Below are 72,089 nucleotides of genomic sequence, written 5' to 3'. Positions count from 1 at the left end.
AAACAATGAGAGCGTTGATTTCCTAATTTAATTGATTTTTTTTTACTATCTTGGAAAGGGGGATGTTATGCAAGATCTTTGCACGTGTCGATCCTTGTAAAAACCCGAGCTTTGAGTTGATTAGATGCCATCATCTCTTGAGAATCAGAAGTTCTGTTCTGATTTCATACAAAATAATTATGTCAGTCGTTATTGGAGACATAAGTAAACAAATGAATGTCTGCGTGATTTTCAATTCAATTTTTAAACCAACCCCCCAACCCCCGAAAAATCACACCCGACTCGATCAAGAAATTCGTTTTTGTTTCCATTAACATTTTCTTACTCTCTCGTACAAATGATTTCAACTGTTTTCGAGTTTGAACAGGACCCATACTAATATAACTTATAATATATGCGAAGTATGAGTGTGTTACTACCCGGAAGTTGTCATATTCACACTAAATGTAAGAATACAAAGAGAGATAACTCACGTTTTCGGAAAGGCCTATATGGCGACCGCCATAAACTTATCCGGCAGCAGGATAAGTGTAACACCCCCCCCCCCTCCTCTCAGTTTAACACACCCACACCCCTAAGATTTACATGACAGACGCCAATAATAATTTTTTTCCGTGTTTCGATGTATAGCGGAAAAATATTGTAATATGTATACGGTGTGACCGTTGGACCGAGCGAAGCATGTATTGTAATGTCCATTGGAGTGTCCCAAGTGGTAATCATAATTCCGTTAAGTATGGTAGGTTATGATTCATTTAAAAATATATATTTTTAATGAAATTTTCCTTGCGCTAAAAACCCAGTAACATCTCAATATTAAAGGGGTTTATATGGGGACAACAGTTTTACAGGATCCGCCTATTCATTGAACGCGGGAAATAAAACACAAGGCGACGTAAACTGTGTATTGTGACGTCACATTTAGCCTCAACCTATTTCTCTTTTTCAAAGCAAACAATTATAAACAACAATAAAACATTCCGTATGCAATGAAAAAAGCCGTTATAAAACTAAACAAAATTAACCAATAAATTCAAAATGGTAAGAATGTAACAGTAATTTTATCGTATATTCTTATTTAAAGAAACTCATGAACTCGTTCATCTATTTAGTCTTATTACGGTTTTATATGTAATTATTTGCTAAAACCTGTTACAATGATAATTATACTATTCACTTTGAACAAACTGAGTGTTTAAATTACGAATTGCAGGTCAGAGTCTTCTATTATTGGCATTCAAAATAAAACACGAATAACTGTTGAAGCAGGTAATGAAAAAATAAATGGCGGCGCCCATATGGATCACGAAAATTTCAGTGAACGTATATAGAGATTGTCTCTTTTTCTTTTGTTGATTTTGACTTTTTTCTTTTACATACGTGTTACCTTTAGAGCCTTGCTTCGCGGACGGGCCTTCGGCCCGTCCGAGCTTCGCTCGGTATAAAAGGGTTTTTAGTCATGTGATGTATGCTATTCGTGGGCTGATAATTTTCAGCCAATGAAAATGCTTGCGATGCATAGTGTTCAATTGTGTGTCTCAGGTGGTCATTCTCTAGCCGCCTTTCGAGCTGTGAACTCAAGTTTTTCTTATTTTCAATATAATGAAAATGTGCTGAAATAGGATTTGCAGTAATATAGGATGCCCAGTTTTCAGAGTTTTTTGGTTCCAAAATTCAAGGGGTTTCATCTCTGTTTTCCCCTGGGCTTCGTATATTACATAACTTTTTCCCCCAAAGAATATTCGAAAATAATTGTGAAGATGAATCTTGCACAATGTATAGACACTGTTATTTTTTATGAATATACATTATAAGTGAATGTCATATATTAATAAATAGTCGGCGTCTAATAACTACGACGGGCTCTCGGCAAAATATTATAATTTTGATTTTGTCATCAAATATGGAAATATAGTGGATACTTATATGATGGCTCACCAGATAATTCTATGTGACGGTCACCAGAAACTTATTTGGCGGCCGCTATATTATAATAAAGGCAGATAAATATTAATCTCACCTGGCACCAACCGGTTTCAGTATTATAATATACATGTACTAGACTTAGTGATACAGTTTGAATAATATTTTAATTTCATAATTATGCTATAGTTTACACTATTCATAAAGGAATAAGTGTTGAGTAAAAACGTGGATTGAAAGGCTGGTATTGTGCACAGCTGGATTGATTTGGTGAACATTTTCTACTTTATTTCCTTGGTTGTTACTTTTCATTTGTGTACACATTTAATCACCGACCACGTTGGCCCCACCCTGATGCCAAAACCCCTACCCCTTGGATCATGAAATTTAAGGGCTGCCTGCTAATTCTAAATATCAATTTAACATCAATAGCATTAAAGAAGATGTGGGGTTTTAAAAAAATGTTTCACACATAAATACAATGTACCAAGTTTGGCTCAGCTCTGAAGTCAGAACCTTTACCCTCGGGATCATGAAATTTACAATTTTTGTAGAGGCCTTCCTGCTCTACATCACTATGCATATGTTTCTTACAGATACAGATAGTTTATTGCCAAATAATGGACCCCTAAGGGCATAGACATTTAAACATTGCAATTAAGTACAATATGTTTGAACGACAACTAAAGGTGACAAGGGACGATGCATAGGGAACATACTGTTATATAGATAAAAATATTGTTATTGTATCTATATTCATTCGAATTCACCTTTCAATCATAAGAATATAAATCATATAAAAGGTAAACAGATTTGCCCCACCTCGTACCAAAAGTTGGGGTTCAAGAATATTCATACATTTGTAAAACCCCATGTACCTGTAATACATATACCTGTACATAATATGTAGACTCTCGTACATGAACTATTCACAATACATGTACAAGTTTATGAATTTGGAAACAGATACAAGTATTAATGGATTTTCATTATTCATTAACTATATAAATTGTCCAAGTCTCGTAGACATTTGAAATTAAAAGATTCTTCATTTATTGTCTTTAACATTTCTAGTCTTTCAAAATTAAACTTATCACAACACAATAGAAAATGCATTTCATCACCCACAGCACCAGAATCACAATGTGAGCATATTCTAAGATATGCAGGTATATTTCTGTATCTACCAGTTTCAATTATTAATTTATGACATGAAACTCTGAACTTCTTCTGTAGCCATAATTTTTGATAATTGACAAATAATTCTCTCTTTGAATAAAAACATTTGAACTTAGTGTATGTTCTAAGCTTAGAATTTATATGCTCATGTCTAGTATCCACCCAATGGGTCAAGTATAATGGTCTGAGAGCAGTATGTACTTGTTTCTTAAAAGTGTTCCCAGATACAGTCTTTGTTTTCGTAGAATTTATATTTGGGAAATATGCAAGAATGGCATATCATTTATAGAGCTAAACCAGGAAGGAATGTTAATGTCATGAAGTTCCTTAGATGTTGTGTATGCATTTGATATTATGGTGTTAAAAGGTTCTCTGTTTTCTAATCGGTACCAATAATTCAACATATAGCGTAACAAGTTGTAGGATAGAGGAAATCTACCAAGTTCTGAAATAACTCCAAAAGTTGATGCTTTCTTATGAACACCCAATATTTGTCTACAAAACGTAATATGCAATTTTTCACATTTTGAATTTTTCAGAATATTGATTACACTTTTATCTTTTCTAAACTTGAATGAAAATGGGTTGAAAGATCCCCAAATTTCACTACCATATAAAAGCACAGGAGTAATTGTGTGGTCAAAAATATGTATAGCTACGTTAGTTCAATTTTATTAGCAAGGTTAAAGTTTTTAAAAAGTAGGTCAAACTCTTAAGGTCAAGAGTAAAAAATGTTGGTAACCACGGAAAGGTCTTGTCACAAGGAATATTCATGTGAAATATCAAAGCTCTAGCACTTGCTGTTCAAAAGTTATTAGGAAGATTAAAGTTTCAGACAGAATGACAGAATTATGGAATGACAGAAAGGACAAAAACAATATGCCCCCCCCCCCCCCAATCTTCGATCTCGGGGGGCATAAAAAGTCCCAAGTTTCGACCCAAGTTTATTGTGAGATAAAAAGTGTTTGTTCAACTTAAAGTAAGCTTTCATTGCTTTTTTGTACAATTCCGTTTGTGCAAGAGTGAAAGATCCAGAAGCTGTGAAATGGATTCCCAAATATTTGTATTGTTGAACACAGTCAATTGTGTTATTGTCAAACATGACCTTTTCCTGAATAAATCTGCCAGCCTTGTTAAAATAAGTACTTTGGTTTTAATGGGATTTACAGATAAGCACCAGTCCTTACAAAACTTGTTTAGATTATTATTATTTAGTGAAGTAGATAGAAGTACAATGTCATCAGCATATAACGTCAAACAATTAACAGACTAATCATTTAGAAAAACACAATCAGTGCAATCTTGGGAGTACTTGGGCAGATCATTGATAAAGATTTTGAATAAATTTGGGCTTAAATTATATCCTTGTTTCACTCCTAGTTTTACTGGCATTGAGTCAGGAACAAAATTGTTACATCTAATTGAACTATTGCTGACTTCATACATTTTCTTAACAATATTGTAAAAGAAGTTACATATGCCTAGTTCTAAAAGTTTAAGCTTAACGCCAGTGTGTATTACAGTATCAAAGGCTTTCTGGAAATCAATAAAACAGGAATATACTCTTCCATCTTTGGGGTTACAGTATTTATCAATAATTGTTTTTAAGCTAAACATATGATCAGATGTTCTAGCCGCTTTGGTAAATCTCAGCTGGCAGCTAGCTATAACTTTGTTTTTAGTCAGGAATTGTTCTAATCTTTCATTCAGAATACTATTGAATAATTTGCCAATTGCACTAGTAACATTAATTTCTCGATAATTGTTAGGATCAGATTTGGTGCCAGATTTGTGTATGGTTGTGATATAACATGAAGCCCACGATGTAGGGTAGATGCTTTGAGAAAAGCATAGGTCTAATAATTTATTTAAAGCAGGGAGAAGTAAATGGTTACCTGCTTTCAGCATATGATTAGAAATATTGTCTAACTCGGGAGATTTGTTACATTATAATTTTGTTAGAGCTGCTGAGATTTCAGCTTCAGTAATTGTATAGTCAAGCTCATTGAAACAAATGTTGTTCTTGTCTATTTTAGAAAGTTTAATATCCAATTCCTGTAATCTATGATGAAACTATTCCTTAATGCTGTTTAGGTTCTTGAAATGAGAATACCAGGTTGTAGGATCAATATGTTGTTGACATATTTGCTTTCATCTTCTTGAAGATCATTAATTAGTTTCCAGTATTGTTTTGGGTCATTATTGTGAAGGTTTTCTATTTGATTCAAAATTGACTGCCTGTAATCTTTTCGAGTCTTTTTTAATGTTTTTGTGTAAATTCTATATAGTTTGTAGTAGTGGTCTTTAACATACGGGTCACTAGGATATGACGAATAGACTTTACCATAGTTAATAAGATTGTAAGATTGTGCCTCAAAGACCTAAGGTCCTTATTAAACCACTTTTTTTTGGTTTGTGGTGTGATTTTGATTTTTTTCCTGATCAGAGATTGAGAAGAGGCACTTATCAAAATGTCAGAAAAATTGCTAACTATTCTATCAACCATTTCCTGTGATTTGGTAGGAGTATTGCATGTTTGATAGAATTCACGTAATCGGGATTGAATTTCAGAAGTGTTCAAAGCATTTGAAAAAATTCTGGTGAATCATTAGTCCAATGAAAATTTGGCAATAAAGTATGTGTATTCATTCGGTCAGAACTCTTTTCAATTTGGAATCTAGCTGATATAGTCCAAGACAATTTGCAATGGGTATCAGATGATGTAGGTATAAACTCAGACACTCTAAAATACAAAATATCATTCAGTATCCGTTCAGATACTATTGCATAATCAACAGTACTGGATCCATTTGGAGTAAAACAAGTGAAAATTCCAAACATATCACCAAAACGTCTTCCATTTAAAAATCTTAATTGATTTCCAATACACATATCAATTACATCTCTACCTCTTCTATCTATTATACAATCTTTGCAAGATCTGTGAATTAACTGATTGTTTGCAGAGTAATCATCAAATAATGGAAGAAAATAAACACTATCATCAACAATAATACCTGTCTCAGATCCAGTTCTGGCATTAAAATCTCCACATAGAATGATATTGCCCATACCTTTGTATCTTACAATGTCTTGCTCTAAACAATCAAGAATATCATAGTCAAGTTTTTGAATGTAGGTAGACACTGTGAGAGGTACATGAATTAAACTTATGTATAGATCTTGGTACAAGTTGAAAAAGATTTTGTCCAGTTTGATCCATTGATAATCTTTGCAAGTATTTGGTAAGATTGTGATTTGTGTAAGCATTTTCTTATTTATATACCCAGTCTCCATAGTATCGATTCTTGTGTTTGGACTATTATCTACATATTGATGAAAATGATAAGAACACAGACTGCACATGTGCAGTTGTAGAGAAGGTGATTATTGAAAACCGGTCAATTTTTGGCAGTTTTTTCTATCCCAAAGGCCCTAGGGGTGCAGGAATTCTGAAATTTACAAATTATGTTCGTAATCCCCTTGTCCCAAAGATGTTTCATACCAAAGTTCTGTGGCATCTGTGGTACAGAACAAAAGGAATAAATATGGATACGAGGGCTGTTCGATATGTAATGTGTAATGTACGATATCTCAAAAACATTCGACTCAAATAGTGAAATGAACATTACATCCCTTCAAAGTATTCTCCGTGGTTTGAAATACACAATTTCAATCTCTGAATCCATTTCTGAAATGCGTCACGGTACGCTGATTGAGGTAGACCTCTGAGACACTGACTGATGGCTGAGCCAAGAGCTTGTCAGGAATTGTAACGAAGACCAGATAAGAACTTTTTAAGTTTTAGGAAAAGGAAAAAGTCGCATGGGGCTAGCTCTGGAGAGTATGGTGGATGTGACAAGACGGTAACCTTCAAAATTTGCCTCACAAGCTCAGATGCATGTGATGGAGCATTATCATGAAGTAGACGAACATGCCTAAATCCTGACACAGGGCATCGTTTATGATATTTCTTAAGCTTTTTTAGTATAACATCTCGGTAATACCGACCTGTAACACTTGTGCCCTTCGGCACCTGAATTTGTACGGCTATACCATCACATGAGAAGAATATACAATAAAGAACCTTCTTTGTGCTTATGGTTCATTTGGCAACTACAGACCTTCTATCGTGTTTAGTTAGCCACATTTTGTTTCCAATTTTTCTTACTGGTTCGAAATAGTGAACCCATGTTTCGTAACCAGTAACAATGTTTGCAAATTGTCTTTCATTGAATTTGGGAAACATTTTGAGTAATTGCTTAGCGGTTTGTACTCGTACCCGTTTTTATTCATCTGTCAATATATATGCAGTATCCATCTGGCAGAATCGAAATCTTTCGTACTTTCAAAATACGCTTCAAAATGAAATGCACCCACGATAGCAATATGCCAACAGCTTTGGCAATATCACGAATCGTGTATCTGCCATCACTTTCAATTATTTCCCTGACTTTCGAGACATTTGCCTTACCTGTTACAGTCACAGGTCAGCCATATTTTGCTGCATCTTTGACGGACTCTGTGCCAGTCAGAAATTTCTTTTTCCACCTTCGAACTGTCTCATAAGTTAACTTACACATAAATACTGTATACTAAGTTTGGTCCCACCCTTTAGTCAGAACCCCTACTCTGGGGATCATGAAATTTACAATTTTGGTAAAAAGACTACCTACTCTATCCATTTAGTTTCAATTTAGTATCAATAGCACTAAAGAAGATGTTATTTTTAAAGTGTTTTAAACATAAAAACTATATACCAAGTTTTACCCCGCCCTGAGGTCAGAACCCCTACCCCGAGGGACATGAAATGTACAATTTTGGTAGAGGCCTTCCTGCTCCACATCTATATGCATTTAGTTTTTCTTACACATGTGCGGTTCTAGAGATGAAGATGTTTGGAAATTGGTCACTTTTGGGCAGTTTTTGCCCTGCCCTTAACGCCTCAGGGGTGCTGGAATCCTGAAATTTACAATTTATGCCCTTTTTTTCCAAATATAATTCATATCAAAATTTGAAAAGAATTGGAATGATAGTTATCAAGAAGGTAAAAATTGTCTATTTTCACACATTTAATAACTGACCATTTTGGCCCCACCCTGATTCTAAAACCCCTACCTCTGGGATCATCAAATTTACAATTTTGGTAAAGGAATGCCTGTTCTTTCTAAATATCTATTTACTTACAATTTAATATCAATAGCACTAAAGAAGATGTTATTCAAGTGTTTTACACATAAACACTATATACTGAATTTGGCCCCGCCCTGGGGTCAGAACGCCTACCCCAGGGATCATGAAATTTACAATTTTGGTAGAAGCTTTCATGTCTACATCACTATGCATCTAGTTTCTCTTACAGGTGTGTAGTTCTTGAGAAGAAGATTTTGAAAATTGGTCAATTTAAGGCAGTTTTTGCCCCGCCCCTTGGGTCCCAGGGGTGCTGAAGTCATGAGACTTAAAATTTATGTCTCCCGTGGCCTAATGATGCTTCATACCAAATTTGAAAAGAATTAGAAAAGTAGTTATTAAGAAGAAAATAAAAATGTTCAATTGTTAATGCACGACGGACGACGACAACCAATTGCAATAGGTCACCTGAGATTACTGAGGTGACTTAAAAAATATGTAGAGTTTGTATATTTAAAAAAATCCGTCTCTGACTGCCATTTATCTTTCTGAGGCTCTTCAAGGTCAAACTCCAGTAAAAGTAATTGTTTTACAGAGCTCATTTCCCCTTGTATTACATGTACATGTGTATTGGGAATTGGAATTGTGGTGTAGGTGTTACATCAAGGTTTGCAAGCATTTTCGATGAATTGCATGTATCCCACATTGATAGAGACTATTTAATGTAGTAATATTTCGATTGTATGATCGAAATGATTGATTGCTTCATTAGCCCTGAATCAATTTCAAGTGGCGACATATAGCCGCACCTTTTAGAATTCTGGTCAAGATAAATATCTCTAATTTACAATGAAGTAGTGTTCAGGTTAATTGGAGTGTAAACAAGGGATAAATATAACAGCAATTGTTCTTGTTTGACAAAGTGCGTTTATAATTAATGATTCCATTTTAAGCGCTAGAAGCACGAATTATTGTCAATATAAGAAATTTATAAACAGGTTCTTCTTTATGACCGAAAGACATGTACGTTTACGTGAGATAGATATTTTTGAAATGTTAAAGTTGCTCCTTGTGCATTTCCACTGGGATTCATTGTGCGTACGCACTAGAAGTCATGTGCACACAGTATTAATCGTTGTAGTGATAACAGGAAGTACATGCACTTTTGTTGAAATGTGCAATAGATTCCGGTAATCAGTGCAACATTTTCTATGAAACAAGTGATTGAAAGACTATTCCACTCATCAATTTTTCTTACTGAACTGTCTTTAAATCATATTTGTGAAGTAAAAGTAAAATGTTGAGGGTGCTAGGGCGATCGCAACTACAAATACATAAGAAAAATCGAACATTCTTTCTATTAGGAGTGTACGTGGGTTCCACTTCATGCTTGCAAATGTTTCTAAGGGGTCCAACCTATATGCCATTATATTTGGACGTTTTGTAAGAGTTATTTCTCTTTCCCATTCGATCGATTTTGATTAAAGAAATTCGTTGTGGTTGAAAAGTGGAGGATATGCAGCACAATGTTTTGAAATTGAGAACTTTGAAATTCACTTTCTTTACTCAAAAACGCAGTTTTAGTAGAAAGTAATCTGGGGTGGGGGAATTGAAATCTGATGGCAGACCTACCTTGAAGAACTTCAACGCCAAAGTTCATGGTAAAACATGTGATTAAATTGTTGGAAATGCTGTTACGTCCAACTTAGAAGGTTAATTTCAACATTGTAGGTAATACATTATACGTTCGATGTGAAAATATGAAAAATTCATATTATATATAAAATTGTTCTTCCCTGTAGGTCCTCTTTAGTTACGGTAACAATAACCCTGAATTGATCCTTTGCTCGGAGTCTGTTGGCATTCGTTGTCGTTAACGGTTCACGTTTTCATCTTTTGTAGAACCATTTCAACCAAACTTTGCACCACCATGATTTGAACAAGCTTGAGTCTATACTATGCCAGGAAGCTTTGATGTAAATATTAACTTTTCTGGCCCAGTAGTTTTTGAGAAGATTATTAAAGACCCTACCTTAATTTTGCCGTTCCTTTATTATCTCTCCTTTGTGGCCCATCATTTGAACAAACTAAGGATAATGAAAAGGCGAAGATAACGAACAGTGTTCAATCTCATGACTCCCATAAGGAATACAAAAAAGGGTGGGACAAACACGGACCCTGGATATACTAGAGGTGGGATCAAGGAGTAAGCATTCCCTGTCGACCGTTCACACCCGAAGTGAGCACTTTATCTTCATCAGGTATAAGGAGTAATCCGTAGTCAAAATCAGTGTGTCTAGAACGGCCTAACAATTGGTAAGACACACGCCAGACAGCATTTGACACAATGACAGGTTGAATTGGCAAACTATGTCGTTATAACGTTTGCGAAATGTTGACTTTAAACTAAACTGTTGAAATTCCTGTAATATCAACTTGTTTGTCAGTAATCTGCCTCGATTTAGAAACTGATCATACGCAGATCTAGCTCTTGAGTATCGAATCAGTTGAAATATGTAAACACTATATGCAGGTGGTAATAGAATATTGCTACATAAATATGGGAAGTTGACGATGGATAAGCTGAAATTATCCCGTTTGCAATAAAGTTGATTAGTTAGTTTGCCGTTGATATATCTTTTCAATAAAACACCGCAGTACGAAACAGATGTGGAGAACTCTATGACGTCTATTGTTTCGAGTTCACTGGAATACATGTATATCGAATCGACATATGAATGTAATGATTATTGTTTATAGATAAAACGTCGATATATCTAAATGTTGAGTTGAAGGCCACAACAAGAATTTTTTTCTTCTCAGATAGAAGCTTTTGAATAAATACTGCCTCATAAGAATATAAGAAGGTCGGTTAACAAAGGAGTACAAATCGTGCCCATGGGGATTCAAACCGACTGTTGGAAAACCTGATCACCAAAAACTACGGAGATATTGTCAATGAGGAACTCGAGCATATTTATCAATGCAAATTCACAGTACTTGTGCGTGGAATCGGAATTGTGTTTAACAAAGCTGTTTATGGATGACTGATCACTAAATATGAATATTTTCCCTCATTGAGCTTTACTCTGGTTGAAATGGAATATGGTCAGTTACCTGTATATATATAGTATCAGAAGCACCCAGGTGTGAACAAAAATATCTTTTATTTTGATCACCTTTAAAGAACGTGGACTTAAGTGTGACACATTGTACCATAGTTTGGCGTGCTTTCTTTTGTTAAAAGTGTGGGTTATCTGTACATAACCCACACTTCTCTTCAAACCCCGCCCACATTCTCGAAAAAAAAACCCAACATCACTGTCCACTGTATGAAGTTCCTAAAGATCAAAATTGCACATATCAAACACGGATAACTGACTCGGACTAAGTTCTCCAAATACATTATAAATATTTGCACTGAATCTCACTTAAACCTTGATACAAGATAATATCGTCAATGAAACGTCCCAAAGACTTTCTATTTCCATCTTCTCCTCAAGTCGAGAAACACGTGTACGTAGAAATACGGGTATCATTTATAAAGAGTTTTATAAAAGACCCAGTCACGTGATAAGAACGCGTTTGAGAGATAAACTTGTTTAGCGGACAGAGTGAATAAGACTTGTGTTTCTTTTATGGTTTCGCATCTTACAATTCTTAATTTTCTCTCTCTCTTATGTTTCACCATTTTTTAAAATCTATTGTATATACATGTAAATGTTTTTCCAGCCAATTTTGTCAAAATATGTATTAGAATGAAGGATATCAAATAGGATTTTCAAAAGAGTAACCACCATCATCAGTTGAATATATTGCTAAATTTTTAAAAAGAAAAATGCACAAATATGGGTTCTTAGAATTTTATTTGAATTTTTAAATTTCAATTCTTTAAAGCCAACACCGGTACTAAAAGTCGGAGAATGCGTAAATATTAAATAAAAATATCAAAACCAACAGTCCAAACATTTATATGCACTTTAAAAACGGCCTTTTAAAAACAATTAATGAACATACATTTTTCGGTGATAGAAAGTCATTATGATAGAAATATATGGTGTACAAAGTGTAATGTAAAGATATAACAATTAGCATCATATTGTAAACAGGCGACCGCGCTTCCGAAAGCTATAATAAAATATAATGAATAATAGTAAACTATGGTACAAGTCACTTACCCTATATAATATTGTTGATTATGTGCAGATACCCGATGGGCGTGGCCATAATGACACTCGGGAGCTACGCTCCCTCGTGTCATTATGACCACACCCATCGTGTATCTGCACATAACCAACAATATCATATGGGGTAACTACTACATATTCCATTTAAACTCTCGTAGCCTTTTGACTAATTCGGAAAATAACCCTCATCCATCACATCTTAAAGGATGCCTGGACGAGGGTTCCATTTCCTCTTTCCATTTTTGTTGAAGAAGCAGCTGTCTATAATGTCAAAAAGTCTAGTCTTTATTTATCGCTATGAATGGTCATATACAATGTAAAGTGTTGAAAAGTCATACGTTTTGATGTTGTTGAATTGAGAAAAGTTTTGGAATTTCAAATTAACTAAAACTTCATTGGAATTTTTTAGAATCCACATTTGATTTATACAACTTCTGGCATACGTAAGGTAAACGTGTGGTATCGTGTAAACTTAATATAATTTATTACATGTCGAATTAACACACATGTGTATAAACTGACAGAATATACTGGACGTGTTGTATAGATATTTCAGAGGGGGAGTAGGCCTACAAAAGATTTTAACAGACGAACTAATAAAAAATAAAATAATGAAAAGAAAAATTACTACAATTTCATAAATTGAGGGGTGGGATGGGGGTAAGTTTTTCTGCGTTATTCAACATTTAGTAACATCTTTTTCTGCATAATTCCCTTCTGCCAGAAAAGGGTAAGGACATTGATTTATTGTATCAATATAGCTCAGAAAAATAACCTTGCTAGAAAAAGGGGAAAGGGTTGACAGGACACCCTTGATACTATTTGCCAGTATATAGACTCCTGCACGATTAAGTTTTGCATTATGTTTCAAGAGAACTGGCATATATTTTTATTGTATAATTATGTAAAAGTGACACAAGGCCTTGATAAGAATGATTGTAAAACTCATTCTTACATGTGTTCCTGGCATGTGCTTCCCGTAACATGAAATATCTTGATCGCGAGCTCAAAGCACCGCGAGCTGTAATCATAGCGAGAGAGAGAGAGAGAGAGAGAGAGAGAGTTAAACAAAACATATTGAGAAATAAAGAGGTAGGGTGGGTGTTTCTCGAAGTTTCCACGAGTGTCCAAACGGCGGCTAGCAGGCGTAATATAACATAATCTAGATCTCGAACAAATCTGCGGTGCACAAGACCAAACAACCCCATGATCAGCAGAATGACCCTACAACAAAAGGTAAAACGATTTATTGTCGGACACACCTCTCTCTCCCTTTCTCTAGAGGACTGGACGAAAATAAATCACATAGACAACAATGACACCACCACCACCACCAACATCAATTCTTTCAATAGTAACAAAACTACTACCAACCAAAACAACAATAACAAATACCGTGATCATAATGAATCTTTAAAACAAATTATACAACAGAACAAGTAGAAGACGAAGTAGATTGAAATGTCATGCTTATAAGATCCAGAGAACCTTTTGAGGTCATAGCTAAAGAAGAAGAGAGGAGAGGAGAAGGAGTTAACAAACAGGGCCAGTTTGTATACAAATGATGTTTCCAAATAGTTGCAGCAAGGGGGACGCCAATTGTGTGAGGTTATGCCCAAATCGTAGCCAGCGACGATTTGGGACGGGCGACTATTTGGGGTGTTACATAAGAAACCCCAAATCGTCGCCGGCGACGATTTGGGACGGACGACGATTTGGGGTTGAACACAGTTTGAGATGAAAATTTTCAAATTTCATTTTGAATATTTAGAATGCTTCAATAAGGTATGACTAATAGTCAGCAAACATTTGAGTGTCAGTTGTCGAGGTACATAGGAGATACAGAGCTCACAATTCTTTGTTATGTAAACAAGGCTCGTGCCATGTGTTTGTTTACATAGGTTAAATATACTAGTAAACGTTTCGTTCGTTTAAAGCAGATTTTTCAAATTACAAGTTAATTCTGAACACAATTAAACAGTTTCTAATGTTTGACACATCTTATTTTGTTTCAAACATAATATTTTCTATTGAGCAATCTATATTTAAACAAAAACTTGGCACGAACCTTGTTTACATAACTAGGAATTATGAATGCTGTGTCTCACATGTAACTCAACAATTTATATTCGGTTAACGATTGGAAATACTTTAGTTAAACATTTTAAATAATAAAAAAAGAAAAACAAAATTTTAAAATTTTCAGCTCAAATCGTGTCCATGTCCCTTATTATTCAAGCATTCCCAGGTAAATAAATGTAAATTCAAGTTTGCTCAATTCAATGGCCCCGGAATTAGGGTGGGGTGATAGCAGAAGATAAAAGTTTGATATGGGAACATACAGGAAATCAATTAAAAAAATCTTTTCGAGATTAGCAGGGCCACTCTAAATCATATCAAAATACAAACGTTTCTAAAGTGAATAAACCTGGAGGGGGTATTGTTACTGACCAGTCTGTCTGAACCTTTCACATAACTAGCTCACAACTTTTCAATGGTGAGTGATAGGGGATCTCATATTTCATGTATGTATTCCTTGTGACAAGATCTTTCTTTGGTTCCAACGTTTGTGACCTTTACCTTCTTTGGCCTACTTTTAAGAAAACTTAACCTAGGCAATACCTCCTGAAATATTCGTCCACTTCTACTTCATACTTAGATATTTTATTGAAAGTAGACATTAACGGCAAACTGACAACTCAACTGTATGACAAACGGGATGATTTCAGCTTCTCTATCGTCAACTTTCCATATTTATGTAATATCCCATTATCACCTGCACATGGTGTTTATATCTCGCAACTGATCTGATACGCTAGCACTAAGAGCTTGTTCTGCGTATAGTCAGTTTTTAAATCGAGGCAAGCTACTGACAAACAAGTTGATGATATAGGGGTTTCAACAGTCTCGATTGAAGTTAGCATTTCGCAAATTCTATGGTCGTTACAACGATCTAGTTCGTCAATACAACCTATCATTGGGTAAAATGCTGTCTGACGTGTTTCATACCGATTGTTAGGCCGTTCTTGGCACATTGATTTTGACTACGGATAACTCCGTTTACCTCACGGCGGGTGTGACCGGTCGACAGGGGATGCTTATTCCTCCTAGGCACCTGATCCCACCTCTGGTGTGTCCAGAGGTCCTTGTTTGCCCAACTATCTATTTTGCATTGGTTTTAGGAGTTATGAGATTGATCACTGTTCGTTATCTTCACCTTTCATTCAAAACAGGGCTTTCATATTTTGAATAGATTTCTTATGGCAAGAAATTTAATTTGATGCCATAAAGTATGATCTTGGAGTTTGACAAAGATTTGAAAACTTGCTCATACCTTTGAATGATGAGTGATGTATATTTCATTTTGGCGTATGCATTTCTTAACATTTTTCTACGTACAGTACCAAACCTTTTGAATTTGTATAATCTTGACCTTCGATTGTACTTCTATTAACTGAGGATTAACCTAGTAGGCAATATCCCATGAACTGTTTAAGGCAGGGCTTTCATATTTTGTATATAGATTCCCCATGGCAAGACCTTGCATTTCAGTCCATGATATCTGACGTTGTGACCTATTATTATGGTTACGTCGTGACCCTTTAGGGTTAGGTTGGGGCCATAATGTGAAGTCAAATGTTTTCGTGGGAATAAGACTGCATAGAATATTTTTAAAATCACAATAACTGAACAACGCCAAGGTGACTCAGATGAGCAATATGGCCCATGGGTATCTTGCTTTTCCCTTGCCGCATTCATAACCAAACATTTATGGAATCCTTTTTAACATGAACATTTGGATAGGGAAGTAAAATAGATGTATCTACTGCGACAAGCGCTCAGCCTTCGGCCGCAAGTGGCATGCATTGGTCAGAATTTGTGGTACTTTACCTTCCGCTGCATCGTCGGAACCCATCGGGTTTCTCTGCATTAGTTTAACGGAGAGAAAACCCTTGGGTTCCGACGGTACTTCCGCTGATGAAATATAGAATTGACATTTTTTTCGAATGAGACGAAAAACAACATACAAAGAAAAAATGTACACTGAATATAAACATATACATGTATCGAAACCACTCTCTATTCGAAAAGCTGGCCCTGGATTACACACATTATAAGCACGTCTTGATTTGACCTTTTCCCACAAAACATTCATTTTTATTGTATCTCTGTTTTCCAAGATTTAAGAACAATTAACACTTAATGTGATTTGATATTCCGCAATATTATGTGAATCACGATACGTGTATCTCCCATGAAGGCATTAGAATGCGAGGATATTAAATATTATTGTATTAAGTACAATATTAATGTTCTAGACAGACCGACGGAAGAATACAGACACAGACAGACTTTAATCATTAAATCTCACTAATTCCCACGCCCCTATTTGTTGATAGACAGAAAAGGAATAAAATATAATGTGCCGTACAACGATTTCTGATACGCGACACCGTCACGGGGACTAAGTAATTAGTGTTCAATTACCGGGTGCCAAAACAAATTTTGTTGCTTTGACACTGATTAAACTTCAATATAAAAGGAAAACGCTGTTAATTGATTGTGCATATTTTATTTGTCACTCAGGACAGATACAAAAATAGATTCGGACGGAAAATATATTATCACTCAAAAGAAAAAATATCTGTAATACTTTTGAAACAAAATGCCCACCTTTAAGTGACGAGCCAGTGTTTGACATGGACACACAATGCATGCACCATACAAATGAAATGGATAAACTAATATTATATTATTGTACTCCTACAATGATTGATACACACGTTTCATCTTATAGACAGATAATCACTCATGAACTGTGAACAAAATATGTGCAAAAAATGATAAGATGAAATGTTTAAAATCATAAAAAATGTTATTAAACATTGCTAACAATGCGTTGGTAGACGCATATAAAATTCTGTACGAGATATTACATTTTATCATATGCTTTTCAATGAGTTACATAGAGAATACTGTACATACTAAAATCCACATCTTATATCATCCGCCCGAGGGCGGAAAACCCGAGGGTTGATATTGGGCCTCTGGCCCTCGGGCTGATATGGGGCCACTCGGTCTGATATGACATATGATATGGATTTTAGCATGTAATATTCTCTATTTATCATATACTTGGTAATGATTATGTACATGTATGCAGCTTTGGAATTGTGCTATAGGGATGACGTCACAATAGCCGATATCAACAACCGGTCCGAAAACCCACATACATATCAGATCATTGTGCAAAAATGCATACCATTCCGAAAATCACGTTTTCAGAAATAACAATCAAGGTATCAAAGTATTTACCAGGTTGAATTAAAGTATCAAATAGTTTACAGCTGTAAATCAATGTGTGGGAGTTTTTACCATAATTAATCAATGTATCAAAGATTTACCATAATAGTAAATCAATGTACCACAGTTTTTACCTGAGTAACACATTGTATCAAGGTTTTTTCCCTTGATAATCTACCAAATATTCCATGATATATCTTTAAAATGCTAAAAAGTACCCGCATTGGATTCTAGGACTCCAAATCAAATTATAAAATTAAACACCAGAAACACTTTATCGTTCGTGTACAATAGGTTCAGTATATGGTAAATAGAATATTACATGCCAAATCCTCGGGTCCAATATCAATCCTAGGGTCTTCGGCCACCGGGCTGATATGGGGCCACCCTGGCGCCATTCGGGCCAATATGACACATGTGTGCATGTATATGGTATGGATTTTAGCATGTAATATTATCTATGTAACTCATTGAAAATGATATTCAGTAATGCTGTAACACGATATCCATTAATTTGGGAACACTATTACGGTAAAATAAAGCTAGCACAAATACCAAAAGTTCATTTTACGCATTCAAAATTAGCAGCTCAATATATTTATACAAATGCAGCAAGCATCACTTCAAGCCTACATGTTAAGGGACAGATCCAGAAAATTGTCAATGAAGGGATGCGACCATACTTTGATACTTTTTTCATCTAGTAAGATGATTGTGGACCCAAAGCAGCACAACGCAAGTTACGTTTTTCTTTAAAACTCCAAAAATAAGGAGGTGCGAGTCTTTAATTAGTTAGCAACTAAATCCGACTAGTTCATTGTCAGCGGCTAAGATATCAGAATGACACGGACAATATATTATTCATTCCATCAATTTTGTTTCATGGTACGTTGTGATTCTAGTAAGTGTAAATAAATTAAGCATAAAGACGGATTTATCATTTTTTATGAACAAGGCTGTGTGTATTTGCCTAATGGACTGACTGGTAAATAAATACCAGTCCTTAAATACATGTACATATAGCCACTCAACCCTGTATTATGGTGATGATGATAACAGTTAAATAGAATACAGATCTAATATATAAATACGTATCAATAAATCTACCGGAAACTTGGTTCTAGGACACATGAACAAATGATGAAAAATATTTCAAAATGTTTAAATTAACATCACAAACACAAATTATATATATATATAAAAGATATACTCGACTAGTTTCTTCAATTCTTCAGGAGTATATGACCTCTAAGTCTGAGATAAATATAGTAAAATATAAATAAAACCTCTAAACACTTTGTAGAAATATTTCGACCGTGTTACCGGTCTTCTTCAGTCGCGATATTATTTATAGTGTTTATAGTTTATATATATATATATATATATATATATATATATATATATTGAAGGCTTGGAATATGGAGTTAGTTGTATATGTAGTTTAGTTTTATTAATTGCCTATCTTTGTTTTATTGATAGTCTGTCTTTGTTTTTATTACAATAATTATTGATTTTATTACATTATTTCTTAATTTTATTAAATTAATTATTGATTTGACTTTCGTTTCTATGTAAATATTCTGTCCTCCTGATGAAAATTTCACAAATTTCACTGATCTTGCCGTTGATTATTTCAGTGCTTTATATATCTTTATTTATTTGACCTCGGTGTCTATATTGATTGACGAATATTGTCAAATTTTCGGAATGACATATCCCTTCTTCAGGACCACTGGATTTTACACGGAAATGAAAACTAAAGATATACATTGTAAAATAAAAATGGAATAAATCTTCTCGGTGTATCATCTCATATATTTTCAAAAACTGAAAGATTTTTCTTATATTCACATCTTAATTTTTTTAGTAAAGAAAAAAAAAAAAAACCCATTAAAGTCATTATTAGGTCCAGTGTATTGAGAAATTGACTTGAGTTTGCATGGTAAGGGATGAACGGATTTATTGTAAAAATGTGATAATTAATCAATGATAGGATGGTTGCACTGCTAACTGTAAAATCTACAAGTAAATATCATCTACTTATTGAATACTGTATCGATTTGAGAATTTGTTGTGTTGTACGCAATACGGAACATAAAATCAATTTCATACCCGTGCTGTGATATCACGCACCTTATTTCACTCGCCCTATGTGGCTGAAATGAATTTTTTCCCAGTCTTATTAATTTGTTATTCGATGGGTTTATTCGCAGTTTTTGAGCAATAAATCCAATAAAGACATCATCGAATGGGATATATGGGATATAAGGCATAACAGTAAAAAACCTCTGGATGGTATGTTGATTTAAAAATATACTGGCACCAGCAATGTATGGTGGGTAACAGTGAAATGGATATTGCTGTTCAGAAATATAATGTTTACTTTCGGGATCACGGTCTGGAAAGGGTTCTCGAATGAAATATCCACTATAAAGATAACTGTTATTATTTTTGTTTAGCCCTGAAATGAAATGTATGGCGTTTCGAATGTTCACATACATATCGTCATCCACTAAGAGTATATATTGGGCACTTTTGCAGAAATTCACTATCCAATCAAACGCCATCTTAATCTTGAGTGTATTATTTTGGTAGGAATCTTGGAAATTTTGTTGAATGGTATCACTATACATCTCATTTTCATAGTTCACAAACACACTATCTTCCTGGTTATATCCAAGCAGAAAAACCACTACGTGTCCCCTTTTTCGAGCATCGTTACCCCAGGTGTTCCTTATGTAGCGCCTTTTCCGGAAATGACCGGCTGCTGATTTCACAAGAATGAGTAAGAACACATGTGAACGCGATGTACAAGCTCTATTCGCCTTAGAAATATACACAAATTGGTTGATTTCTGAGAAATTGGCTCTTCTTGACTGAATTTCCTGTAAAGATAGGTTGGAATATCCAAAATCCCCCTGACAATAATATGGTTCTTCCAAAGGATGAGGCGAAAATGGGGTACGAGGAGGAGGAGGAGGCACGAGAAGGTGGTTAAACAGAAATATTATCACTGCAAAAACTACAACAAATCGCAGAATGTCGGACGGCTTATATAGGGGACGTAGAAGAGGCATCCGACGACTGATGCTAAGCTGTTTGTACCTGAAATTCATAGAAATATGCACTGAATATTTTTGTACTAAATCGTTCAACTAATTTTTTAAAGAATTAGATTGTAGCTAGCACCCCCCCCCCCCCCAAGAGGCCCATGGGCCACATCGTTCACCCGAGTCACCTTGGTCCTGCAGTCTTGATTTAACGGGGGTTAATTTTCAATCTTATTTTCATAAATATTCTTGACCCCATATTGTGGCCCTAACCTGGCCCCTAAGGTTCACGACATACATACATCATGGGGATGCCTCAATACCAATATGACTAACACGATCTTGCTGTTATGAAATAGGTTAAGGTCACAAATCATAGTAAAATTTGATAGATTGTATAACGTCCCTCTCGAGAATATTTCACTCATATGGAGACGTTACCATTGCCGGTGAAGGGCTGCAAAATTTAGGCCTATGCTCGGCGCTTACGGTCTTTGAGCAACTAGGGTTCTTAAACGTGTCACACCTACTGTGACACGGGGCCTCGGTTTTTGCGGTCTCATCCAAAGGACCACCCCATTTAATCACCTCTTATGACAAGCAAGGGCTACTGAGGACCTACTCTAACCCGGATCATCATGGGATAAATCATAGTATGAAATGAAAGATATTGCCACAAGATATCTACCTATTTTGTGTATACAAAATATTTAAGCTCTACCTGAAATAGTTCAGGAGATATTGAATAGGTTAGGTTTTCTTAAAAGTATGTCAAACTCTAAGGTCAAAAACTATATTACCATAAAAAGGACTTGTGACAAAGAATACATATACGGAACATGAAATTATGAGCAAAGTCAAAATTTCAGAGAGAGGACAAAAGCAATACCCTCCCCCAACTTTAGTCACAGGGGCATAACAAAATTAAATCCACACAATCTGGAAACAGTGGGATCCTGCTACTCTTGAAAAGACTTTGTTTTAAATGAATTTCCTGCATATTCCCATACAACATTTGATCTCTTGTTGTGACCCCACCCCACCCCTGAATTGAACAACCTCGAATTTGAACTACCTGCAGATACTTGCATATCAAAATGACTAATCATGACTCTGCTGGTGTTGAGATGAAGAATCTTAAAGATGTCTCCCTATAAATTCTTATGTTAATTTTGATCCCCTAATGTGGCCCAACCTACCCCCAGGAGCGATGATTTGAATAAACTAGAGTCTGCACTACCTGCATAACAATATGATTATTCTTGGTTCTGCTGTTCATGACAATATTTTTCAATATATCCCCATCTGGGGAAGCTTGCATACAAATAAGACTAATCATGACCCTGTTGTACTTGTTGAGAAGACTTCCTATATACTCGCATGTAAAACTTTGATTCCCTATTGTGGTCCCACCTTACCCTCGGGGACCATAATCTAAACAAACTTAAAAGTCCTCTATCTCAGGAAGCTTTACTGGAACAGTGGTTCTTGAGAAGAATATATTTTATAGATCCCCCCTTTATATTTGCATGTAAAACTTTGATACCCCCATTATGGCCACATTCTACCCCCTCCGAGGGCATGAGTTGAACAAACTTAAGTCTACTTTGTCAGGAAGCTTTCATCTGAATTTTACCTTTCTGACCCAGTGGTTCTTAAGATGATTTTTAAATATTTTTCCTATGTAATCTCATGAAATATAAATTGATCCGCTATTGTGGCCTCACGCTACTCCAGGGAACTGTTATTTTAACGAACTTAAATTTACACTGTGTCAGGACGCTTTCATGCAAATGTCAATTTTTCAGGCACATTGGTTCTCGAGAAGATTGTTTTCAAGATCTCACCCTAATATTGCCTTTTCTTAATTATCTCCCCTTTGAAAGGGACATGGCCCTACATTTGTACAAACTTCCATTCCCTTCCCCCCCAAAACTGTAAATAAGGTCCTCACTTGAAAACTGTAGCAGGAATCATGTACGTACTCTCAATGCAATATTTCCTCAAACTGACTTAAGTTCAACAACCTGTATTTTTCTCAAAAATTCACGAACATCAACATCCTTGTCACATGCACATCTTCCATACTCATATAAATACTCTGTGAAATAAAAAAGGACCTCATTTGAAAACTATGGAGGAAAAACAGACAAATCATGTACTCTCTTATGTAATAATTTCTCAAAACTGAAATAGGTTCAATAACCTGTAATTTTTTCAGAAAATTGAAGGAAATCAAAATCCTTTGTATCATACACATCTTCAATACCTATATAAACACTCTGTAAAATAAGAAGGTTCTCACTTGAAAACTGTGGGAGGAGTTCACTGAACAAGTTATGTACTCTCTTTGCAATATTTTCTCAAAACGGACCAAGTTCAACAAGTGGTACTGTGAGCAATGCTCACTAAGAATACCCCCCGCTTACCCCAATCTCCCAAAGAGTGTTGGTAATAGGTATAAACTACCTCTTTTCTGAGTGTAAAAAACAAATGGCATGACTGTAAAAACAAATGGCATGACAAACCTAGGGTATTCTCGTTTGTAGGGAGAAATGGATCTAGGAACACAGCATCTCCATGCGATGAAAAAAGCCGTTAAAGAATTTAAATGGAAACTATATTGCTACTTCGATGTCCAGTGCGTTTGACCTTTTGACCCCAAAATCGATAGGGAACATCTTCATTCTATGGGTAGTCCATATGTATGATATGGTGACTGTAGGTGGAAAGGATAACGCTTTAAAGCCCGGAAACCATATTGCTACTTCAATGTCCAGTGCGCTTGTCCCTTGACCTTTTGACCCCAAAATCGATAGGGAACATCTTCATCCCATGGGTAGTCCATATGTATGATATGGTGACTGTAGGTGGAAAGGATAACGCTTTAGAGCCCGGAAACCATATTGCTACTTCGATGTCCAGTGCGCTTGACCTTTGACCTTTTGACCCCAAAATCAATAGGGAACATTTTCATTCCATGGGTAGTCCATATGTATGATATGGTGACTGTAGGTGGAAAGAATAACGCTTTAGAGCCCGGAAACCATATTGCTACTTCGATGTCCAGTGCGCTTGAAATTTGACCCCAAAATCGATAGGGAACATCTTCATCCCATGGGTAGTCCATATATATGATATGGTGACAGTAGGTGGAAATGATAATGCTTTAGAGCCCGGAAACCATTGCGTCTACAGACGGACGGACAGACAGACGAACAACCCGATTCCAGTATACCCTCCCCCCCCCCCAACTTGTTGCGGGGGGGTATAACAACCTGTGATTTTCTCAAAAATTGAAGAAATTCAAAATCCTTGCCACATGCATATCTTCAATATCCATACAAACACTCTGTAAAACAAGATGGTCCTCACTTGAACGTTATGGGAGGAGTTAGTCGGACAAATTATGTAACAATAATTTTCAAATAAAGGGACAAAACTCCTGCAAGATAGGTCGAAATGGGTCAAAATTGCAACAAAACCTAGAGTGATCCACACAGAAGCTACATAGCAAGTTTTAGCTTGATATGTGAAAGAGAAATGAAATTAGAAACAGAAAACCCCAAAAGGACGGACGGACAGACATCGCTGTACCAGAAAGACGGGCGTATAAAAAATGATACTAATGCGTGATTTTGCTTATAATAATTTGATAATCCTTCCATAGGAATAAAAAAGAAAAGAAAAAGGAACTCACCGCATGGTCCTCATCTGAAAGAAAAAAATCATTGTGAAAAATGTACATGCACATCAAAACATGCTGTGTTATATGAAAGGTAAAGATAACAAAAAGTGATCAATCTCATAACTTCTAAAAAGAATATAAAATAGAGAGTCAGGTAAACACGGACCACTGGATATACCAGAGGTGGGACCAGGTGCCTTCCAAGCGCTGACTTATACTAAAATGGATTTTAAGTTTTGTGTTACAACAGATTTAATCTGTCATAAAAGATTTTTATTCATGTGTTATAACAAGATTTAATCCGTCATATGGATTCTTTGAAGAGGTTATACTGGTAACAGGTATCTATAAAACAAAATCATTATAATTATAACAACTTCAAACCACCGAAACCGTAATGACGATGTTGTCTTGAAGGGACTGATTCACGAGTTTCCACAAAATCTTGGTTGTTTTTTTGTTTTTGTTTTTTTACTCTTAATGATTAAAATCTACTGGCAAATGTGTTTAAAGGGTTTCACAAAAAATCAAGGTTATACATTATGACAGAAGCTCATTTTCGAGGGTTTATTTGTTTTGTAAACAAAGATTGCGATATGTTATTGTTTACAAAAGAAATGGATATCAATCTAACTTTATCATATCTATCGGATTTCAAGCATTCTCTAGGCAAATTGTGTCATCTAAAAGTCGAAATTTGTGATTATGAAAAATTAAGATGCTTCATATTACAAAATTAATATTTTACTGTTTTGTTTGTTTACATAAAAAGACCCTAGTCTTTGTTTACATAACGGAGTTAAGGTTAAAATATAGCTTTTATTCTTAAAAGGTGAAGACAACGAACAGTAATCAATCTCATAACTCCTATAAGCAATACAAAGTAGATAGTTGGGCAAACACGGACCCCTGGACACACCAGAGGTGGGATCAGGTACCTAGGAGTAAGCATCCCCTGTCGACTGGTCACACCCGCCGTGAGCCCTATATCCTGATCAGGTAAACGGAGTTATTCGTAGTCAAAATCAGTGTTCTTCCATTAAGAAGGTTAACATTTTGGTTGTCAACATTAAAAGAGTCATATTTTTAATCTTTAAAATCAAAAAGAAAAGTTTTGTTTTTTTTCAAAAATCGTGAACAAGTCCCTTTAATTCACTCTTACGTAATCACAACACTACTATTTATAATCTATTATAACGGATTGCAACTTAAGTGACTAATAAAGGCGATATAAAGAAATTGTTCAGAGTATTTATCCAATATTCAAAGAGAGATCGACTTTTAACGAAAGCAAGAAATGTATGCTTTATGAATAAAATATACATGCATAGACATTGAATAGTGACCAATCTCATAAATCCTAAACAGAATACAAAATCAAGACTAGGCAAACAGGAACCCTGAAAACAACACAAGTGAGCGGAAGTGCTTAGTGCTTCATAACAGAGGAGCATGTAACCGCTGTTCACCATGAGTCACAACCACCAAGAGTCCTCCGTCTTGATTACGTGAAATGAACTAATGCAAGGTGAAGATAACGAACAGTGATCAATCTCATAACTCCTACAAGCAATACAAAATAGATAGTTGGGCAAACACGGACCCCTGGACACACCAGAGGTGGGATCAGGTGCCTAGGAGGAGAAAGCATCCCCTAATCAATTGTCAGTATCGGTATGAACGGAATGGCCTGATAATTGGTATGCAACACGTCACACAACATTCAACCTAACAACAAGCTATATAGATTTGAAAATAAAATCACCAGACCATAGCATTTACAACATGCTGACTTTGAAAAGGGACTGGGTCACGATTTTTGAAACAAGATATTTATTTATTTTTTATGTTAAACATTTAAAATATAACTTATTTAATGTTGAGTCTTCATATGAGTGAAAAATTCTTGAGCGAGACGTTAAGCAAGATATAATCAATCAATATTTAATGTTGACAGCCAAACTTTTGACCTTGATGCAAGAATAAAACCAATATTTTAGACTTAATACTATGTTATGCAAACAAAGACTCGAGCCTTTTTATGTATGAAAACAAACCAGTGAAATATTTAATTTTGTAATATAAAGCATCTTAATTTTGTAGTCACAAATTTTACATGACACATTTTACCTAAGTGTATGCTATACCGGCACCTTGTTGACAATTTTTGTGTACATTATTATCTTACAAATCCAATAGACTCGTATAGTAAGCAGCTCATTACTCGTTATAGAACCTCGTCACATTCATTATGCATAGAAACCGGTAGACATAATAATATTCCCAGAAATATGAGGATTTGTAAATACTGTAATTTAAATGATATTGAATACAATCCCACTTCATTCTAAGATGCCCCCTTTATAATGAATTAAGAAAAAAAAAAATTAAACAATTCTATTATGCATTGACCAAGCTTCTGAGTGTAAATAACATCAACGAACTGAGTAATTTAGGTAAATACATTGTAACTTTTATAAATGTGCCGCGAAACTACCGAATGACACGGTTATCAATTAGTACATAGAGCATATTTTTCCCCGCATATACCAGATACAGTACATATACCAGATACAGTCCATATACCAGACATAGTACATATACCAGACACAGTCCATATACCAGATACAGTACATATTATGAATCAGTGTACATGTAATTGGTTATGAATACCTGTAATATATATATATATATATATATATATATATATATATACTGTGAATATAACTTAAATTTATGCAATGACATTAAGTGTATAATGTTATGTAAGTTTATGCACTCTCCATATACTGTTCCTGTATGTATTATATTTTGATATCTACTGTACTGCCTGTGTATATATACGTGTATGTGAATCCAATGAACCATATGGCTCACGGAAATAAAGAAACTGAAACCTATAGAATACTTGAGATGTGATATATATATATATATATATAAAGCACTAAATAATCACAACTAGGAACTGAAAATTTTCGCCCCAGCCCGGGGTCGAACCAGCGGCGTACGGCACCCACCGCCTAGCAAGATTGTCAAACCAGTGCGTAAGTCCACTCGGCCACAACGACTTCCTCAGGAAAGGAAGTTTTGTTATGCTCCTAAAGCGCTACTTATACACACTGATGCAATCTCACACAGTCGCCGTGTCATTCAGTGTTTAAGATATTTTATAAGGAGAGTGGATCTCTCGATGCAATTGTATAAAATATTTAATATAAAGCACAAACAAACAACTATAACACCCAACCTTACGTTTACCCCTAGGATCTAAACGATACATGTGATAATCAATTTCATTACAGACACTGCTGAAGTCATGTACCCCTATGTATATATACACATGTATATATATATATATTTATATAATACACCTAGATCGATATCGATTTCTTTTGAAAATTTCGTAAACATTTACATACCGCGATCTTTGTTTACAAAACAAATAATAAAACTCTCTAAAATGAGCTTTAACTTGGTTTTTTTTTTTTTTTGGTGAAACCTTTTAACCACATTAAATAGACTTAAGATTTTAATCATTTAAGTCTAAACAAAATTTTGGGGGTAATCGTGCATCAGTCCCTTTAAACGAGAAAATTGAAACCTCTGTAACATCAACTTATTTGTCAGTAGTCAGCCTTGATTTAGAAATCGATTATGCGCATAACACATTCTCGTACACAGGTGGCAATCGAATTTTGCTACATCAATATGAGAAGTTTAAAATGGAGAAGTTGAAGTCATCCCATTGTCATAAAGTTCAGTCGATAGTTTGTCATTAAACAGCTGTTGAAGTCTGTCTGTTCAATACAACAAATATGAAATAAATCTGGATCAGTGATATATGAAATCGACATGCATGTATGACTGAAAATAAATATTATTTCATTATTATTTCATAAATGAAACGCCGTCGGTGTATCACCGGTAATGGTGAAGTCTCCATATGCACTGGTATTTAACTGATGATAGTAACGATCGTTACTATCATCCCAAGATGGCGGAAGGAATTTCCGCAAAGACCACGTTTACTTATTATATTTATTTGTATTGTTTATTTGCGAATGATATGTAGGTAAGAAATATCATATACTAGCAACAATTACGATCAGGTGTTAATTTATCTTTTAAACGGCTCATATGAACAGAAAATTCGTCGTTGAAAAAACAGCGAGGATGATAGTAACGAAAGTTCTTACGTTACTATCACCATTTCATTAATTATGTTTTCCCAAAAATGCAAAATAAAAATTGAACCCATCGAGGTGAATACATATAATCTTGATTAACGTGCTAAGGAAAATAAGTGTTCTGTAACCAATACCTTGCAAACCAAAGCCTGCAGAATTCCGAATATTCTAGAACATCTATTTAATATCAACTTAAGGTGGGTCCTTAGTCCTGGATTTTTGGGGTTTAGGTAGCATTTTTTTGTTTGGAATCAATAAATTAACATTCAGAGTAATAAAAAAGGCAAACAAGTTAGGGATTTCCATATTAATTTTCATTACAGACACTGCTGAAGTCATGTACCCCTATGTAGATTTTTATTAAATTCATTGGAACATTTATTTGTTGTTATTTTAAAATAAAAACAACAAAATATTCTTTGAATTGCAATTATTTATCGGGAAACATGTCAATAACTAAAACACATGTCATTTTCAATATGTTCATCAAGTTTTAGAATATAATATGTGCAAAATTATTGAATTAGCGTTCTTCTCCAAAATGTTGAAAAACAAACAAATGTGGACGCATTTTCCTTATAGCATGGTTTACATATAATCTTTTCTGTTTATGTTAGTAGATGTACATCTGTTATAGTTATTTATGAAAGAAAATCCACACCTTTCCTTAATCATTTCAAATCTATAGCTTCCAGAGTATGTATACTCCCATAAAAAATCGAAGTCTGGCACCATACAGCTGAGCTATTCAAAATCACTCGGGATTAAAATGTAATGTAATTTCATGAAAAGACACAGATAACGATTCCTTATCACCTTGTTTGTGAAAAATAAAGGGAATCTATCGCACAATGGACTTGATAAATAATTTAATGAAAACAGAGTTATGGGCAATGGATTCAATATTTTGAAACATATTATTGACTATTCAAATATAACTAAGACTTTTGAAATATTTTATGGCTAACAAGATTTTTTCATTGACTTTGCCAATTCCTATGACATCACAGGAGTGTGGAACTACGTTAACATTGTCACCAAAACGTAAGAAAAAAAATGGTTGGTTGGTAGTATGTTGTTTAACGTCCCACTCCAGAATCATTCGCTCATATGGAGACGTCGCAATTGCCGGTGAAAGGATATTTTAGGCCTATGCTCGGCGCTTACGGCCTTTGAGCAGGGAGGGATCTTTATCGTCCCACACCTGCTGTGACACAGGACCTCGGTTTTTACGGTCTCATCCGAAGGACCGCCCCATTTACATTTAGTCGCCTCTTACGACAAGTAAGGGGTACTGACGACCTACTCTAACCCGGATCGCCACTGAAAAGCAGAACCATCATGTACAATATGATTACATTTTTCTCAGCACACTGTGCAATTTCATAACATACAAGTATGAACACAAACTGAACAATGTTTTAATGGTTCGCTACTGTATTTTTAATCAGTAAGAATTATCAATGCATACCAATATAAAGTTTTATAAAAATCCATATTTGAGAGGTGCGCACAGGTATTGCTTTAAATGGGGAAAGTGATAAAAAATACAAGTGAATTCAAGAAATAAATCATCACATCACCAAGAGATGAAACATTAAATATGATTTTGACTTGCAAGTGTTGAACAATTGAAGGGATGAAACATTAATATAATTTTTAAGAGTTGAACAGTGCATGCAAGGGATGATTGTATATTGTTTATCGTCCCTTTCGAGAATCTTTTACTCATATGGAGACGTCAAGGGATGAAACATTGATATGATTTGTAAGAGTTGAACAAATAATGCAAAGGATGAAATCAACATGATTAGCAGGTTTGCATTGTGTTGCTCATTTACAGGTTAATGAAAAATTACTAGAAGCGTGGACCCCAGGATATTTTAATGTTCTGCTCCAGGGTGATTTGTTGTAAAGGTTGGTTGGTTGTACATGTATATTGTTTACCGTGGTGCTCAGGAATGTTTCACTCATAAGGAGACGCTACCATTGCCAGTAAAATAGGTCCTCAGTACCCCTTCCTTGTCGTAAGAGGCGACTAAATGGGACGGTCCTTCGGATGAGACCACAAAAACCAAGACACCGTGTTACAGCAGATGTGGCACGACGACGATTCCTCTCTGTTCAAAGGCGTCGAGCATTAGGTCTAAATTAGGTCAACATTTTGCAACCCTTCATCGACAATGGTGACGTCTCCTTATGAGTGAAAGATTCTCGAAAGGGACGTTAAATACTATTCAATATATTTACATGCCTTGCACATATACATTTACGCTATATACATGTATACCAAGTTTGACCACACCCTCCTGTAGTCAGAACTTCTAATCCAAGGGTCTTGAAATTTACAATTTTGGTAGAAGTCTTCCTGCTCTATATCACTATGTATTTAGTTTTTCTTACGATATGCAGTTGTAAAAAGGATTTTTGAAAATTTGTCAAATTTTGCCCAACCCCTAAGGTCCCGGGAGTCCTAAAATTAACAGTCTATGTCCGCCTTATCCCAAAGATACGTCATACCATATTTGAAAAGAGTTGGAATGGTAGTTACAGTACAGCCATCGCGGTTCTCTTATTTACCGCGTCACCGCGACGGAAAGTAAAGGCCCTTTTATACTGAGCGCGAACACGAACGCGACAGCGAACGCGGCGTTCGCATTGGATTGCTTAACTTCGTTTTGAATGATGTTGTTTATACTGACGGCGAACGCAAATGCGGCTGAATTCATGTTCGCGCGGAACACCGCGGAGATAGCCTCCAGAGCGAATTTTTGGGAAAAGAACGCGCGAACAATTTTCATTAGCCAATCAGAATGTGAGGTCAAAAGTCATACCTGTCTGTGACAATTCAGGCTTCATCATGCCAGGTGACAGAACAGAACAACTCATTCTCTTAATCGAGGAACATCCAATTATTTATGATAAAAGCCGAAGATATGTAGCTCACCATGGCCAAAACATAAATGACCTCGTGTCATCTGCGAATTTCCACGAGTATCACCGCTTTCAATATGAACAATGATTCGCGCGGAAAGTCGCGTGAAAACCCGCAGTGGTCGCGTTCGCGCTCAGTATAAAAGGGCCTTTAATCCTTTCCGCATAACACCGTCGCGGTTTTTCATAGCGGGGCTTCGCGGGACCACGTTTATACCGCGGCGGAGTAAACTACCTGTATTTGCACAGTTGATAACAGATCTGAATACTGTATCTTGTATCCAATGACAGTTACTTCCAATGGATAGAATCAATTGAAAAGTACAATTTAAATCTTATGCATGTATGTTTGTGAATGAAAATTTTCGCAGTATTTCAGAACGAATATATATGTGCATTATCCGTATAATCGACAATGTAAAATATAATTTACTTAAGAGAGTTTGGTTTTGTATTGTCAGTGATGATCACGGGAAAGTGAATCAGTATTTATAAACATCGTTTTAATAGAAATTAATTTGAAACTAGAGTTTAGAAAATATTAGATAACATGTCGAAGAGATCTATACCTAGACAGTTCTGTCTTTCCTGTCAGATCATGGCTTACAGTGTAGTTTTCTAGTCAACTGAGATTAAACATGCAAATTGCACGTGCATGGACAAGTATCTTTCTTCTGCATACATTTCATTTAATTGGATTTCAAAATATAAAAAAATAAAAGAAATAATTCATTTGCATCGATTTTAAGAAAAATCAGTATCTCATATTACAGTATTTAATGAATGTGTTAATGATTAAAATAAATCTAAAACCCAATTCTGAAACTTATTATAATAGATATTTCCTTGATAATCATCGCACGAAAAGGCATGATAAGATAAAATAAAAATACTTCTATTTGTAAAATAATAATTGTATCAAGAAGTCAAAACTGTTCATTTATTAACAGACGACGACGGACACAGACCAACTGCAATAGGTTTACTAAAAATAAGTCATTTGGTATCACTTTCCACCACACGTACACAACTGCGCGTAATTTTACGATCTTGACATACTATTTAAACTTGTCTTTCGCAATGTGTCCTACGTCTTACACCTGCATGGCTTCATCACACAAAGGAATAATTGTCTACTAATGGGGTTTTTATTTTGAATTGCTAAATTCTTCTGATCAACAATGATTGTAAAAAACACAAAACCAAGAGAATTCAAATGCTCATATTTCTAAATGGATTATACCGAGAACAGACTAATGACTTCGGGGGCAGATCAAAATCACTGCTCTTAAAACCAAATCCTTTGAAGTATGAGTGGGTAATATGTTACTAAATGGAATAGTCTGGACGATAGAAAACATAAACTGAGAGACTGTTGACACAAAAATAATGGGATGTAAATCTTCCCCGGTGACTAAATATACCTCTTCTTTAGTAAATGAAGATACACGGGCTGGGATGAATTAATTCCGATTGATAAATTATATCAATTATTGCCAAAATTGATGAATTTATAATGTACATGTATATGCAAGGTGAAGATAACGAACAGTGATCAATCTAATAACTCCTACAAGCAATACAAAATAGATAGTTGGGCAAACACGGATCCCCGTGTAAGGAATGTTGTCAATACGGCATTTCACAGGTGCTTGTGGACCCCCGGTACTGTTCTTGTATTTTTAAATGTTCAATTCCTTGGGCATTTCGGACATATTTTTGATAAAAAAAAAAATATTTTATTTTAAAATTTTTACAATGGAATACACAAATCTCGCATAGAAACCGTTTTTAAAATGTCATATCACGATCATAATATATGAACAAGATGTGCAACTCAGTCAGCGACATGTTGAAAAAATCTACACCTCGTTTAAAGACCGTTAGCGCCGACTATAGGCCTAAAATATTTAGCCCGGGCCTTCACCGGCAATGGTGACGTCTAAAGGCCGTTAGCGCCGAGGTTAGGCCTAAAATATTTAGCCCTTCACCGGCAATGGTGACGTCTCTATATCAGTGAAAAATTCTCAAGAGGGGCGTTAAACAGTGTACAATCAATCTTTCTTACATGTAACTGTTGCACAGTTGATAGGATTGTGTGTGACAGGTCATTATAATTGACCGAGTTTATTGCCTTATGTAGCCCTACAAATCATAGACTTTAGTTTTGTTGTTTATGACAATGGTAACTCAGGTTACTATAAATTCCGGTACCAACTGCGCATACATGACTAACAACCAGAACTCATTTCAACTTACCAACGATACCCACCATTATCTACTAAAACCGTTTAAGTCCCGTGGGGATTCGGAACTAATGATGACCTATGTTTCACCAAGCAAGGACCCTTACATGTACTTGTGGTAAGAGGCGACTAAATGGGGTGGTCCTTTAGCTGAGACCGCAAAAACCGAGGTCCCGTGTCACAGCAGGTGTGGCACGATAAACATCCCTCCCTGATCAAAGGCCATAAGCGTCGAGTATAGGCTTAAATTTCACATGCATGCAGCCCTTTAGGCTTGGGGTAATTTATGGAGTGGAGCGGAGTGGAGTTGTGCAGTCATGGAGAGGAGTCTCTGTGCTTCATAACTATATTATCCCCCAACTGTCACTAGTAATGTAACTCAACACCCTCATCCGGTACAAATAGGTGCGTTGGAATTTGGTTCAATCTGTTTGTTCTACTTTAGTTGCACACACATCTGTCAAAGCCCCTTCATCCCCTTAGGTGTGAGGAAAATTTTCCTGTCATAAGCACCAAGAATGAGGTCAAATTTATGACCTGCAATGTCAGATAATCTCTTCATCATTTTAACACTGTGTAAATGCATGGCCTTGGCAATGGCATTTCCTAAATTCATGTGTTTTTATTACAACTAGCTGAGGATTTTTTTAAAATCAATTATAGATTGATATAACCTATCAATATTATTGATCAATTGACAGGAGTAAGTCTTGATGTTTTTTTTTATCAAGTTAATAGTTATCTGGGACACCTATATTCACAGATGTGATAAGGGCCCGGTCCAATTAAACTGTGTCCACAACAGTGTGAAGTAGATCAAAGAGTAGCTGTGTTACATTCCAGGGCTAGCTGATTATATAATACAGGCACTCGGTAATTAAATTTCAAACAAAAGGTTACTGGTTAAGAGTTGCAAAATCATGATCAGTTTCTGCATTCAGTAATGCATGTTTGTTTTTTTTAATTTTATTTGTAAGCATTTCTATATCAAAGTCCTGTGTTGTGGTTTGTAAATGTATATTTTATACATGATAAACATGAATATTTTATTCATTGACTCCACTCCATGACTCCACAACTCCACTCCACTCTACTCCATAAATTACCCCAAGCCAGCCCTTTACCGGCAATGGCGATGTCTCCATATAATTATCACTCATATGATATGAGTGGAAAATTCTCGAGAGGGACTTTAAACAATATACAATCAATATACCCTAATCATACCTCGACGGGAAAACAAAAATGTTGAACAATGTCTATTTTATCCTAATGAGTATATCGCACATTTACAGAGTGAACATGAGAGATGAAATAAACAATCAACAAAACCTGAGATATAAACAGTGCATCGACTGTGCACGACTACCAAATGTTTATTATTCAGAGTCTGCTCATGTGACCATTATATATGAACGTTCAAAATACATGTTTATCCACTACACGGAAATCATTTAAAATTTCAGTCAGTAACCTTGTTTAGATAACCTTAGTTTAGTGTCATGACGCGTTGCTTTCACAAACATTTTCGTCAAGTACGGCCTTTTTATAGCTCTCCATTACAAAATAATTCGGAATTTTAAACCGAAATAACTAACCATCGCCTGCATATTAGGAAGAGAGAGGAGCGGATCTCAGACGGATGAAACAACAGAAACCAAACGTTTGTTCACATTACATTGTTCAGAGTAAGAAAGGAAAATTATTATCTGATAAGATCTATTTTTAATTCATATGGTTGGTGGTAGGTCTACTTTAATTCACATTGGGGTGGAGGGCAAGATCTATATATGCCATCTACATTGTATCTTAACGGTAATTTTCATCTTGTTATATTTCAACACATTATCTTGCGAACTGTCAAGACTTTTGAGGATCTTTTAGAATAACTTCTTAAATATTCTGAAAAACTAGCTGCTTACCATTCCATTTCTATGGTAAATTGTACATGTATTATTATTCGTATCATATCATTTCAATTTCCTATCACTGTAACATTCAGTTTTCTCCATACTCATGACTGCAAATCTATACCTCAATTACACTGTAAGCATAATATACAATAAAGTAGGAATACAAAACATCCCCCATTGTATCTCGGTCATATTGTCACTGCCAGTTCAGTTGGGAGACTGGAAGTCACTATCCCGATTCATACTCCATAACGGACCTGTAATATATTCTTTACCTTAAATTGATGTTCCTTTTGCCACTCTCTTTCCTTTTTCAATTATATCTTTGAAGGTATATTTTTATTGAACAAAATTTATCTTTCATTCATTATGCATATATATACTTATACTAATGTTGGAGATGGGTCTAATTAATCAAAATTAAGTTCAAACATTACAAACATATATTTTCAGATAGGTACTTCGTTACTAGCTTGAAAATACGGATGTATATTTAATTGCTGTTATAAAAATTTAGAAATTCATTTCAAAATTAAAGATTATTTCCCTCACGCATAGCTCTAATCCTTAGACGAATTTGACTCCACTTTTTTGGCACATTGTTTTTCCCTATAATAGCTCTAAAACTTCATTGTTATTTCGGATTTCAAACATTTCGGTTGAGCATCACTGAAGAGACATTATTTGTCAAAATGCGCATCTGGTGCATCAAAATTGGTACCGTATAAGTTTTACATATTTGACAATAATTTAATTCTTATTGTATCCTTGCCTTTGATTGGTCAAATTCCAATTGAGGAACACAGGTTATTTTTGTATAACCTGGTTTGGTATGGGGAACACCCCCATGACAACCAGAAGCCGGAGCTATTTTTTTTCTCTCTCTCTAAATTTACATCGCAGCACTGTTTTCAGCCTTCTATGGAATAGAAAGTCAACGTGTACAATAAGATACTTCGGTTTGATACACATACATGAATCATTTTATCATTGTCAATATTAGCATCTAATTGTACGCAAATCACTGTTGTAAAACATATTTCTCTGTATGGTGGTCGAATAATAGAATAATGATTTACCAATTAAGCATTGCTCTGTTCATTTTGAAAAACATTTCTCACTGGGGGAGGGGGGGGGGATTGATCCGACTTTCCAAACTTCCACCAGAGTTCATTTGCTCACAAACCAAACTCTTCCACTTAGGCATTATGGGATAGCGATTTCTTAGGCCGCGTATACTGTGACGTCACTGTAGAATGACGAAAAAACATAACGTCAAACGTAACCAACTTTCAAAACAAGAACGTAAACATCAAATTCATTACTTTACACAATAATTTGAACAGAGTATCCCTACTTTTTAATGATCTTTTGATCATTTTATGTTTAAAATAAAATCCATACTTTTATATTAATGCTTTTAATATTAATATCTTCAGACTTTTAACTGCGAACTACTTCTTTAGTGTAATTTGTCTGCGTGATAATCGCGGACTCACAATATACAAATCTGTATATTGTGGTGCGTCACATAGGAGAGGTCTATTCGTAGGCACTGTGACGTAATGAGGCCTCGACGGGGAGTTTGCCGACTTTCAACAAAGCAAACATAAAATTCATACGTCACATTTTACCACATGACGTCAGTCACATTCACGTGTGGGTCGCAATTTGTCACTTGCTAATACATATTTTCTTGTGTTTGATTTACTATTAGTGACAAAGTTTCAACCAAGGGTAAGTTTTCATGTAATAGAAAATTTCACAGAGTTAAAAGCCGCAAATTATTGCATTTTCTGATATTTGAAGATTTATTTTTGGTTAAACAATTTCCCGTATTTTCTCAATCTGTCGGAGATGAGCGACTTCAAAGTCGATCTCTATCTCTGAAGGGCAGCGAAATACGCATTGTATGCATAGTCTACACATATTTTCTATCATGACAAACTTCACCTTCGATACAATATTTTGATAAATAGGCTAGGCTCCGTACAACTAAGGTTAAAGATGGCAACCTTCACAGCTAGACACGACGCTTCGTCGTAGTTGCTAAGTGAATCATTGCGCGGCTCAGTTGACATGTATTTTTCCGAGTTTAAGTGCATTTTGATAAACGAAGTCTCTTGCATTAAATTATAAGGAATAACTTTAATTCTGGGTCAAGTTATACGAGTATAACCAGGTTTGGGTCATTAGAATATTTCACTCGTCATTGTTAAGTGATAAATGAGTTTTCAATCTCTGTCATTCTTAGTTTTTGTTCATGTAAATGGTATTCATTTTGTTTTTCATTATTTTTATTTATCAAATGTTTATGACGTAATGCATTTTTTCATTATTTTGTTTTTAAATAGTAGGTCAAGGTATGATATCGAACGAAAGACCTCGCCAAGAAAATTAAAATACAAAATATGAAAGAATTCAGGAGATATTTGATTCCCAACTCTTTTCGCACCGAAGCTCGTTTTTGCTGTCATCTGAACAAAAACTAAGAATGACAGAGATTGAAAACTCATTTATCACTTAACAATGACGAGTGAAATATTCTAGGGGGAAATCAGCTTATACAATTCTACATGAAAGTACCTGCAAAGCTAAATATGACTCAAAGTCCGATTTCTCCCAAAGATAAAATAGCGAAAATGATGCTACGCTGTTAGATGACAAATAAAAAAGCATTGAATAATGACCCAAACAAAATGGCAAACATTTTGGTGAAATTTCTTTTTCAGCCCAAATCATCTTATTCCTTTCTAGTGTGATATTTTCAACTTTGTAATGACTGAATGTTTGCCAATAGTTACACTAGGAGCCAACTTGTATGGCAGATTGAATTATTTTGTCTGGACAGGTAGCAAAACTTAAGGGGACATAATTTTAAGATTATAAACGTTTTAGATTTAGAAATGAATGCAGATAAATACATAGAATTGTGGTGTGTGTGCATGTTTGTTTGTTGTTGTTTTTTTTTTTAAAGGAAACTGACCTTCACTATCCTTTCAAAGTAGGTAAAACGTATCAAGGTCACAAAGCATGGTATCCAGTGAAAGGTCTCGCCATTAAAAGATATACATGTACATGTATATACAAAATATGAAAACAATACCTGAAATAGTTCAGGTGATATATTTACACAGTGGCGAATCACGTGTCTGACACGGGAAAATGGCGACAAAAATCAACACTACGGACATTTGAAGAATTTTCTCAGGAACAAATCTATGCTAAAGTGGTAGTTCTACGTGGGATAGAAGCAGTAAACACTGACAGTTTCTCTCTCTTGTTTTCAGTAAACAAAAAAAAAAAAAAAAAAAAAAAACGCCAAAAAATATCATTTGTGGCCTCAACCTGTACCCTGGAGGAATAATTTGAATAAATTGGAATCTAGACTATGTCAGGAAGTCTTCACATATATTTCAACTTTTTTTGGCCCAGTTTTTCTTGACACACCTCAGACAACATTTGATATATGATTGATTGAATATTGTTTTACGTCTCTCTCGAGAATATTTCACTCATATGGAGAACCACTGTCGGTGAAGGGCTGCAAAATTTAGGCCTATGGTCGGCGCTTATGGCCATTCAGCAGGGAGGGATCTTTATCGTGACACGGGACTTCGGTTTTGGCGGTCTCATCCGAAGGACCGCCCCGATTCAGTCGCCTCTTACGACAAGCAAGGGGGTACTGAGGACCTTTCTAACCAGGATCCCCACGGGAAACATTTGATATAATGACAGGTTGCAGTGGCGGATTTAGAGGGGGCGCAGCCCCCCCCCCCCCCCCTAAAATTTTCAAATTTAAAGTAAATCGCGGTATCTTGTTTCGGAAAATGTACTAAACGACAAAAGAAGCAATAATTCCTTCCACTCCCGGAGAATAAATTACAAAATCTTTTGATTTCTTGAATTACTTTCTTGGGAGAACTTAATTTCCCCCCCCCCCCCAAAAAAAACCCTTAAAATTTGGGTCATTGTATTAATTTCACCTTTAAAAAAATGATAGAAAATAGAACAAATGACTAAATAGGAGAAATATTTCAAGCCCCATAAAATCTGTAAAATCCAGGAGCTCCCCCCCCCCCTGGACCCCCACAAGGGCTTCGCCCTGTGGACCCACTGCCTCATAAAGTGACGCCCCCCGTAACCGCAATTCCTGGATCCGTCCCTGGTTTGTATTTGCAAATTAGATTATCATATTGATTATAGAATTTGCGAAATACCGCCAATCAATGAAACTGTTGAAACCCCTGTGACAACTTATTTGTCAATAACCAGATGCCTCGGTTTAAAAATAATTATACACGGAACATGGCTCTCGGGTATCAGTTGAGATACATAACATCATATGCAGGTGATAATGGAATATTGTTACATAAATATGGGACGTTGACGATGCTGAAGCTGAGTCATCCCGTTTGTCATGAATTCAAGTTGGTTCAACCCATTCCAGGATGCTTATTTAGTCCAGCAGTAGACCTGTTTACCCGGTCAATTTATTCAGTCTCTTCTCTATATTCATACTATTGTCGTAACGTCTCTCTACTGCTGCACCAGCCGCGTTAGCTCAATGGTAGAGCGTTCGATTCGTAACTGAGAGGTCGCGAGTTCCCCGATCGTGCCTTAGCCACTTAAGATTAAAAGTGAGATTTATGGGTCTTTCGCGTAGAAACTTGAGCAAGTATGTAATATATGGTCCAGATAGCGGAGCATTGAGCCTTGCCTCGGTGGCACTGACTCGTTGTTTGATTGATTGTTTCACTTATACTGGTGAAATGCGTGGTGATTGCTGCACTGTGGAAGAATCTACTCCAAGACCTGAGATGTATTTTATTCGTTTTAAAAAGTTATTAAAAACTTACCTTTTTACCATTGCTTACCCAGATTCTTCTTAGTGTTTATTTAAAAATTTAAATTGACCTTAGTGTTTATTTAAAATTTTTAAATTGACCTTATTACAATGGACAACACAGCAATTTTACATGTGAACATTACTAGTCCTTTTAAAGTTATTTGTATATTCTTAAGCGTTTTTTAACTTGCATTTTAAGCTCTAGTATTTATTAAGTAAGTTTTATGTACAACGCTTTAGAGTAATTTTATATTATATTTAGCGCTTTATAAATTTTGTATATTAAAAAATAAAAAATACTGAGTCGTCACTAGCTGTAGGTGAAGTACCACAACTTTGGACCTATGCTTAGCGCTCAAGATCGTAACAGTGAGGGTTCTTTATCATGGACACGGGACTTCCGTTTTAAGGTCATATCTGAAAGACCCGTGATTCCCCTTTTAAATGCAGAACGTTTGGCGAAGGAGCACTGCAATCACTACCTATTTTAACGCCATCGGTTTGATGCGGCCATGGCATAAGCAGGACTCACACTCACGACCTCCTGGTTACGAAGCGAACGCTCTACCACTGAGCTACATGTACCGCGACCGGTCATATTTGTTTTGTATCCTTATTATACGAACCGTAGATCCCTGCTTTAACACCAACACCAGTGACCCATGCAGAGGTGAAGAGTCAAGACTTATCGCTTAATGACATTTACACGCAGTGTACATTTACATAGTTTGGTTGCTTAGGGCCCAGGAGTCGAGAGGAATAATTTTCACGGGGGAAAAATATGTACGGGTGTATATTTAATTGCTGTGATAAAATTTAGAAATTCATTTCAAAATTAAGGATTATCTCCTTCATGCATAGCTCTTATTGGCACTTTGTTTTTCCCTAAAATAGCTCTAGCAAGTATATTGTTATTTCGGATTTCAAACATTTCGGTTGAGCATCACTGAAGAGACATTATTTGTCGAAATGCGCATCTGGTGCATCAAAATTGGTACCGTATACGTTTACATGTAGTACATTTCGACTGTATAAACCTCAGAGTCCCGCCCCCACTCTAAATTCTCTACCAATGGGCCACCGATTTAAAACTTCGTAGCATTATCAAACACAATAAGTACTCAATTCAATTACTCCTCTAATCTTTTCTGAAAAGACGTTTACGGATTATAATTACTAAAATGTTAAGGGTAAAATTGCTTATTTAAAATTTTTGATTTGATTTAAAAGAGAATTTTCTCTCAAAATGTTGTAGGATTGGGACTCGCGGTGGTTTGACCGATCAAAATGGAATGGTTACTACTGTACATGTACTCGTAGGCACCTGATCCCACGTCTAATATTTCCAGGGGTCAATATATTTGCCCTGTTCTCAATTTCATATTCTTTATATGATTTAAGAGGTTAATCATTGTTCATTATCATCGTATTTTCCATGATTGACTCCCATAGCTCTTCTTTTTCTTTCGAAAATACATGATTTTCGACAAAAATATTCCCGTTATGTATAGAAGGTAAATTATGCATCGTATTTGTGCAAAATACGTCAAATTTACCTGTAATGAATTAGACACATGTACAAGCAAACCAATCTCAAAATCACAACAAAATGTATAGTTTAAACGCATTTTAGTATCTTTTGTAATTATGGAATGTTTCTATTTGTCATTCTGGTAATAATCGGCAAATTGACTATGACAGCGTATGCCTTAGACAACCAAATTTACAGTTCAAAGTGCAGCTTCCTCGTCGCAAAATTGAGCAAAGAATTAAAAAAAAAACTGAGTGATTATGTTTGCTTACCAGATGCATAGGAGATAATGCAGACATGTCCAGATGCCACCAATAAGAATTTCAAATGTTTCTTACAAATTACCAATAATCATATTCCTGAACATTATTTTTCTTTAAAAAAAAAAACACGAGCACTGGATTAAGTCGCTGGAGCAAGAATGATTAATGCTTCGAAAAAGATAGAAATTTACGTCTACTCGAGAATAAAACACACTGAACTTTTCTGCCATTTAAATCATAATATTTTTCTTCCAACGAGGTTCAATGGGGCAGCTCTCTTGAAATCGAAAATTGCTCAATGCACCAATGAAACCAATATTAAAGGAGAGAAGAACTCTCAAAGAACGCCCTGGGGTTGGTTTACATGTATAAAACTAATAAAGCCGGTCAAAATAAAACGGGCAGTCAGATGAAAGGTGAAGGTAACGAACAGTAAACAGATGTGTTTCTAAGAGATAATCAGATTATCAATAGTTTTGCAATAATTCGATGAACTGCAAACCAAGTTACACATGAGATAAATATACATGTATGTATATTGGATGTGTATCAATAGGAAGACCTCTATTTATTCAGGTTACTGTCTATATTTAATGTTTTTGATATTCATCTATCTATTCAGGTAAATTAATGTCTATATTTAATGTTTTAGATATTCATTGTTTTAGATATTCATCTATTTATTCAGGTTAATGTCTATATTTAATGTTTTAGAAATCCATCTCTCTATTCAGGTTAATGTCTATATTTAATGTTTTAGATATTCAACGAACAATAACAGTTTTCCAGTTTCTATCATGATCAAGTGAAGATAACGAATATAGTAGTGATCAATTTCATAAATCCTCTGATATATACAAAATTAAGACAATGGGAAAACACGAAGTCCTGGAAATACCAGAGGTGGGATCAGGTGCCCAGAAGGAGTAATGATCCCTCGACACCCGCCGCGAGCCCATTAAGTTGATGAAGTAAACAGAGTAATACGTAGTCAAGACTGCCCCAACAGCCGGCACGAAACGCATCAGACAGCATCCGACCCAACGACATCCTGCATCCACGAACCAGACCAGATCACCACAAGTTTTGACGACCACAGACCCCGCAAAACGCCGACCTCAAACAACACCATCGAAACCCCGCAACATTACCCACTAGCCATGATCCCAAAATAGTGTATCATTAAAACGAATATCCACTTCACTGCATTTTTAAACTCAAAAGCTCTTTAAATTACATATGCTTGAAATTACAGAAAATAAAAATTTACATGAGTTTAAAAGAATTTAATTAAATTTCGAAATCTTTTCTCGACTTTTGGTTTTATTTAGAACACTCATTTAAACATATCGCAGCATTGTTCAGAACTGATAGGTCCGACATCGAAATATGTCATGGTTTTATTGATTACACTAAATTTGATTTTTCAACCCCAAATCCTCTTAGTTTTCATAATAAATGCTCAACACTGCCGTTTGGAGGTACAATGGAACAGGAAGTAATCTTTTATCATAATAATCGACGTTATGTTTTTCAAAATCTTTTAGCCAATTCATTAAAAAGCAAGATGTGTTTGTGAAACACAAATGCCCCCGGAAATGGCCAATTCCGAAGATGGCCAAATATCTTGGTACCAGTAGACAGATCTTGTCACAAGAAATGCTCATGTGCAATATGAGAGCTTTTGGAAGTTATGACCAGTCAATTTTTTTAAAGTAGGTCAAATGTCAAGGTCAAAAGGTTTAGTACCAATGTCACAAGAAATACTCGTGTGAAATATCAAAGCTCTATCATTTACTGTTCAGATTGATTGATTGTATCTTGCTTAACGTCTCGCTCGAGAATTTTTCACTCATATGGAGACGTCACCAAGACCGATGAAAGGCTTCAAATTTAGGCCTATACTCGGCGCTTATGGCCATTGAGCAGTGAGGGTTCTTTAGCGTGCCACACCTACTGTGACACAGGTCATCCGTTTTTAAGGTCATCTCCGAGGACCCGTGACATTCACACCTGATGTCGAGCGTTTGGCGATGGAACTGTCACTACCTGTTTTAACGACTTAGGTCTGTCGCGGCCAGAATTCGAACCCCGGCCTTCCGCATGCGGGGCGAACGCTCTAACCTCTCGGCCACCGCGGCGGTCTTACTGTTCAGATGTTATTAAGCAAGGTTAAAGTTTTCAAAACGTAGGTCAAACTCCAAGGTCACAGGGTCAACAATGTTGGTACCCACGGAAAGGTCTTGTCACAAGGAATACTCATGTGAAATATCAAAACTCTAGCACTTGCTGTTCAAAAGTTATTAGCAAGGTTAAAGTTTCAGACAGAATAACAACAGGACAAAAACAATATGCCCCCCGATCTTCGATCTCGGGGGATATAAAAATCAAAACCTTATATTATCATTGATTGTAAACACAATCATTGTTTCTTCAAATTTAAATTACTTTCGTACAAAAATAGTTCATGCTTCAGCAAATTTAACGGTCGTAGAGTTAAATACTTATTGCTATACAAGTAGCATAAGTTGCCATTTAAAAAGTTAATCAATTCATTTATTCGTTCAAACCATTCACAATGGTACATACATTATAAATATATTTTTATAACTATATAAACAATATTGCCAAGGATACCAGCATATCAATAGTTCATTAGCACAAAATAGTGGTTATATTTATAATTACATTGATCCAATGTATCTCCCATCGTAAATGGCTGAAATATTGCCAAAACGGCCATCAATCAATCCAATGTATATGTATCTCTGAAGAAATATAATGTACGCAAACGCATATTATTTTATTTCACTCAAGATCGGTCGGATTAAAAGAACATTTAAATATTCATTCGTGTGTATTTAACGCACACTTCATATTGAGAAAAGTCACAATATATATTTTTGCGAAATGTAGAGTATATCAAATCATGGAGATGACGCATATATTTGCTGAGGACTCCGAGAGAACCGTGAAATGGACATTAAACGTACAAAAAGATAATTCTTTCCGACCTATTCGCGATGTCAAACAAGACAAACTTACACGCAAAACTGGTAAAAATTCAATGTATGAATAATCGCTAAAAACAAAGATAGCATATTCGAAATATCTTTGCTCTGTTTCATTTTGGATTTCTCAAAGCAGTGAAGGTGACAAACATGATTAATATATAAACATTTCACGGACTCCACGTGACAAGAAGTTTTCCTCTTGTTTGTACATGTAACCACGCATAACCCACAAAACACAAACATTCTTTAAACAACTGAATGGAATTCTTAATTTCAACGAAGCAACACAATTTCGGTCAATAAATGTCCAGATCACCGACGTGGAACGTGCTTCTACACAACAGAAGGAAGATTAGCATCTCCAATATCGGAGCCGGGATTTCAAATTAAGCTCCAAATTGTCCCGTTTTTACAAAACATCACGTCTTTCATTTACATGTACTTTTCTAGCCTACGTGCATCCAATTTTTTATTCTTATGGTCGGTAAAATTCTGTGTGCAGGTTACTTCTATCAAAACTACACAACCGTCTCAAGTGGATGCAGTGTTTTGGGAATAAAAACTATACAGTGTATCAAAAGCACCGATAACATCTGCTCTTTCTTAGGATGAGGAGCATGAGTTTGACCTTTCATTGATCACTCCTTTCATGAGTATTTTGTAGTTTTGTTGCATATTATAGAAATTTTCCGATATTAATCAGTTCTTTAGTATTTTTGACGCAGAGTAATTAAATTAAATAAGATTGAAAACACTCGGTTTTGTATCATAAAATTTCTGAACACATTTTAATACACTCTTCGAAAAAAAAAAAACCCAACTGTATACACATTATGGTATACATGTACATGTACAGTGTACCATCGTCCAGTACTTTTAAGCAAAATGAACCGTAAGCTCCAGGACCTTACAACTTGGTACATTTCATCACCTTGATGATAGGAGGATGCCTGGGTTTTTTTTTCAAGGTCAAAGTATCAATTGTAGGCAGAGTACAGACCGAACTATTGGAGCTAATGTCTTACAACTTAGTACATTCAAGGTTAATGTCGTAATATTACTTATTAGAAAAACTTTGTTTTCGTTTTTAAATTTTTGTTCCGGTTATGATTACTGATATTGCCCTGATATTTTGTTAGAACCTCTCTCTCAGAGAAGTGTGCACATCATATGTTCACATTTCAACTTATTTGGTACACCGTGACCTACTTTAGAACTTAAGGCAGGTCAAATAGTTTTCTGTATTTTTTCCTCATCATGGATACTGATATTGTACCGAAGATCTAGCGGGAATATTTTGCACTGTTAGCGGTACTGTTTTCTGTGTTCCAGTGGCTGAGGGTAGAGTGTCTTGCATGTTGTCTTAGGATATGCGGGACGATGATCACGTGATGGTTGCGAAGTTATTATAAATTTGGAACCGGGCGATGCGTAGTTAAGCTTTCCTAGAAAAATCACAATGCTTCAAAGACACACTTTATGACTTCACAATAAAAACGTACGTCACGACGTCTTATTGCGGGGGAAATGCCATCATATTTTGTCGGAATTTACTACCGGAAATAGTAACTGATGTAAACAATATGGCAGACGTCAGAATGTATGTGAGAGGCAGACGGGCAAAAAAGGCAGATGTGCTAAAGTCAGAACGTATACGACATATGAACTCCGTGAAAAACAGCACAGAAATGACTGAGTCAAGCGACCATAGCTACTATGACCGCGGAAGTGATGTTGATCGCGCGAACGCAATAGTAGCCCATGTTGAGGTTAGACCTACCCCGTGGTTCGAGGGACGACGGATTGTAGAGCTTGACGTTTTGTCTGAAGCCATATCTTGTACAAAATGCAATTCGTGGCTCCGTTTACATGATATTGTAGATGAATCAAAATTCGGTTTAGCAAGTTTGCTTTATATTCGTTGTTCAAACTCGGTATGCCAGTACGTAAATTCGGTACCAACAGGGAAGAGAAGTGACAACAAATCGTATGATGTCAACTCAAAAGCATACTTTGGTAATTATGAGTATAGTTTCTACTGACATATTTACATGATATATGTTTTTTTTTTTAAATTCTTAATAAAATTGATAGTGAAAGTATATATAGAACAGACATAATTAATTATACACACACAGAGATGTATATATATACTAAATTTGCAGAGGTGGATCATAACGTCATAAGTTAATGCAAATTCATAATTACATTCCATCAAAAAAGTTAAAAAATTGATTTGGTTCTCATTAATATGATTGTTATTCAATATTCATGAAAATTCTAGATACATTGATCAACATTATTATTTTATAATGCAAATAAATGACACATTAGGCGACCCCCCCCCCCCCTGCCCCGATATATTATAGCAGTAGTTGCAGATGACAATGTAAGCTTGAAATTATTAATAAAAATATGTAAGTGAAATATGAGTATTAATAGTATTGAAAAACTTCAAGCACCTCCCTCCCCTACGATTTTAGATGCTTATATATGTATGCGATTTCTTAAAATGCAATTACAGCAGAAAAATCCTCCCCCCTCTTATGAAAAATTAAGATAATGAATTGATAAAGCACACCTTATACTTTTACATCACATGTTTATACACATATTTTTATAGTTGTCTTTTTGTTAAAATGAAGAAGTCGCTGACTAAGTGTAACCACTCCTCATGAATAAATATAGTATACAAGTGGACATATTAAGATATAACTTCGAGGACGCCTACCTCAAAATCAAGGTTAGCTTCACCCCTTCATATTTCTACAGGAGGTTAAATATATGAATAGCTTTTAATTGCAGTGTTTATAAAAACAAATTCATTGACAGGTTTTTGAGTAGTGTTTCATTTAGTATCTAGGCTATCCTGATTTTGAGTACCAATTTTCACCCCAAATTACTAAACTTTCCCTATTTTTTATTAGGTAGTTATGTTTAAGCATATTATTACTATTTCTTCTATATCCTGCATGTACTCTTGAAATTATTGTAAACAAAAAAATATGAAAATTCCATTATTTTTTTTCCCCATTCAAAAGTTGTATGCCTTATAGGAAAATTTACAATTTTGGAAAAGGGAGGTAATTCAAGGCATAATACCTCTCTTGTATACTTAGAAAGTGACCATGACATTTTTATATATTATAGAGGACATCCCTATAATGATTCATGAAAAAATATAAAAAATTCATTGACAAGTTTTTTGGGGTTTTTTTTTTGTTGGTCACATCGTCCCGCATGTCCTTAATTTTAAAATTGTCATCATGGGTGTTTACATGGGGTCTACCTAACAGGACAGGTTAACTGAGCACTAATCCGTGGGAATTTACACCTGGGTAATCCTGCTTATGCTAGATGAAGATAGTGAACAGTGATCAATCTCAAAACTCCTATAAGCATTGAATACGAAATAGATAGTTGGGCAAACACGGACCCCTGGACACACCAGAGGTGGGATCAGGTGCCTAGGAGGAGTAAGCATCCCCTGTTGACCGGTCACACCCGCCGTGAGCCCTATATCTTGCTCAGGTAAACGGAGTTATCCGCAGTCAAAATCAGTGTGCCAAGAACGGCTTAACAATCGATTTAAAGACTGACTATACGCAGAACAAGCTCTTGCATATCGAATCAGTTGAGATATATAAACACCATATGCTGTAGTATACACTTGAGATGTTAATCATTTTCATCCCATGCAACACCTTTACATGACAAATTTATTTCATTTGAAAAAAAAATTATAACATTGAATTTAGATTCAATATCCCGTTAGGGATCCGGGTTAAAATAAAATTCATTACCCTTGCTTGTCGTAAGAGGCGGCTAAATGGGGAGGGAGGGGGTCATTCACATGAAACCTTAAAAACTTATGACACTTCTCACAGCAGGTGTGGCATGATAAATGTTCCTCCATGCTCAAAGGCCGTAGACGCCAAGCATAGGACTAAATTTACAGACATTCACCGGCAATATTGACGTCTCCATATGAGTGAAATATTCTCGAAAGGGACGTTAAACAATTACAATCATTCTTGAAGTACCTCGTATTACGTGTATCTGATTGTTGGTAAAGACAATTATCGAATCCAGTTGTTTATACATCATGATGTAACAAGCGGCAAGCCTCGCGAATAAATACACGTTTTCAACTCCATGAGATTCTGAGCCTGATGATTGAATATTGTTTAACGTCCCTCTCGACAATCTTTCACTCATATGGAGACGTCACCATTGTCTGTGAAGGGTTGTGCAATTTAGGCCTATGTTCGGCGCTTATGGCCATTCTTTACCGTGCCACACCTGCTGTGACACGAGACCTCGGTGTTTGCGGTCTCATCCGAAGGCTGGTCCCATTTAGTCACCTCGTACGACAAGTAAGGGGTACTGAGGACCTACTCTAATCTGGATCCCCACAAGACCTGGCCTGATGATTTACATAAGTAATATCATGGTAATGTTAATTGTGACGTCATAATACTACAACGTCAAAAATCCCTGTACACCAGTATTATGTTCATCAAAGAACTATGGGTGTATTTTCAATGAAGTAAACAATTGTAATAGTATGCATATTAAAGAACTTTAGGAATAAAACAACATTCTAAAGACGCAAAATCTGTTTACCACGCTTTGTAGGTGACCCTACCTACTTCAATAATTTCCGCCGAGTGCAATAATAGTTTAAACCTAGCCGTCCTTGAACAAGTAACAACGGGCTCTTTACCCGGGTGAATAAAACGGAATGCCTCCACCATATGCAGTAATTAATCAATTTATCAAGACGCGTAAAGAAAGTTGCAGTATTTATCTTTTATAATTAGACGATAGTTGGTACTTCATTTATTTTCTCACGCATGCATATATTTAACTTTATCTCTACACTGTGCATTATATCAGTTTATGAGAATAAACCATTGTCGTTGTTGTCAATACGATGCGATATATGTACAGTGTAGCTACCGTCAATGCACAATATTTGCTGGGCCTGTTCACGCTTCATTGTTCGAGGGTCGGGATGGTGAGGATGCTTAAAATTGATTTTTCGTGCTTAAACCAGTTCAACAATAGCACAAATGACTATTAAATAGAGTACCAAACATGGAGTCTGTCTAAACAGAGCTCGGTCAGAGAATACACACCACTGCCCCAGCATTCTTTCTATTGATGGAAAATACTTCAATTTTTTCTTCAAAATTCTGTTTCCCTGATTGTATTTTTGCTGTCCGTTCTCGTGAATTCAAGAACCTCTAATTGTGTCTAACATTAAAAACCAGTGAAATGTACAACTCATGAAATTAAACCCCTATACAGTGGCACAAACAACGTAAATGTGAAACATTGGAGAAAGTTGGCAGACAGATTACTTCATTATATCTATTGACCAAGCATTTCATTACGTTTGTTTCTTTAATGTCCCTTCCATAATTTTCATCCCTTTCTTAGACATCACTAACTGTAAGTGATGTGCTACAAAATCTGACTTATAAGCGTGATCCCAGTACCGGAGCACTGGGTTTCTCTAACGTGCCAACCTTGTCACGATAGGAGACCTTCTTTTCTAATGTCATATAAGATACGGTCAGTCGCGACTCCCATTTCTAAATTGCCGAGCACCATCATTACCCATTTAACGTCTTGGGTTTCACGAGCCTATGGCACCAGTGGCTTCGAACGTACGACCTCTCGGTCACAATGCGAACGCTAGAACTTCTGAGCTACCGCGACCGGTCCATTGACTAAACTTTAATTTGTAATGTAGAGAGATTGTAGTTCAAATTTGGCACGGTTTTCTTATGTCCAGTCAGAAAGACCCAGACTCGCTATCATTTGGCCAAAATCGAAGTCGCCAAAAAGGAATTTGAGATATATGTTCAAACTACAACTTTGTATTTTTGTTTTGCTGTTTTCCGCCACACTCAACAATTTTTCAGTTATCTGGTGGCGCCCAATTTTTATTGGTGGATTGATTGATTTAATATTGTTTTACGTTCCACTCGAGAATATTTCACTCATATGGAGACGTCACCACTGCCGGTGAAAGGCTGCAAATTTAATTTTATCAATGACTATAGTTAAAGTTACATACAAAACTATTATTATAGCATATTTTCACAACAAATTAATTTTTCAGATTTAGAGCCAATATTTCTTTAGAGGTAGAATTTTGGTAGGACGAAAATCCCTATCATTTTTTGTTGGATTTCTACTTTTAGCAGTTGACGATTTTACTTGTTGCAAAACCAGTTCTCTTGGCGAAATTTGTATATATCTTAAATCTTTCGATTTACAACGCATGATTGAGATCTAATATCGTTATATTCTGAAACTCACAACCTTTACCATTTCGCACGTATTAAAACATGCCTTCAAATATTCATTAAAGCCACAAAAAATTAAACTTGCAGATTTATGGCATTGCAACGAAAATCCTGATGTGTTTGATTTGCGTTTGGATGTTATTTGTTTGACTGTTGAAAATCGATTTTTTTTTAAAAGACAACCAAGCCCTCGGCTGTTTCTTATTCACGACTTAAACATTTTCAGCCATCATAAATCCATATGTAGAATAACTTTCGCGGTAAATTCGCGGATTCTGGAATCCGGATTTGGTTCCTAATTTCATTCATAAGCATACATCTCAAATTCATAATCCGAATTTGGTTCCAATGTAATTAAACACCATTTGCGCTTCAAATCATAACTACGCATTTATTTGAATACTACAGTGTACATGTAGATAGAGTTCTAAAACACCCAGAGGTAGTAACAAGGCATCATTAACAAAAATCAATTGTTACTTGCCCATATTTACTTGCAATCCTGCTTAGAAATATATTCAGGAAATTAATTTTGAAAACAAAAATAAATTTAGGATGCACTCTAATACACAGTGTTGTACTGAGTAGTATGTACGTATTTGGAGATGAATACACATAGTTTACGTCGACGCAGAAAATGGATCCGGATATATTTCAATACGTCATTGTAGTAAATTCGTGGACTCTACGTGGTACATGTATGTAGACAATGTGAAAAGAAATGATTTAAGACAGCACATACACCACTAAATACAAAAAACAAAAAATCCCAAGCATTTCTTGAATTATATACATGTCCACAATCAATTTCAAACTCCAAAAACATATAAGCCTAAAATTCATCTTTTAGAAGATTGATTGGCTAGTCAAACTAAATGCATTAAAAAATTGTATAAGAAATGCAAGGACACGTACCATTCCCCCGCGGTCCTTCTTTTAAGCGATGGTCTATATTTAGTAATGATTCATTTTGCAATTAGGACCATGGGGGTGTTAAATGTCGCGTTACAATGATTGGGTTAATTGCAAAACTGAAAACAACCCTCATATTACAGAAATATATCTATAGCTGGTATTACATTTTACTGGTGGGATAAAATGTTTTTTGATTAGCCTTAAAATTAAAAATCTAATTTTTAGCCAAAACTTCAAATGATAATAAACTTCAATTACAGCGACACCAATATCATAGACGTTCAGAATTATCAATTACTTTTAAAACAAAATATGCATTTTCTTACAAACTGAAGTACGATGGAATACCCGGAACATCATCTATTATGACGTTTTGCAATTTGAAATTTTGACTAACTATTAGATTTTTTAATTTCAAGACTTTTCAAAAACAAGTATTGTTGGGTTGTTTTTTGTTGTTGTTTTTTTTGTAAATCACTCTTATATACATTGAACAAAAACATGCACCTTTTTATGCATTGTAAATGTTATTTGAAAAATGCATTCAGGAGTTTCATCTCTGTTTTCCCCTGGGTTTCGTATATTACATCATTTTTTCCCATAGAATATTCGAGAATAATTGTGAAGATGAATTTTGCACAATGCATAGACACTGTTATGTTTGAATATGAATTATAAGTGGATGTCATATATTAATAAATAGTCGGCGTCTAATAACTACGGCCTCCCTTTCCTTGTTTAGTTTATTGTAACCTTGAGAAACATCTTGATAAATATACAGATTAAAGGACTGTCAGCTAGTGAGTAGTTTCTGTTTTTGATTCTGAATCATGATTTAAAGAGTGGAATATATTTAAGATTTCAACGAAATAAATCCAGGAAAGAAAGTGCGACTTTTGATATACATGTACATTTGTACGTATTTACATGTGATATGTGACGATTTTGTTTTCGGTGTAATGAATTAATTTCGGTCATTGCATCTACGTGTATATCAAATAAAATGACAAGATTAAAAAACTGGGTACTAGATATATAAATATTTTGATATTTTATATGTATGTAAAGCGTTTTAGTAATTTGTGGTAATAATAAGTGCAAAAGGAAATTAAAAAGTGCGAAATATACTTTTTATTACTTACTCGATACCTGTCTGTGTAAAAATTTACATCCAATCATCCTCAACTTTAATTTTCAAACTAGGACACATGATGGATGTGAAAAACGTCGGTCCCGCTCACACAAAGGGTAATGCAGACTATACATGTACATCTATATCCAGATATTTGAAAAATCTACAAGAATCTCAAGTGGAACCTAACACATTACTGATAATCATAATCGTGTATACGTTGTTTCGGCGGAAAAATTGAAACAAGTACTTGATTAAGTATCCTGTAGGTGGAACAAGAATGATAAGAGCCTCGATACAGACAGGAACTGTTGTCTACTAGAGCATAAAAACATTGGGCTGTTGTTTTTTTCCTCCAACAGAGCGCGCGACTCTCTTAAAATCGAAAATGGCTTAAAAAGCCATGAATAAATACACCAAAGGAACGAAATATCAAAGAATCTCATAACGTTGATTTACGTGTGTATGATTGATGAAAACAGAAAAATTGTGTTTTTCAGATCTCTTAAGATAGTGCTTTTTTCAGTAAGGAGTCGATGAGCTGTCTACTGCTACACGGGCAGTACCTTTGTATCCGTAGTTTTAAAATCCCCTTATTGTACTTAATCAGATAAAACAGTTTCAAATATCGACAGTTAACGTGTTCTACAGCCATTATACGAGAATGGGTTTTTCCCACTGTTTGCCTCGCGTATACCAGTAGCTGTACAAGGACAACATGTCGCTGCATCTTTTAGCAATGATTTCAAAATTCCAGTTATGGGAAATCATTAATATTTACTGTCTTTACATTGCTAATGGAAGTGATTGCCTTTCAATTTGCAGCGACAATAAAACTATATTATACGGTATACTGCAGTTTTAAGATGAGTGTTTAGATTCACAGGTGAAAATTAGTATATACATTGTATATACATGCACAGGTAGTGTGTAGATCACCTTAATTTATCATTGTTAGCGGATTATTTAATAATTCATTGCATGTCATACTGTAGTAGGCATTTCATTTACGAAAATTCCTTATCAGGTAAATTTCATCAATATCTTTATGTCCTATCCTGGGTTTTTTAAAAACTGAAACAGCTTACCGAAGCTTGCTAATTTATAACAGGACAAAAAAAGGGGAAATCAGAATTACACATTGGCACCAGATTTTGAAGATTTCCCCTACATGTACCTATAAATAGTGTTACATAATACTAATCAATACTGACAAGTTCATACAATAAGAGTTCACAAACCATAGGGGGAATTCGACACATAGTACACATTGTCACAGATTTGAACACATCAGTATTGATTTCCCTAAACTATAAATAATATTACGTAATGTTGGACTAGCTCATGCCTAGTAGAACATTGAAATGGCGACACAGAAGCAAGGTATGAACGCCTGTACATTTTGTAGGTTGGAAGTGTCTCCACACAATTGCCTTTCATACCAACAGAGGCCGTTCTGTACACGCTGATTACTCCTTTTACACAATCGGTATACAGGGAAATATTCGCCCCCTTTGCCTTTATCAGTGGGTGAACTTCAGATTGGGCAAAATTGGTTTTTTTACCCTCATATCTCTCTTAAACACAACTGTGTCTGGGCGAATTTAAAATGATCACATTCTGTCTGGGGTTGTCGGTCCGTAAACTTTTGTTTAACCTTTTCTACTTTATCAAAACTACTGGTCTATGGAGCGCCAAATTAACATAAACTCAAATAATTGAAGATATCTTCAATTATTTGAAGATATCATCAATTCATTTGATGCGCGCAACAATTTAATTGAAGATCTCTTCAAATAATTAATGATATCTTCAATTCTGAATTATTGCGCGCATTAATTGAATTGATGATAGCATTAATTCTTCAGCTGAATTGATGCGCGCTTTAATTGAATTAATGATCTCTTCAAACGAATTAATGATATCAACAATTGAATTGATGCGCGCTACATTCAATTGAAGAGAGCAATAATTGATATAATGCGCGCATTAAATCAATTGATGAGAGCAATAATTGAATTGATGCGCGCATTAATTCATTTGATGAGAGCAATAATTGATTTAATGCGCGCATTAATTCAATTATTGCTCTCTTCAATTGAATTAATGATATCTTTAATTCATTTGAAGAGAGCAATAATTCTTTTAGAGAGAGCAACTATATAATTAAAGATATCTTCAATTCAACATATCCACAATTAAATTAATGATCTCTTTAATTGAATTGTTGCTCTCTTTAAAAGAATTGATGCGCGCATTAATTCCTTAAAGAAAAGCATTGTAAATAATTAAAGATATCTTCAATTGAATTAAAGATTAAAGAGATCATCAAATTATTTATACCGAGCTCTAAATTAATTATTGCGAGCAATATTTCCACGAAATTGGTGCTCTCATCAATTGAATTGAAGAGAGCAATAATTGAAATAATGCGCGCATCAAATCTATTATTGCTCTCATTAATTCAATTGATCCGCGCATCAATTGAATTGAAGAGAGCAATAATTGAATTAAAGCGCGCATTAAATCAATTATTGCTCTAATTAATTCAATTGAAGCGCGCATTAATTCATTTGATGAGAGCAATAATTGAATTGAAGCGCCCATTAATTCATTTGATGAGAGCAATAATTGATTTAATGCGCACATTAATTCAATTAAAGAGAGCACTGGTCCAATTGCAATCAAACTTGATAAACAGCATCCTTAGGTAAAGGGGATTCAAATGTGTGCAAATGATTGATTGATTGATTAAATATTGTTTAACGTCACTCTCGAGAATATTTCCTCATATGGAGACGTCACCACTGCCGGTGAAAAACTTCAAAATTTAGGCCTATGCTCGGCATTTATGGCTATTGAGCAGGGAGGGATCTTTATCGTGCCACACCTGCTGTGACACGGGTCCTCGGTTTTTGCGGTCTCATCCGAAGGACCGCCCCATTTAGTCGCCTCTTACGACAAGCAAGGGGGTACTGAAGACCTCTTCTATCCCGGATCCCCACGGGACATGAAGGAACATGCCCACTTCAAAAGGGAGATAATCAATTGTGGGGCCACAATAGGGAATAATAATTTTACATTGGAATATATAGGAAAAAAATTCTTGTCAAGAACAACAGGGCGATAATAAGTCGTATTGATATGCAAGTTTCCCTAGGCAGTTCAGATGTTAATTTATTCAAATCATTGTCCCTGGGGATAGGTTGGGGCCACTTTAAGTGATCAAAGTTTTTTTTATAACAATTCATAGAGAAACATCTTTTAAAATATTGATTAGTCAAATTAATATGCAAGTATCTGCAGGTAGTTTAATTCAGGGGGCCCATGTAGGGGTAGGATGAGGCCACAGTAGAAGGTAAAAGTTTTAAATGGGAATACATGTACATATATAGAAAATTACCTAAAATAAAGTCTTTTAAAATATAACAAAGCCACACTAAATCACATAGGCAAATGTTCCCAAATTGTGCGAATTCAAAGTTTTTTAATGCCCCTGTGACTAAAGCTGGATGGGGCATATTGTTTTTGTCCTAGCTGCATGTCTGTCTGAAATTTTGACCTTGCTCATAACTTTGGAATGGTCAGTGATAGGACTCTCATACTTCATATGTGCATTCTTATTGACATGACCGTTTTATGGCAATAAACATTTTCAACCTGTGACCTTGCTCTTAGGGTTTGGCCTACTTTTACTAAGTTTTAGAAAGCCTAACCTATTCAGCATCTTTTTAACTGTTTTAAGTAGATATTTCATATTCTGTATATAAATATCTTATAGCAAGTCCGTGGGGATCCGGGTTATCCTTGTTTGTCGTAAGAGGCGACTAAATGGGACGGTCCTTCGAATGAGACCGCAAAAAACCGAGGTCCCGTGTCACAGCAGGTGTGGCACGATAAAGATCCCTCCCTGCTCAAAGGTCATAAGCATAAGCCTAAATTTTGCAGCCCTTCACCGGCAATGGTGACGTCTCCATATGAGTGAAATATTCTCATGAGAGGCGTTAAACAATATTCAATCAATCAACCTTTCATTTCATACTCTAACCTTGACCTTCTCCAGAACAGCGAGGTAATGTTAGTAATTTTGGTAATGAGGTATGTGCAGGTTGTGTAAATTCAAATTTAGTTATATCGTGACCTCAAACTTTGAGACTAGGTTTGGGGCCAAAATACAAATATATCTCATTTAAAATTGACAACCAAAATTTAGACCATTTTAACCCTTTAACGCCCAGTGACGTCTTTTAAAGGGACTGGTTCACGATTTTTGATAAAAATATTTTTCATTTTTGATGGTACACATTAAAAATATAACTCATTTAATATTGACAGCCACAATTTTGACCTTCTGAATGCAAGAATAAAAGCAATATTTTAGCCTTAAATCTGTGTTATGTAAACAAAGACTCGAGTCTTTTTATGTATACAAACAAACAAGTGAAATGTTGATTTGTTAATATAACGCATCTTAACTTTGCATAGTCACAAATTTTAACTTTTAGATTACACATTTACCCCAAAATTGCTTGAAATGTGAAAGATATAATAAACTTAAATTGATATCCATTTCTTTTGAAAATTTCATAAACAATAACATACCGCAATCTTTGTTTACAAAACAAATAATACACTCTCTAAAATGAGTTTCTGTGATAATGTATAACCTTAATTTTTATGTGAACTCTTTTAAGCACATTAGACAGTAGATTTTGATCATTAAAAGTGAAAAAGAAAATTTTGGGGGAAATCGTGAATCAGTCTCTTTAAGTGCCTCTGGGATTAAATTGGTGGCGCTTTGTCAATAATTGGAATATAGTAAAACAAATCATATTTTCAAAAAGTAGAGAGAAAAAACTAAACAATTTTCCTACACAAAGTGTTTATGTATGATGTTGGGTAGTTAAAGGGTTAATGCAAGGATAAGAACAATATTTTAACTATATCTCTGTGTTATGTAAACTGGACTCGAGTCTTGTTTGTACAAACAAACTAGTGAGATGTAAATTTTGTAACTTATAGCATTCTAATTGATATTGGTATACTGGAATCGGGTTGTCTGTCTGTGTGTCTGTAGACGCTATGGGTAGTCCATAGGTATGATATGATAACTGTAGGTGGAAAGGATAACGCTTAAGAGCCCGGATTGCTTCAGATTTTTGAGGCCAGAATTAAAACTTCATGAGAATTTATATCTAAAATAGATATGGCCAATATATGCACATTTATGAGGGGAACAAGCATACCCATTTTAAAATTTCAGTACAACAGCTTAATCTTTATTTTTGCAAAATAAGTGCTGCAATCTGAATGTGACCAGAACATTCATATATTCCACCATTTTCACCGATTGGCTGCTTTTATACCCAATTGCCGGCCTTTAAGCGGGGGAAGGGGGGGGGGGGGGTATACTTTGTGAGCATTGCTCATAATACCTCTTATTTCCACTGACACAATTTTAGCTTTTAAATGGCATATTTTACCTAAGGAATACTTGAAATATTATATACATGTACATCATAAACTTAGATCAATAACAATACATTTTCAAACTTTGTAATCAATAATATACCTCGGTCTTTGCTTACACAATAAAAATAATAAACTCTTTATAATGATTGATTGTATATTGTTTAACATCCCACTCGAGAATTTTTCACTTATATGGGTAAGCCGATCACCATTGCTGATGAAGGGCTGCAAAATTTAAACCTATATATGATTGGCGCTTACGACCTTTGATCAAGGAGGAATATTTATCGTGTCACACCTGATGTGACACGCGGCCTGGGTATTGCGGTCTCGCTTAAAAGACCGCCACATTTAGTCGCCTCTTACAACAAGCAAGGGGTACTGAGGATTTATTATAACCCGGATCACCACAAGACTCTCTATAATGAGTTCCTGTCATAATGTATAATCTTATTATAACACCCACCCCCGCAACTTACTGGAATCGGGTTGTCCGTCCGTCTGTAGACGCAATGATTTCCGGGCTCTAAAGCTTAATCCTTTCCACCTACAATCACCACCATATCATACATATGGACTACCCATGGGACGAAGATGTTCCCTATCGATTTTGGGTTCAAAAGGGCAAAGGTCAAGCTCACTAAAGATTTGTCATGCCCTTTCTTTTTTACACCTTTAATTTAAGGTAATTTATACTTATTAACAACACTCTTTGGGAGATTGGGGTAAGCAGGGGGTATTCGTAGTGAGCATTGCTCACAGTACCTCTTGTTTTTTTTTCTTTTAAACACACTAGACTTCAGAGTTTGATTATCAATTTTTTTTAAAAATGGGGTGGGGGTCGTGATTCAGTACCTTTAATTAGGAAATAAATTTCATTTTTGAAAATGCCTGAGGGTATGATTTATGAAAAAAAAAAACAATGCGTCACATTATAATGAGAAATTTAATGAGGAATTTATTCTAATGGGGAATTTTTCACTAATGTAATGTTTTTTATTTACTATTTGTTCTTTCAATAATCAATCATCTTTATAGACATGTCATATTAATCCTGAATCAAATTTTAAAGGTGTTAGCTAACGTGGCAGCGGGTATAAATGTTGCTTTTATTTGGCTCTAAATATGAATTTAATTGAGATTGATGGAATAAGAGTCCGTTTTCCATAAATAAAAAGTACAAGGATTGCTTAATTGGTTTTGCGCTAGAATTCATGCATTTTGTGTATATGACACCGAAATTCAGCGAGATTTCACAGGTTAAAACAAATTCAATTCAGCTCAAGAATAGGATCATCACTTGCATCGAGCAACACCAGTTTGATATACAATGCATGATCTAGACTACATGTACAATGTACGTTAAAATATATATTTAACATTGAAATGTTTGCTCGGCACATGTGCACTGTACTTTTAGTGGGAGGTATAATGCAGGCTCTTTGTCGTGTCATCACGACATAATATTGACTTTAATGTATTTGGAAATGTTGGCTATTAGGAAATACCTTTATTCTGAAAGTTCAAACGGGATGGGAACCTTATTAAACCTCGGTGAGAAATAGACTACAAAGTTTAAAAGTGAAACACGTGCGGGGCCAGATTATTTAGTCGAAATCTCCCCGAGCAAAACAGAAGAAAACTCTGAAATATGATACTGTACGTAACTAGACTATTACAACACGCGGATTAGAAATATTCGATGGGTCATTGATTCCTGACGCTGTTAGAAAATGAAACTTGCTATACATAGCAACAAGAAAAACTATTTCTATCTAAAAATTCTGTAGATCTTTCAAAACCACCTATATATTTTGCATGTCCAAAACGCTATAATGCTACAATTCATACAAAATTAACTGCTTACTTAAGTATGATTTATATGGTCTACTAGTGAGGTTTATATTTTGAATTGTGCAATATTTCCCCCAACAATGATTATTAAAAAAAAGCCCACCCAAGGTCAAGAAGATTCAGATGCACAGATTTTTAAAAGATTATTCACAGAAGGCAACAAAGAAAACCAGCTCAGAATAGGTACGAAACAAAAACAGAAAAAAAACTTTAAACCATGGGAGGGCAATATGTTAATTATATGGAATGGTCGAGAACGATTGGGAAGAGTAAACTTAGAGAGTTTGGTTTAAAAATGTGTTATAGATACCAATTAATCTCGGTGTAAACATACATAGATGAATGTATTATCGTTTTTAAAAATATCTTGCGTACACATGTCTTTCATTGGAGCAGTAATGGAATATGGACACATTGTTTGGGATAACTTTACAGCAAGTGAATCGGAGGTACTGGAGGATATTCAAACATCAGCTCGTAAGGAATTGGAATGGAATATGCATCCCTGCTCAAACTCATTTTCACTTCCTCGAGTCAAAAGAAGTTCCTATGCTAAATGGCCTGCCAATGGTAAGTCGGAATCTTCCAACACTTTCCTTCTTCTCAAAAGCTATCGAATCTATGTTTTAGAACAAAACAATCGAGTTATTTAATTTTAGTAAACTCGGAGGAATTATCATTCACTAAAAAGTACATGTATGAAACAAATGTAAAACTTTTGTATCATACTCGAATTGATAACCATGCTGTCAAAATGTGGGGGATGGGGTGGGGTCCATACAAAAATGCAAATCATTATATTCTTGAATGTTCATATTACATTGAACAGCGTATTGATTTAGTCTATTTGAACGTTGAAAGTTATAATGTCAATAATGAGCTTTTTGAATAATTATGTGCATATCTAAATAAAAAAATCTAGAACATTCAATTAAATCCGATATGAATATGGTATGTACATAACAATAATTTGTAAACCGATACCCTTTCTAGTTCAAACGAGTCCCTCAGATGACCCATTTCGATTAATAGTTTTCTGTCGTGCGTTAACATTCAGGTGACCTATTGCTATATCTAGTTTCATCGGCCGTCGAGCGTAAACTTTTCAATATGTCCAAGGTCTTTGGAGTGTCTTAATAATTAATTTCAGCTGTTTTGGTATACACATGTAACATCGACAGGTCAAAGGAAAATTTGTGAAATTCATGGTATCAGCCTCTCGGGGGGCTTGAAGGGTGTGTCAAAAATTCTAAGTTGATCATATACTGAAAATACATTAGATGTTAGAAAAATGTTCTTTAAGTCTGGACATCAAGCAGTTGTTGGCATGATTCTAATGATTAATGCGCCCTGTGCCTAAGGTGAAATTCATAACGCCTAGGTTCAGGGTTCATGCCACAGGGTGGAACTATGTTGGTGATACATGTATATAAAAACGCATTATCTTATAAAATCGTCTCCTTTACTTCTGAACATCAAGGAATAAAAATGTTTGCATGATCATAATGAGCATTGAACCCTCTACCAAAACTCTGAAGTTCATAAGCTCTGGGTTCAGGCTCTTGGGTGAAACTAAGTTGGTCTGATATTGAAAATACAATAAACATACACAATATGAATTTTAGAGAAAAGGAAGACGGTATTGAAAGAAGAATGTGTGGCACCGCCTGGAAAGAGAAGACTGAAAGGGGCTGAAGAACTTTAGAGACAGGAATGTGGGCACCACCTGGAAAGAGAAGACGGAAAGGGGCTGAAGAACTGTAGAGACAGGAATGTGGGCACCACCTAGAAAAAGAAGACCAAAAGGTGCTGAAGAACTGTAGAAACAGAAATGTGGGCACTGTCTGGAAAGAGAAGACCGAAAGGGACTGATGAAGAACTTTAGAAACAGAAATGTGGGCACTGTCTGGAAAGAGAATACCGAAAGGGACTGATGAAGAACTGTAGAAACAGAAACGTGGGCACTGTCTGGAAAGAGAAGACCGAAAGGGACTGATGAAGAACTTTAGAAACAGAAATGTGGGCACCGCCTGGAAAGAAACTGAAGAACTGTAGAGATAGCAATGAAGAGGACTGGGTATACCTGGAATTCTATAAGGTGAATAGCACAGGACAGGGGCCAATGAGGTGACTTTATATAGCCGTCTTATTGTTTGTTTGTTATACGTCCCGTCGAGAATCTTTCACTCATATTGAGATGTCACCAGCTGTAGGTGAATTACCTCAGACCTACGCTTAGCACTCAGAGCCGTAGCAGTGTGGGCTTTTATCATGTTAACGCCTGCCCGACACGGGACCTCAGCTTTTAAGGTCATATCTGAAAGACCCGTGATTGTGAGGATCACGGGTCTTTCGGACATGATCTTTAAAAACTGGGGTCCCGTGTCGAGCCGAATGTTTGGCGAAGGAGCAATCACTGCCTATTTTAACGTCTTAGGATTAACGCGACCATGGGAAGAGCGTGGCTTGAATTCACGATCTCCCGGTTACGAAGCGAACGCTCTACCACTGAGCTACCGCGTCCTGTGTATAGACGTCTTATGTGTAGACATACACGAACATGATTGGGAGGAAGAGTATTTTAGAAAATATTTTGTTTTTATACACCCGTCATTAGACGGAACGTATTATGTTATGACGCTGTTCATGCGTCTGGCTGGCTGTCCGTCCGGGGTTATGTTTTCCGTAAAGGATGCATGTACAACCTTGAAATTTGGTCACAATATCTCTCTCAAGAATTGTAAGAGTGAGTTTGCATTTCAGCTGGATTGGCCATCCTTGACTTACTTTAGGACTATAAGGTCAAACAGTTTTCGGACTTTTTTTCGTTACAGATACAGGTATTGCACTGAAATTTACACATTTCAGAAGAATACAAGTTCAGTTTGCATTTCAGCTGGGTTGGTCCGTCCGTCCGCGACCTACAATGTACATTAGGACTAAAAGTAAGTCAAACAGTTTTCCGGGCTTTTTTCATTACGGATACAGATATTGCCCTGATATTTAGTCAGACTTTCTCTCGGAGGAAGACAAGTGCAGTTAACATCAGCTGGATTGGCGCAATATGACCTACAATACTTTAGAGGTAAAAGTAGGTCAAACAGTTTTCCAGATTTTTTTTTATATGGTCACAGATATTGCTCTGAAATTTAGTGAACGAGACTACAGTATATATACATGAACTAGACTAAAGTATATACAAATGAACGAGACTACAGTATACCTGTATATAAATGAACGAGACTACAGTATATATAAATGAACAAGACTACAGTACATATATATGAACGAGACTACAGTATATATACATGAACGAGACTGTATAAATGAACAGGACCACAGTATATATACATGAACGAGACTATAGTATAAACAAATGAACGAGACTACAGTAATAATACATGTATATAAAAGAACGAGACTACAGTACATGTATATATACATGAACGAGACTACAGTATATATAAATGAATGAGACTACAGTATATATATATATATATATATATATATATATATATATGAATAGATGAACTGCATTGTTTACAAATTTTAATACTTTGTCAGTATTTTTTTCATTGATTTAAAATTCTAATTCTATTTAAGCAGAGTATCATGTAGTTCACTATTAACTAAATGGAAGTTAATACATTTGCAAATGGTTTTTATTTTAGAAACTCCATACGCATGCCAATTTGATGGAATATTTGTATAAAGACAATTTGGACGTAGTGTTTTGTTTTATGTGTTCATTTTTTTCTTTTTACATGTATTGCATTTTTGTCAATAGATATCGAAACAGAACAAAATAACTAGGACCGAATTCAACACTTTAACTTTAAACAGCAGATACACAAGAGGGAAATGATCAGTGAATATCAATCAAATGTTTCAGCAAATAATGTTTGAAAGTCATTGAACTTAATATAAAACAGATTTGGTTACTGATGTGACAACAGCTAATCCGCTTGTGAAACAAAATTGGCATCTCATGCTGTCAAGCATTCTTGCAGAAAATTTGAACTTTGGCCAACTGGTTTTTTTTTTCCTTTGGAAAAAAAATATGAAGTCGATCTACTGGTGGTGTAATCGGAGAACCCACCTGCGCCTTCGCCTATGTGAAGCAAAGAGAGGAAATTTAAAATTCGAATTAATAAATTTTGTTATTGAATCAAGACATTGGTAATGGTAAATAATGGACTTAATCATTGGAGAAGATCAAATATGGAGCTTTTGAGGTGTAACTCCACTACAGCGTTTATCCTTCGTTGAATGTAATTGTAGGACATGTGTCATTTCCTGATTACAATAACGACTTCAGTAAATAAGCATGGGAGACTTCAATTGCAATTAAGTTCCTGCATTAAAATGTTATCTTTCCAAGAAAGGAATGACCACAACCATTAATTGAAAAACGCATTTGATTAATTTGGGTGAGTTGGCGAGAGAAATAAATCTCGAACACATAGAAATGAAAGACGATTATGTCGACATGGATAAGAAACGGAGAACTTTCATCTACTTTACACCCAGGTACTGAGCACCAATAGTGACTTGGATCGTCAGCGTTCTCTCTCTTTTTAGGATTACGCATATTATACATGTACAATGTAGCTCTAGCAAGAGAAAAGTCTGCTAGCGAAAACACCATTTTCAAATTTGCATCGATGTCAACCTTGCCCTACAATTATTCGTTCCGGTGTTGTAGTATAGACTTTTCCCCCCGCATAGACCCCCCCCCCCCTGAAAAACGGGCCCGGGATAGATTTTCCCTCTAGGGAGAAAAGGTGCCCCAGCATATAATTTCCCCCTATATGTACAAAGTCAGTATAGAGTTTTCCCCTTGGCGGAAAAACCGCCCTGGTATAGAATCCCATCCCCCTCCTGTTTCCTGATTTCATCGACCGGAATCTTCGACGATATTCATAAAATCAACGATTTTTGTTGTTGAGATGTTGAAGTTCGGTTTAAACGCTGAAAACTTCGAATTGCATATAGTAAATTCAATATGCTTCCCAAAAGACGTTAACGATGGTCAATATCATTAGGATTTTTCGTAAAAAATCGACTAAAAGATATACAATTAAAACATCTGAAAAGTAAAATAGATGCACTGAGTAAATAAAAGTAATTTAATTTTCCCGTTTATTTAAATTCGAAATTTTAAATTAAAAAAGCCCATTAACTTCTTCCCAACTTCACTATTTCAAATGTTAGATACTAGTAAATAACGGCAAAGATTTGAGATGTCTGAATGAAGTTTGATATACCATTACACAATTTGAATAATTTTCTTTTAAAAAGAGCATAACATGATGATTGTGATACACAAAACAAAATACAGTAATAATAAAAAAAAAGATGATAAGAATTCCTGGGTGTAGATAAGCAAGAGACTAGTAATAGAAATGGAAACGGATACATTGCTAAAATGTAAGAAAGGGGGCGGGGGGTGTACCGTTACATGTATTTAGGGGAAATTCTATACTGGGGCGGTTTTTCCTGGGGGGGGATAATTCTTCCTAGGGGGAAATTCTATGCCAGGCCCATATTTCCGGGGGGAATGTCTATCCCCGGTCCCTTTTTGCCGGGGAGAAAATCTATGCAGGGGGGGGGGGGGATTCTATGCTGCAACACCGTCACATCCCGGAAGTTCCGTATTGTATGTCGTTCACATACCATGCAAAGAAACTGAGAATGTTCAACAAAGGTTTATGAGATTTTCTGTTGTCTGATAATTAGGGTACGTTATTATCGGAAAGATATTCCTTAATCCCTCTAGTTTATTGAAATGAATTCAAATCTATTCATCGATGATTGATGTTTTGCAGGTGCAATACAAACACAATATGCTATTCTAAATGTTCAAACATCATTAGCCAGAAAAGTGAGAATTCCGGAATGTTTTGGGAAAAATAATACTATTTTATCTTTATTCAATTACATGTTCAATGTATACACTTGATATTCTTTTAAATATGTCAAATCAGCTTCATGCTAAAACTATAAAACGTAAGTAAATCCTGCTCTTATCAATTTATTGTTAACTAGCGTTAGCACACTAAAATTGATATCTCCCCTTCCATTTTCCATAGTTTTATAAACATTTTAGAGATGATCTTTAAAGTAGAAAATTAAGAGTTGCGATATATAATAGTCATGCACCTATATGTATACATGTAGGTGCTTCAACCAAGGAAAAGTGTTGTGAACATATTTATGTTAGTAAATCAAATTAACTTACCAACATACCAAACATCAAAAACCTATGTCAAAAGACAAAAAAGATTTTAAAAAAAATGCTTCCAAAATTCTATTATTTGACCTTTACATAAAAGGTCAAGGTCGTCACAAACGGTACGCGACACTCTATCTTATCATGGTATACCAACATACCAAATATCAAAGGCTTATGTCAAATCAGTTATGTCCCGGACAAACTATGTATGAGAAGTTGAAGAAGAATTCACACTAAAACAATGTCTCCCTTCTGGAAGGGGAGCCAATTTACATGCATACAAAATACGAATCTGATATCTTAACAATTTCTTAAAGAAATAAAACATTACTATTTGAGCTCCCTACTTTACTGAACTTTTAATTTTATGGTGACGCTTTTTAAACAATACCGTTGTCTGTCAAATGTTGAAAGCACCAATTCTCACACCAATAAAGAACAGCGTTAGAAAATCGTACAATTCTGTCACGAGTTTACCTTAAAGTCTGCAACCAGATTGATAACTTTAGATAATTTAAATTTTTTACATTCTTTGAAATATTTGAAGCACAAGTAGACTCGGTGCTTTCCATTTACACTACGAAGTGTGATTTAAAGGTTGGTGATATTTGCGTAAAGAAGATTTAGAAGAGTTACCTACCCATATATTTCTTCTAAATCATCATTTCAAATTTTTGTCAATAGTCTCAAAGTAAACGAAATGAGACCGATTGCTTCATAAGAAATTTATAAACAGTTGACAAAACTCACTAGACGTATCTTTTTTCATTACTGGCCAAGAGGAAAACCATCTGAGCGATCGATAATTTATGTATTTTCAATCGGTAAATGTTTTTAACAAGTATCACGCTTGATTGATAGATACTCTTCTATAGTGACATTATAATGCAACATGATTAGAATAATAATGAATGTAACATCACCACATGCGTCGGTAGAACGGCGTTTTAGCAAACAGTTGTGGAAAACAAAGATACATTGACAATATTTTCGTAGTCTTTGGTGATCACAGTCTGATTAAAACCAGCCCCCCTTCTCCTGACGACGATAGGAGAAGGGGGGCTGGTTTTAATCAGACTGTGGTGATCAGGTCTTCCAACAGTCTGTTGGAATTCCCATGGGCACGAATTGTGCTCCTTTGTTAGCTGACCTGTTTCTATATTCATATGAAGCAGAATTTATTCAAAAACTTCAACGCAAAAAGAAAAAATTTCTCGCTGTGACCTTCAATTCGACATTTAGATATATCGATGACGTTTTGTCTATTAACAATAATAGCTTTCATTCATATGTCGATTTGATATATCCCTGTGAGCTCGAAATAAAGGACACCACAGAGTCGTCCACTTCTGCTTCATACTTAGATATTTTATTGAAAGTAGACATTAACGGCAAACTGACAACTTAACTGTATGACAAACGGGATGATTTCAGCTTCTCCATCGTCAACTTCCCATATTTATGAAGCAATATTCCATTATCACCTGCATATGGTGTTTATATATCTCAACTGATTCGATATGCAAGAACTTGTTTTGCGTATAGTCAGTTTTTAAATCGAGGTAAGCTACTGACAAACAAGTTGATGGTACAGGGCTTTCAACAGTCTCGATTGAAGTCAGCATTTCGCAAATTCTATGGTCGTTATAACGATCTAGTACGTCAATACAACCTCGCATTGGGTCAAATGCTGTCTGACGTGTTTCATACCGATTGTTAAGCCGTTCTTGGCACACTGATTTTGACTACGGATAACTCCGTTTACCTGATCAGGATATAGGGCTCACGGCGGGTGTGACCGGTCAACAGGGGATGCTTACTCCTCCTAGGCACCTGATCCCACCTCTGGTGTGTCCAGGGGTCTGTGTTTGCCCAACTATCTATTTTGTATTGCTTATAGGAGTTATGAGATTGATCACTGTTCGTTATCTCCACCTTGCGTACATGTACAGTATATATATATATATATATATATATATATATATATATATATATATATATATATATATATTTATAGATATAGATATAGATATATATAGATAGATAGATAGATAGATAGATAGATAGATAGATAGATAGATAGATATATATATATATATATATATATATATATATATATACCATACTCGTGTAATCTACACAAAAGACAGGTGCAAGAGACAAAGAGGAGAGGAGGGGCAGTTACATCGTCAATCTAAGTCGCCTTTTACAGTCTACGAAAAAGCTTCTTGGTTTCCAAAAGTATCCGAAATCCATGATTCAGGTCATTTATAAGGAACGGAGAGAGAGAGAGAAAGAGAGACAGTTTTACTCATCACAGAAAAAAAACAACTTGAAATTTCATGTCCAGGTCCGAGTTCATGTACCGTGGATTTAAATCTTTTAAAAGTACAAAAGGTCAGACATTGATAAAAGGACGGGGTTTACATAAAGAATTTAAACTGTTTGGCGTGCTGATGTCATGGAAAAACAAACAAACCCTGATCAATCTCTTCTGGAATTAATCTTTTCTGTATGGAAGTTTTGATTAAAGCAAAATATTTTGATACAATGTGAACTGACCACATTGATTTCACACTGACTTGAGAGACAGCATACAATTAAACCCATCACAACTTCTACTGGAGTCATCGGCACGCTTTTATGTTCAAACCATGATTAACACACGTGCAGCCATTGGTCATCATATTTGCAGTACCTGATAAACAATAAAATCTTAATAAGATTAAATGATTTCATCTCATGTTGTTAAAACATCGTACCACACTTTCTTGAAATTCCTATAGGTTTTTCAAACGTAGTGGCAAAAATGTTAATCCTTATAAATTGCTCTTTCGTTATATATATGTTACAGGAATATTTATTTTATTTCTAAAAGAAGCACGGACCAATCCAATCTGATAAAAACACTGGTGTAGCGATCTAAGTGAGCGGATCTCAGGATCTGGTTTTAATCAGATTGCGACCAATCAAATGAAATTCACAATAACAAAGAAAAAACACACAAACCTAAAAAGCTGTAAAATCTATAAAAAGAAACAAACTGAATTATAGAATAGGAATTTTCGGGGTACATGTATATCCGTTGTTTCTATGGAAATATACATTACCCCGTACTGCCAATGGTTTTATAAAAGGTTCGCACCTGGGGTATTGTGTTGTTTATTTCCATTTATTTATGCGTATAGGTTGGATAATGACAATTTTTGGGGAATTGTATTTTTGATTTCTACGTTGAAGGAGAATTAGGAAATTAAAAAGAAAAAAATCGGGGTCGCAATGCTTGTTATTGAGCTACAGTGTACTAAACATGACCTTTTTGAACTTAAAATTGACTCAAGATTTAATTCAATTAAATTTGATTTGTCTGTTGGTGTCAACACAACATAAGCAACACTAATCAATCATTACATAAATAGTTACATAATCATGTCTTCTAACAATACAGATAAAAAAAAAGTTTAATACAAATAATGGAAATAAATAATTAAATTTTTGCAATTAATATACAAAAAAAAAAATTTTAAAAAAAAATTCATGTTATCAAATTATGACATATTAGGAGTAATGTCAATTTCTAAAATTTCACATAATTTCCAAGGTCTCGTCATACAATTTAAACTATTTACATTTTCAACTGTTTTTATTACAACGTCAAGCAATGCGTATTTCTCACTGTATAAATTCCCTACGGGCTCAACATTGCGTATGAACATTTGTTAAAAGTAGGTAACTGGTACTACTTTTACTAAGGCAATACACATCTTGCAATCGCTCTCGCTTACTACAGAAGTCTATCAATAGATGAAATCAACATCACAAAATGTATTTATGAATTTATCTGTATTCCAAGTAGTGGACTTTCATCAATAATTGATAAAAAATTTTTACAACAATGTCTTACTAATGTATGCCTTCGTCTGCAACAAATACACCCAGGTCATAGGTGAGGCGGAATTACGATGACGTTAGGCTTTAGCAAAAAGGTCATTCACAGGATTTATGGCTGATAGGTCGTCAAAGTAAATTAAGACCTAGGTCTACACACCGCACTGCCTTCGTGCCACAGCAGCCATGGGGGGATGTCGGTTTCCAAGTTTATGCTGGGGCATATCGAAACGAGGCGTCGTTGAAAACCTATTACCTATTAGCTTCTCCATACCTGGACAGACCAGTGCCTTATCTTGGTTCCTTCAAGATCCAGACGCAGAAAAACGTGGACAAGGAGCTGTGCTAATAAGACCTGCTCACTGGATGTCATCCCCACTGCGCTCTTGAAAAACAGCATTGTTCTCTCTGTGGTGCTACCGACCATTACTGAGCTGGTGAATATATCACTTTCAACCGGGGTCTTTCCAATGGTCTACATGATGATCTGCAGTCAGCTTATAAGACCGGTACCAGCACTGAGACAGCCATCCTACGAATAAAAGCAGACGTAGAAGCAGTACTGGATGAAGGTGACGCTATGCTCCTGGTACTTCTTCACCTAAGTGCGGCATTTGATACCATCGATCTACACCTTATTGTACATCTATAGAATACCTACACCTTATTGTACATGTATAGAATACCTACACCTTATTGTACATGTATAGAATACCTACATCTTATCAACAATGTGAAATGTATAGAAGCATGTTGTTAACACAATTCAGCAATGGTTATCGATCAAAATTGTAAATATAAGTAATAAGGTATCATTTTAAAATAGGTCGCGAGTTCGAGCCCGGCTCGTGTCATAAGACTTGAAATAGGTAGTG

General features: G+C 35.4%; 1 protein-coding gene across 3 annotated transcripts; it reads right to left on the bottom strand.

Annotated features, from left to right (window-relative positions):
• Positions 1-19,602: 19,602 nt before the first annotated feature.
• On the bottom strand, positions 19,603-54,407 carry LOC125646280 (beta-1,3-galactosyltransferase 5-like). Of its 3 annotated transcripts, none has more exons than XM_056139771.1 (3): positions 53,776-54,407; positions 24,474-24,487; positions 19,603-20,828 (listed from the first exon to the last, which is right to left on the bottom strand). In XM_056139771.1, exons 2-3 carry the CDS (start codon positions 24,485-24,487, stop codon positions 19,760-19,762), a joined length of 1,083 nt encoding a protein of 360 aa, XP_055995746.1. In that variant the 5' UTR covers positions 53,776-54,407; the 3' UTR covers positions 19,603-19,759. The 3 variants fall into 3 exon arrangements, with proteins under 3 accessions (XP_055995746.1, XP_055995745.1, XP_055995744.1); XM_056139770.1 differs by lacking the exon at positions 53,776-54,407 and adding an exon at positions 52,634-52,668; XM_056139769.1 differs by lacking the exon at positions 53,776-54,407 and adding an exon at positions 42,394-43,150.
• Between the last annotated feature and the right edge of the window lie 17,682 nt (positions 54,408-72,089).

The sequence above is a fragment of the Ostrea edulis genome, chromosome 6, assembly GCF_947568905.1.
Source record: "Ostrea edulis chromosome 6, xbOstEdul1.1, whole genome shotgun sequence".
NCBI lineage: Eukaryota > Metazoa > Mollusca > Bivalvia > Ostreida > Ostreidae > Ostrea > Ostrea edulis.
Note: the sequence above shows the minus strand (reverse complement) of the source record. Positions and strands in the feature narration are given on the sequence as shown.

Excerpts from the sequence above, each read along its gene's own strand:
- LOC125646280 (XM_056139769.1), bottom strand. The coding sequence starts at position 42,420 with ATGTCTGCATTATCTCCTATGCATCTG.